Source organism: Bufo gargarizans, chromosome 4 (genome assembly GCF_014858855.1).
Source record: "Bufo gargarizans isolate SCDJY-AF-19 chromosome 4, ASM1485885v1, whole genome shotgun sequence".
Taxonomy (NCBI): domain Eukaryota; kingdom Metazoa; phylum Chordata; class Amphibia; order Anura; family Bufonidae; genus Bufo; species Bufo gargarizans.
Genome location: NC_058083.1, coordinates 59,353,791 through 59,425,879, shown reverse-complemented (window position 1 = coordinate 59,425,879; position 72,089 = coordinate 59,353,791). Strand labels below are relative to the sequence as shown.

Here is a 72,089-nt window from a genome sequence, read left to right as displayed (position 1 = left end):
AGTCAGAAAAATGCCTGATCAGTCAGAAAAATGCATTGCAATACCGGATCCGTTTTTCCGGTGTCATCAGGCAAAACTGATCCTTTTTTTTTTTTTTCATTTTTAAAGGTCTGCGCATGCGCAGACCGGAAGGACGGATCCGGCATTCCGGTATTCTGAATGCCGGATCCGGCACTAATACATTCCTATGGAAAAAAATGCCGGATCCGGCGTTCAGGCAAGTCTTCAGTTTTTTTCGCCGGAGATAAAACCGTAGCATGCTACGGTTTTCTCTTTTGCCTGATCAGTCAAAACAACTGAACTGAAGACATCCTGATGCATCCTGAACGGATTACTCTCCATTCAGAATGCATGGGGATATGCCTGATCAGTTATTTTCCGGTATAGAGCCCCTGTGACGGAACTCTATGCCGGAAAAGAAAAACGCAAGTGTGAAAGTAGCCTAAGGCTGGTTTCACACGGGCGTTGCGGAAAAATGTGCGGGTGCGTTGCGGAAACACCCGCGATTTTTCCGCGCGAGTGCAAAACATTGTAATGCGTTTTGCACTCGCGTGAGAAAAATCGCGCATGTTTGGTACCCAAACCCGAACTTCTTCACAGAAGTTCGGGCTTGGGATTGATGTTCTGAAGATTGTATTATTTTCCCTTATAACATGGTTATAAGGGAAAATAATAGCATTCTGAATACAGAATGCTTAGTATAATAGCGCTGGAAGGGTTAAAAAAATAAAAAAGTTAACTCACCTTATCCCCATGATCGTGTAGATCCCGGTCTGTTCTTTAGCTGTCTGCTGAATGACCTTTGGTGATGTCAGATCACATGCTCCAATCACATGGTCCATCACCATGGTGATGGAGCATGTGATCTGACATCACCACAGGTCCTTTAGCCACAGCTAAAGAACAGACCGACCGGGAACTAGGCGATCATGGGGATAAGGTGAGTTAACTTTTTTTATTTTTTTTAACCCTCCCAGCACTATTATACTAAGCATTCTGTAGTCAGAATGCTATTATTTTCCCTTATAACCATGTTATAAGGGAAAATAATACAGTGAATAGACTGTCACCTAGAACCCATGCGTGGAAATCGCACCGCATCCGCACTTGCTTGCGGATGCTTGCGATTTTCACGCAACCCCATTCATTTCTATGGGGCCTGCGTTACGTGAAAAACGCTGAATATAGAACATGCTGCGATTTTCACGCAACGCATAAGTGATGCGTGAAAATCACCGCTCATGTGAACAGCCCCATAGAAATGAATGGGTCAGGATTCAGTGCGGGTGCAATGCGTTCAACTCACGCATCGCACCCGCGCGGAAATCTCGCCCGTGTGAAAGGGGCCTAAGGCTTTCCCACTAGCGTTTTTCTTTTCCGGCACCGAGTTCCGTCACAGGGGCTCTATACCGGAAAAGAACTGATCAGGCATATCCTAATGCATTCTGAATGGAGAGAAATCAGTTCAGGATGCATCAGGATGTCTTCAGTTCAGTCATTTTGACTGATCAGGCAAAAGAGAAAACCGCAGCATGCTACGGTTTTATCTCCGGCGGAAAAAACTGAAGACTTCCCTGTAAACTGCATTAGTGCATTCAAAATACCGGAATGACGGATCCGTCCTTGCGCAGACCTCTAAAAATGAGAAAAAAATAAATACCTGATCCGTTTTGCCTGATGACACCGGAAAAACGGATCCGGTATTGCAATGCATTTTTCTGCCTCATCAGGCATTTTTCAGACTGATCAGGATCCTGATTAGTCAGAAAAATGCCTGATCAGTCTGACAAAAATGACATGCGTTTGCATACAGTTTGCCTGATCAGGCAGTCAGTTCAGGCAACGGAACTGCCTGCCGGAATCAAACAACGCAAGTGTGAAAGTACCCTTAGGCTACTTTCACACTAGCGTTGTTTAAATCCGGCGTTCAATTCCAACACCGGAACTGCCTGCCGGATCCGGAAAAACGTGTGAAAACAGATTACATTTGAATCCTGATCAGGATTTTGATCACAATGAAAAAATGCATTGGAAAAAACGGATCCGCCATTTATGGACTTTAACTTTTTTTTCACATTTTTCGGGTTTAACATGCAAAAGCCGGCGTTAATGCAAGTCAATGGGAAAAAGGCCGGATCCGGCGTTCAGTCAAAGTGTTCAGGATTTTTGTCCGGAGGTAAAAATACTGCATGCTACGGTTTTCTGAAAAGCCTGATCAGTCAAAAAGACGGAACTGAAGACATCCTGATGCATCCTGAGGGACGGACTCTCCATTCAGAATGCATGGGGATAAAACTGATCAGTTCTTTTCCGGATTTGAGCCCCTAGGACGGAACTCAGCACCGGAAAAGAATAATGCTAGTGTGAAAGTACCCTAAAAAGGCGATGGTATTAGTGGGAAGATCTGCCTTTTCTTCTGCTAATGGTATGTTGAAATAATCTGTAATATTTTTGAAATTTTTTAGTAGGTTGTAACAATCGGCAGTTCCATATTTGCCTACAAACAAAAAATCGCCCAGGTAGTGGATTACGAAACCGCCGCCTGAATGACTTTCTACCATTGCAAAAAGCTGGAGAATGCCTCAAAGTAAAAGCCGGACAGCGAGAAGCCGATTGCGAGTGCTTTGTCGCAGTAGTAATTACCCTCTGGGCCCACTGGCCGCTAACTATTCGTCTCCTTTTTTGGGACTAGCCCCCAAAGGGGATAATCTAACATTTTGGGACTGAGGAGCTTTGACCGGACCTGCTACCCTATGTTCAAGGATTTCTTTGTTCATTTTTTTCTAGAACTGCGTTTTTATTTATATTTACAGATTTCACGTTTTCAACAAAAAGATTAACCAGAACCTGTAAACGGAGATACGTGAAAACCGGAAGAGAAACTATCAATGAGAACTCGGGCCCTCGTTTTGTTCGGATAGAAGTTTAAACATTGAGGCCGGGTTCACACCTGAGCGTATTCGATAAGCGCTTTTTACGGGCGTATTTTGGGGCGTTTTTGTATTTTGGAAACGCGCGTTTGTGTGATTAAACACAGAGGCATCCGATGAATCTATGGGCGGGAACGCGCGACAATACGCCCCAAAGAAGCTCCTGTACTTATGGGCGTAGGGCGTTTTACTGCGCGTTCGTACTCGCTGTAAAACGCTCAGGTGAGAACCATGCCCGAATGCTTCTTGGGATGATCGGTGGAGTCAATATTTTTCGAATTATGCCAATTTTGGTTTTATAACATTTTGTTGCGGGGTGACTTCCTGAGCAAACGGTGCCCTCGTGGTTTTGCCCTCCGCACATGGACTTATTGTAAGCGAAGCTTTTTTGCGAACGGAAAAGATTCGACCTCTGTGGTAACATACGGATAATCCAGAGGCCGACGTCTTTTGCCCCCCAATTTAATTCCGGATAGACCGCAAGTTTTTGACGGAAAGGCTCGTCATCAGGGGCGTCGCTAGGTTAAAACATTCGGGGCCTGGGCCCCGGATGTTTTGTCCCATGCCCCGAATGTCCTGCCTGCCTGCTAGATACAACTGTATTGCCCTACACAGAACGGCAATACAATTGAATCTTACACTGGTGTAACGGGGTTTTGAGGGCGCCCCCTAGTGTCTTTGGGGTCCCAAAACCTAGTAAACTCACTATGCCTGACAGGCGGATCCTGAGCCTCCGCTATCTGGGAGCTGGGGTACATGTCTGCGGCAGTGCCTCCACCCAGTGGAGCATCCGGGGTAGGGATGTGGGGTCCCACTGGGAACATACTTAGTGCAATGAGACTGACACAGCCTAACTGGAATTCACTTTATATAGTAAGCAGCAAATTAACCAACATACATAAGAAAATACAATAGAGTAATACAGGTAACAATGCAATGTGGATTTTCCTCACCCACCCACAAGCACGCCTGTGTCCCACCCCCTTATCTTCGCCCTAGTGGCCGTTGGTGCACATAGGAGAGTTGGGGCCCTTATAAGTCCTGCTCGGCAGGGTCACTGAAGCAGCCTGAGCCGTGTAATGTCCGTCACTGGACCTCAGAGTCTTTACTGTGAGTGAGGAGACAGGTGCCCTGTGGTGATACAGGGAGAGGTTTGGCTTACCCTCACAACACGATTAGCCAGGTCAGTCAGCAGCAGTCTCCTCTCACTGGATTCACCAGACGTCTGGACTCAGTGCTTGTCTTTGCCAGCAGGTCCCTCTCTCAGCAGGTGTGATCTTGGGTGAAGCAGGTTCTCTCAGCAAGGTTCCATCTCTGTGCTGCAGTCTCTCACAACATGTCCTTTCTCTGGCTGAGCATGTAGTAACTTCCAGAAAACTCCAGGACCTACGATGATGTCACAATCATGTGACCAATGCTCAATGTTTTATTAACAGCATACTGAGTCCATCTGCCATCTACTGGGCATTTCAGCTAATGCAGCCTGTGTAACTTCACAGGGTTACATGCTCCCCCTTGAAAATACTTGCCTTCCACTGGCAAGTCCTAGCCAGGGAGCTTAACAAAAACTCAACAGAAAAAGGTTTAGCATACATACAGTACAGTTAACACAGTAACATCCTAGCTAGTTATCTAGGGTAAAGAGTCGCTAACATTTACCACTTCAGCTAGTGCATGTAGGAAAGTGGCCATTTTAGATGCTGCTTGTGTCAGCGGGGCATAACTGGGCTCTCCTATATTATCATAAACTAGGGCCCTAGGGGGTTGCCGCACTCTGGTGCTGTGTCTCAGTTCTCGCTGTGGGAGAGGATCTTGGGACATCAACTGTGGAACTTCAACTCCTGCCCTCGAAGTAGAGTCTCTAAGGGAAGTTCCAGGCACAAAACATGGACTTTCTGGATTCAACCTTGGAGAACTTTGTGACCCAGGAGAGGTTTCGGGACTTGGGGAAACCACAGGAGTTAAAGGAGGCAATTGCTGTGTTTCTTCTGCGGGTGATGACCACCACTGATCCTCTGCACTGGGAGTTCCCGGGGTCTCCTCTGTCCCATTTCCAGGACTCTCTGCTGGGTTTTCCTCCAGTTCTTCACTACTCTCTGCCTCTTCATCAGCATACACAACTGGAAGCAGATGGTTTCTATGCCAAGCCTTTATTCGGCCCTCCGGGCCCCTAATGTTGTACACTGGCAGTCCTTCCAGTTTGGACACAACCTCAAACAGGATATCTTTCCATCTGTCAGCCAGTTTGTGTTTTCCAGGCACACCTAGATTCCGGAGAAGAACTTTATCCCCTGCTTGAATCTCCCGATATCTCACCTTAGAATCATACCTTCTTTTGTTCCGTTCTTCCATTTTTGCTGCAGCTTGGGTAGCCAACTCATAGGCCCGATGAAGGTTTTGTTTGAGGTTCCTCACATATTGAAAGTGTGAAGTTGAATCTGTTCCATCAGGAGACACTCCCAAACGGACATCTATCGGAAATCGAGCTTCTCTTCCGAACATTAGGAAATAGGGTGAGAACCCTGTAGATTCATGCCTTGTACAATTGTATGCGTGGACCATGGCTTCCACATGTTTACTCCAAGACCGCTTCTCGACTTGCTTGAGAGTCCCTAGCATATCCAGGAGGGTCCTATTGAATCGTTCTGGCTGTGCATCCCCTTCCGGATGATAAGGTGTGGTTCTGGACTTCTGCACCTGCAACATGTCCAACAGCTCCTTGATCAACTTACTCTCAAAGTCTCTACCTTGATCAGAGTGTATCCGATTGGGTAGTCCATAGTGAATAAAATACTTCTGCCAAAGGACTTTGGCTACAGTCACAGCCTTTTGATCTTTAGTGGGGAAGGCTTGAGCATATCTGGTGAAATGGTCCGTTACCACCAGCACATTTCCAATTCCCGCTGTATCGCTCTCAATGCAGAGATAGTCCATGCACACAAGATCCATGGGTCCCGTACTTTTCAGATGACCCATAGGGGCAGCTCTCACAGGCAGGGTCTTCCTCTGGATACACCTCCTGCATGTCTTTACATGTTGCTCGACATGTTCCCTCATGCGAGGCCAATAGAACCGATCTTGTACTAGGCCATAGGTCTTGTCCACCCCGAGATGCCCATGTTGATCGTGGAGAGCTCTCAGGACCATGCCACGGTGTCTGTGCGGTAGTACCAATTGTTTTCTGTCAGGGTGATCATGATACTTCACAACCCTATAGAGTACTCCATCTTCGAGATGTAGTCGGCTCCATTCTCTTCGGTATAATTCTCTTTGACTCACAGGTAGAGAAGTCAGCAATTTAGGATTCTTAGTCTTTATGGCTCTGATAACTATCCCAATATACCAGTCCTGCGCTTGAGCCTTACTCTTGTCTTCTGTGGTTATACTGGACCACTGTTGAAGCATGACTGGAGCATGGAACACCTCAGGCACAGCTTCTGGAGAGTGGCTAATGGAGTCTATCCCTCTTAGCTCGGCAAATTCTTCTTGACTCTCGGCCACCACATACATCTGACAAAAGGCTCCTACCCCCGGCCCAGGGATCTCTTCCCACTCCTCTTCTTCTTGGTGAGGAGGGAGTCTAGGTCTGCGGGACAGGGCATCTGCGCTGACATTCTTGGGCCCAGGCTTGTACTTCAGGCTGAAACTGTAGCTTGACAAGGCAGCCAACCACCTATGTCCTGTGGCATCCAGCTTAGCCGTAGTCTGGATGTAGGTAAGTGGATTGTTGTCAGTCCTTACTTCGAATGTTGCTCCATACAAATAGTCATGCAGCTTATCCACGATGGCCCACTTGAGTGCCAGAAACTCCAATTTATGGACTGGATAGTTCTTCTCTGCTCCTGTAAGACTTCTACTTATATAAGCCACCGGCCTCAATCCTTCTGGATAACTTTGGTGCAATACACCCCCTAGGCCTTCCATACTGGCATCCACATGGAGGATATATGGTTTCTCAGGGTCTGCATAGGCTAAGACAGGAGCTTCTGTAAGTCTCTTCTTCAATGTCAGAAAGGCATCTTCACATCCTGAAGTCCATTTTTCTCCAAAGGGGTCTTTAGGATATAGTGCCTTAGCACCCTTTACGTCAGAGGTAATCTTCAGTAGGTCATGTAACTCCCGAGCAATCTTTGAGTAGTCTTTCACGAACCTTCGGTAGTAACCACAGAATCCGAGAAAGGACCGCAACTCACTGATGTTATTTGGTCTTGGCCAATTCAACACTGCTTCAATTTTAGCAGGATCTGTGGCTACTCCTTCAGCGGAGACTATGTGCCCCACATAAGTGACAGAGTTCTGGGCAAATCGGCATTTGTCCACTGATAGCTTCAGGCCTTCAGCTTGAAGTCGATCCAACACCTTTAGCAATCTTTGTTCATGCTCCTCTGGTGTCTTCCCGAAGACAATTAGGTCATCTAGATACACTAGACACTCTTTGGGATTCATATCCCCCACAGTTTTCTCCATCAGCCTCTGAAAAGTAGCAGGAGCTCCTGTGACTCCCTGTGGCATTCTGGTAAACTGGAAGAACCCCAAAGGGCAGATGAACGCTGTCTTTTCCTGATCCTCCTTCTTCATGGGTACCTGATAATATCCAGACCTCAAGTCAAGCACACTGAACCACTGGCTGCCAGATAGGGCGTTCAGAAGATCCTCTATCCGGGGCAAAGTGTACTGATCTGGCACAGTCCTCTTGTTCAGAGTACGGTAGTCCACACATAGCCGAACTGAACCATTCTTTTTCCTCACTACCACAATAGGTGAGGCATAGGGGCTCCGGGACTCTGTGATGATGCCTGGTCCTTCCATCTGCTGGAGTATGTCCCGGACATCTTCCACATCTCGAGGGGGTATTCTCCTTGACCTTTCTCTGAAAGGAGTAGGATCAGCAAGTCTTATAGCATGGGTGGCACTCTTAGAACACCCCACGTCCATCTCTGCTCTGGAGAACACTCCCTCTCGGGTGGCCAGTTTTGAACGAAGGCTGTCTTTCCACTGCTGTGGTAGAGGAGAATCTTCTAGATCAAAATCTAAAGGTGCTTTCACATGATCCTTCTGTTCTGCACTCACAGACATGATGGACGAAACTTGATCTAAAAGGTGTATCACACCAATGTTTTGATGACGATCAATCCAGATTTCTGTGGGGGTTAAATTCTGTACCATCACAGGAAAGCTCCGACACCACCTTTTTCGCCAATCTTTTACCTTAGGTATGAGAGTCCACCCCTTCTTCTGATCCTCTTCAGGCAGAGACTCAATAAGGTATTGTCCAGTTCCCCCCAACATTTCATGGTGCATTGAGGCTATGGCTCGTAAGGTTTTGGTCTCACCAGGCTTCACAAATGCGGATTCTGTTCCTGAATAGTGGCACGACCCTGGTTTTGTTTCAAGGGCTAGTCGTCTACACTCTTTTCCTAGGACAGGGCTGACCTCCATCAATCGGTCTAAGGAGACGTCTCCCACTTCGGTCAGATAGGCCTTGAATACATCCTGTACCATCTTTGCATTAGTACCCAATATTATTGGGGCACACACTTTCTTGGCTGCAGGGCATATCAAAACTTCCAGCTCCATAGGACAAATCATCCCGGTGTTTAACTGGGGAATAGTTATGGTCACTTTTATGCATCCCTCCACAGGTTGAGCTTGAGACCCAACGCCCCATAGCTGAAACTCTCCTGCAGGTTCCATAGGAATGTGTTTCAAATGACGTTCATAGAAGTCTCTGTAGATAATGGTGACTTGAGAACCTGTATCTAGTAATGCTGAAGCATGAATTCCTTCTACTTGCACGTGTATCAAAGATTTTGGCCCAATCTTGGCCCCTACAGATAAACTATATGTAGGCCGGGTCTTCCGTCGCTTGTAAGACCTGGTCATTTGAGTCTCCTCAAGCTCGGTTGCCAGCACCTCCACATCCACCTCCATGGAATTCGCAGGGCACTCCCGCTGAAAATGCCCTGACTTTCCACATTTAAAGCAGTCCCCTCGGCGGGGTGAATCCTCAGGAAACAGTTTTTTCTGAGTCTTCCTGTGTTGCCCCCCACTTCCAGGGGGAGGATCTGCTCTCTCTGGTGGTGATTTGCATAAGAGCTCCAATTCAGCCACCTTCTTCCTAAGAGCTGACAGTTCTGTATCCTCTTTCTCCTTCTGTAGGGGTGGACACGTCTGATCTTCCAATCTCCTGGCTGTATTTATTAATGTGGAATAAGGCAGAACTTTATCATCCAACTTGGCTCTCAGCAGAATCATAACTGGATTATTGGTCAAACCACCTCTCTGAATTTGCTTAGATAGCCGAGCATCCAACTCAGAGGCAGTGACTGCTCCTTTATGGAATAACTTTCCAAGCGATAGCTGTAACCGGTTGATCTAGTCAGTGGCTTTTTCATGCTCCTTCTGCTTAGTGGCTAGGAACTTAACCAACAGATCATCCAAATCTTCGGATCTCCCATAAGCATCCTGTAAAACTTGTAGATAGTCGTGCACAGTAGCTTGCCCATTTACTCCCTTGTACAGTCTTATCATGTCTGTAGCGGGAAAACGGAGACTCTCCACCAACCGCTGTTTCTTTATGGTATCCGTACAAGACCATTCCTCCAACAACTGCATAGCATTATCCTTCCAGACCTCAAAAGGCTCTTCTCCTGAAGGAACAGGCTGATTCCCAGAAAACACCTTTAGTTTGCGGTAACTATGAGTGTGGTTTGCCGTCACTATGGCTTCTGAGAGTTTCTGTAGTATGTCCGATACATCACTACCTCCTGTAGGCAGGGTGCGTACTTCAGGGTTGTCTGGTTTCAGTAATGCTGTAGATGGATGAGATTCTGCTTTAGGAGTAATCATCCCCTGTCCTCTAGGAGGATGGGCAGCTTGTTTAGGAATGGCTCCGGTCTTTCCGGGGATGGGAGTCAGGAGCTTAGAATAATTTTCTGTGACATAATCTCTCTGTTCTAATTTAAAGGGTTGTTGCAGTGAGACCCTTTCTTTCTTATCAAGGAGAGCGTACACTAAGGAGCATCCTTGATCCGGGGCTCCATATAAATGAACGTTGGTAGGCATCTCATGGTCTCCCAAGTCCGTATGACAATATATTAACATGTAAGTTTGGCCTCCGGAATCCTGCAGGATATCCCTGACGGTCGCCATTTCTATTCCCAGTCGAATTTCTACACACAAGATGACGTGATTCATCTCACAGCAGGATGGGACTTTGCATAACATCACAGCTTGCTGTAATGGTACATTTCTTTGCTGGGCCCACTCTTTTGCAAAGGAGGGAGTGGCCTGAGGACTTAACTTATTCTCACTGGTTGTACCCCAGTTCATCTCAGCAGTGCCTCCACATGTAACGGGGTTTTGAGGGCGCCCCCTAGTGTCTTTGGGGTCCCAAAACCTAGTTAACTCACTATGCCTGACAGGCGGATCCTGAGCCTCCGCTATCTGGGAGCTGGGGTACATGTCTGCGGCAGTGCCTCCACCCAGTGGAGCATCTGGGGTAGGGATGTGGGGTCCCACTGGGAACATACTTAGTGCAATGAGACTGACACAGCCTAACTGGAATTCACTTTATATAGTAAGCAGCAAATTAACCAACATACATAAGAAAATACAATAGAGTAATACAGGTAACAATGCAATGTGGATTTTCCTCACCCACCCACAAGCACGCCTGTGTCCCACCCCCTTATCTTCGCCCTAGTGGCCGTTGGTGCACATAGGAGAGTTGGGGCCCTTATAAGTCCTGCTCGGCAGGGTCACTGAAGCAGCCTGAGCTGTATAATGTCCGTCACTGGACCTCAGAGTCTTTACTGTGAGTGAGGAGACAGGTGCCCTGTGGTGATACAGGGAGAGGTTTGGCTTACCCTCACAACACGATTAGCCAGGTCAGTCAGCAGCAGTCTCCTCTCACTGGATTCACCAGACGTCTGGACTCAGCGCTTGTCTTTGCCAGCAGGCCCCTCTCTCAGCAGGTGTGATCTTGGGTGAAGCAGGTTCTCTCAGCAAGGTTCCATCTCTGTGCTGCAGTCTCTCACAACATGTCCTTTCTCTGGCTGAGCATGTAGTAACTTCCAGAAAACTTCCAGGACCTGCGATGATGTCACAATCATGTGACCAATGCTCAATGTTTTATTAACAGCATACTGAGTCCATCTGCCATCTACTGGGCATTTCAGCTAATGCAGCCTGTGTAACTTCACAGGGTTACACTGGGAAGAGGCGAAGGACCTGTGGTGACATCACAGGTCATGTGATCAGCAAAACAGGCTGTGATAGGATGATCTGGATGATGTCACCATCATGTGACCAGTAAATACAATCCCAAATACGCGCAGAGCGAGACAAACGCCCGGTGTTATCGCTGTCCTAGAACAATTGCGTTTACCAAAACTAGACTCAGGACAGCATAGTTTAAACAAGTACAAAAACTTTTATTGGACATACATTAATAAAAACATACATCTCCATATATATGAATAAGCAGCACGGAGCTACACAAGATAATACTAACGGATCTGTTGTAAGAAAAATGACTATGAATAGTCCCAGACTGTGCAGGAAGTATCCAAACACAGATCACAATCAATACAATACAAAGTGCATAGTGCTTATTGTAACCAATGATAGAGGGAAAATACATATATAAATACAGACCACGTCCTCCCGGATCCCTACACGTGTTTTGCGTTTTGCTTCCTCAGGGGATACTGATGGTGTGTGTTGCTTGTTCCTATATAGTCTGCCAATTGATTGGAATAGAAATCACCTGGGCTTCAGGTAGAAAACCAGAGACCGGAAGTGAGGTGCGTTCCACGCTGGAACGCACCATCACTTCCGGTTCGGTCGATGTCCGGACATCCAATTTCTACATTATTAATAATTGCATTTGTAATGTGGCCCATCCTAACGTCTAAACAGAGGAGTCAAAACACCAAACAGTCGGGATGTAGGAGGAGGCGGCAGGCAGAGGCGCGGGGGAAGCTGCCCCACATACAGGAACCGGATGTTCAACATGCGGTCCACAGTGGAACGCATCGCCCGCGTCCCGCCCACACAGCCGCCTCCCACAACTCCGCCCGAAGTGACGTCACATACCATGGATTACTCAAGCCTACAATGCGTTTCACCCTGGAACGCAGATGACATTTCCCCTTCCTAGACTATACGGGGATCGATTAAGTAATCAGTTAATTCGCTCTGCGGTCCAGATAGAATATATGGGGATAAATCTATATGGATATTCAGCTCATAATATATATATATGATAAACCTATCAGAGTGTACCAATAAAGCAGTATAAAATACATTTCATTATATCTTTAAAACTCAATGTATACGTGCTATATATTATATAACAATTCATGAATATATATCACACCGGTCGGGGAAGAAATCCAATATTCACTAAAAAAACCCTATAATAGGTGACCAAAAAAGTGAAAATCATTAAAGGGAAGTAAAGGAAAATAGATAAAGTGATGTATAAGTATATAATAAAAATAATAAGAAGTGCTACAGTGATCAGTGAAAAAGGGTGAATAGAGTGAGTGAGGATAAAGAAGAAGAAATTTTTTTATCTTGTACGTACATATATAATTAAAAAACTTCTAATTCATAATATATATCACAAAAGTGAACACCCCTGTTAAAAGGAGAGCAGATTAATGGCTCCATTTTAGACGCTAGAAAAATCATTGACCATTTTCTGTGATTATCGAAGCCCCTCCTGTATTCCGTGTATATAATGTCCATATTAGTATTTCTTGTTAAGACGTTCTCCAATGGGCCAAATTCTCCACACCTCCACAGATGCTGATATCTACCGTACATGCATGTATTGTGACAAAACAGCCTCACGGACAAACGACCATCTAAGGTTAACCTATCAATGCAGAAAAGAACAAATTTAAAAACATAAAAATATGTATTAAAAAGATCAAAGGGATACACACCACTTAGACCTACAGAGAAATTCACACGAGAGGTTCATAATATATATTACAGAATTAGCCCAAAAATGGCGAAAAACTTAGGGCCTCATTTAGACCGAACGGTATGACGGTGTTCAACTCAAAGATCCATTTGACCTCCTTTTGGGCAAGAACTTTCTTCCAATTGCCCCCCCTCCCACCTATCAAAACCCTATCAATGCCTCTTACCTTTAAAAGGGAGGCGTCACAATTATGGTGGGTCTTGAAGTGTCGGGGGACCGTTTTCAGATTCAGAACATCATCTTCTTCCTTTGCTCCCAGAATTCCAAGCACATGTTCTCGTGTTCTTCGTCTCAATTGTCTCGACGTCATTCCTACGTAGGATAGATTACAAGGACAGGTGGCAACGTAGATCACCCCCAATGTTATACATGAGATCGTATGTGTGATCTCATATTTTTTGCGTCCAGTGGAATCTGTGAAAGAATTCGTACACAAAATGTTTGGACATGCCACACATTTTCCACATGGACGACAACCCCATTTGGGGCCCTTAGAGCCAAAAAGATTCCCTGTGCTCTTACCCTCGTAATGACTGTGGACTAGAATGTCCTTTAAATTCTTTTCCCGTCTGAAGGTTAAAGAGGGATGATGTGGTACATAACTCCGTAAGGTATGGTCCAATCGTAGTATATTCCAATGTTTTCGCAAAACAAAAGTGAGTTCTTCATGTCCAGAATTGTATGATGTGATAAACCTCACCACTTTACTTCCATTTTCTTGTTTTACCCGATCCTCCAATAATTTCGATCTTTTACTATACTTCGCTCGCAGGTACGCCTTCCTCACCGAGTGATCACTGTATCCACGATCTTTGAAACGTTTAGCTAGGTCCGTTGATCGTTTTTCAAAATCCTCATCTCTAGAGCAGATTCTTTTCAGCCTTAGGAACTGTCCCACTGGTATACCGTCAAGTAATTTATTTGGGTGATAGGAGTCGGCACGGAGGAGACTGTTCACAGAGGTCGGCTTCCGGAACAAATCTGTGTGGATAAAGCCATCATTGTCAACACTTAGGGCCACATCCAAGAAGTCCATTTGTGTTCTCCCCATCTTATAAGTAAGATGGATGTTTACATCATTTGTGTTCAGGAGTGTCATGAACTCTTGTAGATCATCCATGTTGCCCTGCCAAATCATAAGGACGTCATCAATATATCGGCTCCACATTTGAACTTTCTCAATATGTTTCACCGGATCAGTCAAGAAGATGTTTCTCTCCCACAGCCCCAGGAAAAGATTCGCGTAAGAGGGCGCACAAGACGCCCCCATCGCGGTTCCCTGGAGCTGTAGGTAGAAACATCCCTTGAACATGAAAAAATTGTGGCGCAGTGTGAAATCCAGTAATTCAAGGATAAAATCTGCATACTCACTTCGCGTATCGGAGGTCATCAGGTAGTGTGTTGCTGCTCGAATTCCATCGTCGTGGCGGATAGATGTATATAATGACTCGACGTCACATGTCACTAAAATCATGTCCTCATCCAATTGTAGACCGTCAACTTTTCGTAATAGATCGCCAGTGTCCTTGAGGTACGAAGGCAGGCTGTCAACGAACGGTCGCAGAACATGATCAATCAATTTACTGACAGCCTCACACATGCTATTATTACCTGAGACTATCGGCCGTCCCTGTGGGACTTTCGCATTTTTGTGGATCTTTGGCAACATGTAAAAAGTTGCAATGGTCGGGTCCATGGTGAGTAGACAATTTTGTTCTTTGCAAGTAATTATTCCTGTATCTGCTGCTTTCTGTAAAATCTTTCCCAAATCACCCTGAAAAGCAGATAATGGGTTAAATGTCAATTTTCGATAACAGCTAGGATTCCTTAATTGCCTGAAGGCCTCGCGTTCGTACATATCCGTGGGCCATAAAACCACATTGCCTCCTTTGTCTGAACTTTTGATGACAAGGTTCTCAATTTTATTAAGTTGTTTCAAGGCGAGGCGCTGTCGTCTATTAAGATTATCTCCTGGTGTAAATTTCTTTATAGATCTCAAATCATCCGTAACCACCTTAACAAAGATGTCTATGTTAGGGAATAGTGACATAGGGGGAAATTTTTTAGACTTTGGTATCAAAGCAGCAGGTAGTCTACTCACCGGTGCCACATCAACTTGTTCATTCTGAAGTTCCTCCAAAACGCGAATTGCTTCTAATTCCACCGCTGTGAACATAGTGTCCTCCGTGCCGCTCCTATGATACAACTTCTTGAATGTGAGATTCCGTGCAAATTTGTTCCGGAAGCCGACCTCTGTGAACAGTCTCCTCCGTGCCGACTCCTATCACCCAAATAAATTACTTGACGGTATACCAGTGGGACAGTTCCTAAGGCTGAAAAGAATCTGCTCTAGAGATGAGGATTTTGAAAAACGATCAACGGACCTAGCTAAACGTTTCAAAGATCGTGGATACAGTGATCACTCGGTGAGGAAGGCGTACCTGCGAGCGAAGTATAGTAAAAGATCGAAATTATTGGAGGATCGGGTAAAACAAGAAAATGGAAGTAAAGTGGTGAGGTTTATCACATCATACAATTCTGGACATGAAGAACTCACTTTTGTTTTGCGAAAACATTGGAATATACTACGATTGGACCATACCTTACGGAGTTATGTACCACATCATCCCTCTTTAACCTTCAGACGGGAAAAGAATTTAAAGGACATTCTAGTCCACAGTCATTACGAGGGTAAGAGCACAGGGAATCTTTTTGGCTCTAAGGGCCCCAAATGGGGTTGTCGTCCATGTGGAAAATGTGTGGCATGTCCAAACATTTTGTGTACGAATTCTTTCACAGATTCCACTGGACGCAAAAAATATGAGATCACACATACGATCTCATGTATAACATTGGGGGTGATCTACGTTGCCACCTGTCCTTGTAATCTATCCTACGTAGGAATGACGTCGAGACAATTGAGACGAAGAACACGAGAACATGTGCTTGGAATTCTGGGAGCAAAGGAAGAAGATGATGTTCTGAATCTGAAAACGGTCCCCCGACACTTCAAGACCCACCATAATTGTGACGCCTCCCTTTTAAAGGTAAGAGGCATTGATAGGGTTTTGATAGGTGGGAGGGGGGGCAATTGGAAGAAAGTTCTTGCCCAAAAGGAGGTCAAATGGATCTTTGAGTTGAACACCGTCATACCGTTCGGTCTAAATGAGGCCCTAAGTTTTTCGCCATTTTTGGGCTAATTCTGTAATATATATTATGAACCTCTCGTGTGAATTTCTCTGTAGGTCTAAGTGGTGTGTATCCCTTTGATCTTTTTAATACATATTTTTATGTTTTTAAATTTGTTCTTTTCTGCATTGATAGGTTAACCTTAGATGGTCGTTTGTCCGTGAGGCTGTTTTGTCACAATACATGCATGTACGGTAGATATCAGCATCTGTGGAGGTGTGGAGAATTTGGCCCATTGGAGAACGTCTTAACAAGAAATACTAATATGGACATTATATACACGGAATACAGGAGGGGCTTCGATAATCACAGAAAATGGTCAATGATTTTTCTAGCGTCTAAAATGGAGCCATTAATCTGCTCTCCTTTTAACAGGGGTGTTCACTTTTGTGATATATATTATGAATTAGAAGTTTTTTAATTATATATGTACGTACAAGATAAAAAAATTTCTTCTTCTTTATCCTCACTCACTCTATTCACCCTTTTTCACTGATCACTGTAGCACTTCTTATTATTTTTATTATATACTTATACATCACTTTATCTATTTTCCTTTACTTCCCTTTAATGATTTTCACTTTTTTGGTCACCTATTATAGGGTTTTTTTAGTGAATATTGGATTTCTTCCCCGACCGGTGTGATATATATTCATGAATTGTTATATAATATATAGCACGTATACATTGAGTTTTAAAGATATAATGAAATGTATTTTATACTGCTTTATTGGTACACTCTGATAGGTTTATCATATATATATATTATGAGCTGAATATCCATATAGATTTATCCCCATATATTCTATCTGGACCGCAGAGCGAATTAACTGATTACTTAATCGATCCCCGTATAGTCTAGGAAGGGGAAATGTCATCTGCGTTCCAGGGTGAAACGCATTGTAGGCTTGAGTAATCCATGGTATGTGACGTCACTTCGGGCGGAGTTGTGGGAGGCGGCTGTGTGGGCGGGACGCGGGCGATGCGTTCCACTGTGGACCGCATGTTGAACATCCGGTTCCTGTATGTGGGGCAGCTTCCCCCGCGCCTCTGCCTGCCGCCTCCTCCTACATCCCGACTGTTTGGTGTTTTGACTCCTCTGTTTAGACGTTAGGATGGGCCACATTACAAATGCAATTATTAATAATGTAGAAATTGGATGTCCGGACATCGACCGAACCGGAAGTGATGGTGCGTTCCAGCGTGGAACGCACCTCACTTCCGGTCTCTGGTTTTCTACCTGAAGCCCAGGTGATTTCTATTCCAATCAATTGGCAGACTATATAGGAACAAGCAACACACACCATCAGTATCCCCTGAGGAAGCAAAACGCAAAACACGTGTAGGGATCCGGGAGGACGTGGTCTGTATTTATATATGTATTTTCCCTCTATCATTGGTTACAATAAGCACTATGCACTTTGTATTGTATTGATTGTGATCTGTGTTTGGATACTTCCTGCACAGTCTGGGACTATTCATAGTCATTTTTCTTACAACAGATCCGTTAGTATTATCTTGTGTAGCTCCGTGCTGCTTATTCATATATATGGAGATGTATGTTTTTATTAATGTATGTCCAATAAAAGTTTTTGTACTTGTTTAAACTATGCTGTCCTGAGTCTAGTTTTGGTAAAATCATGTGACCAGTGCAGGATTGGACGGAGTGAAGAGGAGAAGGAGCCTAATGCTGATGTCTGTACAGGAGAGGTAAGTGAAGGGAGAGGCAGAGCAATGCTGGGAGTTGTAGTTATTTAACTGGGATGTATTTTAGGGCTGAAGGGAGGGATGTTATTGACATGGAACTGTATGCTTGAGGTGGCTGGGGGAGGGAGTGATGTTATTTACATGGGACTGTATGTGGAAAGTGGATGGTGGGGGGAATGATGTTTATGTACATGGGACTTAATGTTTAGGCTACATTCACACTTGCGTTTGGGGATCCGCTTGTGAGATCCGTTTCAGGTCTCTCACAAGCAGCCCCAAATGCATCAGTTTAACCCCAATGCATTCTGAATGGATGCGGATCCATTCAGAATGCATTCGTTCGGCTCCGTGCGGTCCCACGTTCCGTTTTGGAGGCGGACCCCAAAATGCTGCAAGCAGCGTTTTTGTGTCCGCATGGCCTTGCGGAGCCAAACGGATCCGTCCTGACTTACAATGTAAGTAAATGGGGACGGATCGCTTTGCATTGACACAAAATGGTGCAATTGTAAACGGATCCGTCCCCCATTGACTTTCAATGTAAGTCAGGACGGATCCGTATTGGGACTTAGAAATTCAAATCTAATACAAACGATTCGGTCCTGAACGGATGCATTCGTTTGTATTATCGGTGCGGATCCGTCCTGTACAAGTACATGAACGCAAGTGTGAAAGTAGCCTTAGGGGGTGATGTTTACATGGGATTGTGCGTTGGAGGCGGCTGGGGAGGAGGCGATGTTATTTACATGGGACTGTATGGTGGAGGGAGGATTATAACTGCAGGGGGCACTGCAGATCCAGGGGACATTATAGGCGGTCTTATTACTACTGGGGGCTCTATAGGAGGGTCTTATAGATCCGTTTTATTTCTACTAACCGCACTATGGTGGCCTTATTACTACTGAGGGGTCTGTAGGGAGCTTTATTACCACTGGGGGAACAATAGGGGGGGCTTATTACTACTGGGGACTCTGTGAGGGTATTATTAATATGGGAGGGCATTGTTGAGGAGCATTATCACGGTTGGGGCAGTGTTACTAATAAGGGCATTCTAGAAGGGAATTACTATTGGTGGGACTATGAGGAGCACTATTACTATGGGGGGCAGTAATGTTTCCTCGGGATAGTATTTGGGGGTATTGGGGGGGGGGGGGGGGTTGAGGTTTTGGCACAGCAAGCAGCAGGATAACACTGTGGGGACTCCAGTTGGGGGATAATGATAGAATGTGAGGAAGCTAAGATGTCTGTGTGTCACACTCTGCAGAGACGAGGCGGCTGAGAGAAGTGTCCGGACCGAGAAGATGATGACAGAGAGGATACGTCACATGGAGGCCCTGGATGTGACAGGTAAGTGCCGCTGTATTACAAGTACAGCATAGTGCGGGGGGGGGGGGCATATTTATTGGGGCTTGTGCCCCGGATCTTTTGAGACCCTAGCAACGCCCCTGCTCGTCATATTTATACCATGTGGTAGCTTCCATTCTGCTATCTAAGTGATGACACAGGTCTGGATGCTTCTCGCCCAGAACTGCTGAGCAGATGCAGAAGGCTTGTATTCAGCAGAGGAGGTCTCTGTGGTACCAGAAGTGTCAGCGCGCCGCAGACTGCAGTCGCCATGATCTGTGGGTGACGTGTATATACGCTCGCCCTCCTGTGCAGTCATTGTGCTCCTGTCACGGGTTTCCTGGCAGACGAAGCTGTGGACCGTGGAGACAAGAGAAGATGAATTCCTGTGTCTTTTCGCAGGCAGGGGAGAGAGCGGAGCGTGGCTGTGCTGAGGACGAGCGATGATGTCATCCTCTGTGTCCGGCTCTGCGCTCCTGCTTAAGGCTGGTGCGCAGACCTGGTTAGCTGATTGAAGAGCAGGCTCATCGCTGGATCGTTCCTCCAGAAGACATCTGCGGAGCCACCGGTCCCCACCGGAAGTTTCTGCCTTTCTTACTAACTGTTTTAGTAAGTCTGCCATATTTATTTATAACTGCAGGTTTTGTTTCTTTCATTAGACAGCAGTGACAGTCACTAATTATCACAGTCATTAGAGAGCAGTGACAGTCACTAATTATCACAGTCTTTAGACAGCAGAGACAGTCACTAATTATCACAGTCATTAGACAGCAGAGACAGTCACTAATTATCACAGTCATTAGAAAGCAGTGACAGTCACTAATTATCGCACTCATTAGAGAGCAGTGACAGTCACTAATTATCACACTCATTAGAGAGCAGTGACAGTCACTAATTATCACAGTCTTTAGACAGCAGAGACAGTCACTAATTATCACAGTCATTAGACAGCAGAGACAGTCACTAATTATCACAGTCATTAGAGAGCAGTGACAGTCACTAATTATCGCACTCATTAGAGAGCAGTGACAGTCACTAATTATCACACTCATTAGACAGCAGAGACAGTCACTAATTATCACAGTCATTAGAGAGCAGTGACAGTCACTAATTATCACAGTCATTAGAGAGCAGAGACAGTCACTAATTATCACACTCATTAGAGAGCAGTGACAGTCACTAATTATCACAGTCATTAGAGAGCAGTGACAGTCACTAATTATCACACTCATTAGACAGCAGTGACAGTCACTAATTATCGCACTCATTAGAGAGCAGAGACAGTCACTAATTATCACAGTCATTAGAGAGCAGTGACAGTCACTAATTATCACAGTCTTTAGAGAGCAGTGACAGTCACTAATTATCACAGTCATTAGACAGCAGAGACAGTCACTGATTATCACAGTCATTAGAGAGCAGTGACAGTCACTGATTATCACACTCATTAGACAGCAGAGACAGTCACTAATTATCACAGTCATTAGAGAGCAGTGACAGTCACTAATTATCACAGTCATTAGAGAGCAGTGACAGTCACTAATTATCACAGTCATTAGACAGCAGAGACAGTCACTAATTATCACAGTCATTAGAGAGCAGTGACAGTCACTGATTATCACAGTCATTAGACAGCAGAGACAGTCACTAATTATCACACTCATTAGAGAGCAGTGACAGTCACTAATTATCACAGTCATTAGAGAGCAGTGACAGTCACTAATTATCACAGTCATTAGACAGCAGAGACAGTCACTAATTATCACAGTCATTAGAGAGCAGTGACAGTCACTAATTATCACAGTCATTAGAGAGCAGTGACAGTCACTAATTATCACAGTCATTAGACAGCAGAGAGTCACTAATTCTCACACTCATTAGAGAGCAGTGACAGTCACTAATTATCACAGTCATTAGAGAGCAGTGACAGTCACTAATTATCACAGTCATTAGACAGCAGTGACAGTCACTAATTATCACAGTCATTAGAGAGCAGTGACAGTCACTAATTATCACAGTCATTAGAGAGCAGTGACAGTCACTAATTATCACAGTCATTAGAGAGCAGAGACAGTCACTAATTATCACAGTCATTAGAGAGCAGTGACAGTCACTAATTATCACAGTCATTAGAGAGCAGAGACAGTCACTAATTATCACACTCATTAGACAGCAGTGACAGTCACTAATTATCACAGTCATTAGAGAGCAGTGACAGTCACTAATTATCACAGTCTTTAGAGAGCAGAGACAGTCACTAATTATCACAGTCATTAGAGAGCAGTGACAGTCACTAATTATCACAGTCATTAGAGAGCAGAGACAGTCACTAATTATCACAGTCATTAGAGAGCAGTGACAGTCACTAATTATCACAGTCATTAGAGAGCAGTGACAGTCACTGATTATCACAGTCATTAGACAGCAGTGACAGTCACTAATTATCACAGTCATTAGAGAGCAGTGACAGTCACTAATTATCACAGTCATTAGAGAGCAGTGACAGTCACTAATTATCACAGTCATTAGAGAGCAGTGACAGTCACTAATTATCACACTCATTAGACAGCAGTGACAGTCACTGATTATCACAGTCATTAGACAGCAGTGACAGTCACTAATTATCACAGTCATTAGAGAGCAGTGACAGTCACTAATTATCACACTCATTAGACAGCAGTGACAGTCACTAATTATCACAGTTATTAGAGAGCAGTGACAGTCACTAATTATCACAGTCATTAGACAGCAGTGACAGTCACTAATTATCACAGTCATTAGAGAGCAGTGACAGTCACTAATTATCACAGTCTTTAGAGAGCAGAGACAGTCACTAATTATCACAGTCATTAGAGAGCAGTGACAGTCACTGATTATCACAGTCATTAGAGAGCAGTGACAGTCACTAATTATCACAGTCATTAGAGAGCAGAGACAGTCACTAATTATCACAGTCATTAGAGAGCAGTGACAGTCACTAATTATCACACTCATTAGAGAGCAGTGACAGTCACTAATTATCACAGTCATTAGAGAGCAGTGACAGTCACTAATTATCACAGTCATTAGAGAGCAGTGACAGTCACTAATTATCGCACTCATTAGACAGCAGTGACAGTCACTAATTATCACAGTCATTAGAGAGCAGTGACAGTCACTAATTATCGCACTCATTAGACAGCAGTGACAGTCACTAATTATCACAGTCATTAGAGAGCAGTGACAGTCACTAATTATCACAGTCTTTAGAGAGCAGAGACAGTCACTAATTATCACAGTCATTAGAGAGCAATGACAGTCACTGATTATCACAGTCATTAGAGAGCAGTGACAGTCACTAATTATCACAGTCATTAGAGAGCAGAGACAGTCACTAATTATCACAGTCATTAGAGAGCAGTGACAGTCACTAATTATCACACTCATTAGAGAGCAGTGACAGTCACTAATTATCACAGTCATTAGAGAGCAGAGACAGTCACTAATTATCACAGTCATTAGAGAGCAGTGACAGTCACTAATTATCACAGTCATTAGACAGCAGTGACAGTCACTAATTATCACAGTCATTAGACAGCAGTGACAGTCACTAATTATCGCACTCATTAGACAGCAGTGACAGTCACTAATTATCACAGTCATTAGAGAGCAGTGACAGTCACTAATTATCGCACTCATTAGACAGCAGTGACAGTCACTAATTATCACAGTCATTAGAGAGCAGTGACAGTCACTAATTATCACAGTCTTTAGAGAGCAGAGACAGTCACTAATTATCACAGTCATTAGAGAGCAGTGACAGTCACTAATTATCACACTCATTAGAGAGCAGTGACAGTCACTAATTATCACACTCATTAGAGAGCAGTGACAGTCACTGATTATCACAGTCATTAGAGAGCAGTGACAGTCACTAATTATCACAGTCATTAGAGAGCAGAGACAGTCACTAATTATCACAGTCATTAGAGAGCAGTGACAGTCACTAATTATCACACTCATTAGAGAGCAGTGACAGTCACTAATTATCACAGTCATTAGAGAGCAGTGACAGTCACTAATTATCACAGACATTAGAGAGCAGTGACAGTCACTAATTATCACAGTCATTAGAGAGCAGTGACAGTCACTAATTGATTTTATTATTTTTTATACAATTTGTGATTTCTCCTGAAGACGGGGGAATGAGGTAACCCCCCCCCCCCCGAATCGAGTTGAGCCCACCGGTGATAATAAGAAAGGAAGTTACCAGAAGTCCCGTCCGCGGAGCTGCCGTTCCTCCTGAGACTCTCCAGGCGATCCAGGCGAGGGAGGTCGGGTTCGTGGGTGTCCTGAGCTCATCCCACAAGCCACCTCCCTGGTGACGTGAGTTCTCCGTTCACTAGTTTTATTTTATATGTTAATGCATGTATTTATTGTATTGCAGCGGATGTAGTCACTAATTATCACAGTCATTAGAGAGCGGTGACAGTCACTAATTATCACAGTCATTAGAGAGCGGTGACAGTCACTAATTATCACAGTCATTAGAGAGCGGTGACAGTCACTAATTATCACAGTCATTAGAGAGCGGTGACAGTCACTAATTATCACAGTCATTAGAGAGCGGTGACAGTCACTAATTATCACAGTCATTAGAGAGCGGTGACAGTCACTAATTATCACAGTCATTAGAGAGCGGTGACAGTCACTAATTATCACAGTCATTAGAGAGCGGTGACAGTCACTAATTATCACACTCATTAGAGAGCAGAGACAGTCACTAATTATCACAGTCATTAGACAGCAGTGACAGTCACTAATTATCACAGTCATTAGAGAGCGGTGACAGTCACTAATTATCACAGTCATTAGAGAGCGGTGACAGTCACTAATTATCACAGTCATTAGAGAGCAGTGACAGTCACTAATTATCACAATCATTAGAGAGCGGTGACAGTCACTAATTATCACAGTCATTAGAGAGCAGTGACAGTCACTAATTATCGCACTCATTAGAGAGCAGAGACAGTCACTAATTATCACAGTCATTAGAGAGCAGTGACAGTCACTAATTATCGCACTCATTAGAGAGCAGTGACAGTCACTAATTATCGCACTCATTAGACAGCAGTGACAGTCACTAATTATCACAGTCATTAGAGAGCGGTGACAGTCACTAATTATCGCACTCATTAGAGAGCGGTGACAGTCACTAATTATCACAGTCATTAGAGAGCAGTGACAGTCACTAATTATCGCACTCATTAGACAGCAGTGACAGTCACTAATTATCACAGTCATTAGAGAGCGGTGACAGTCACTAATTATCGCACTCATTAGAGAGCGGTGACAGTCACTAATTATCACAGTCATTAGAGAGCAGAGACAGTCACTGATTATCACAGTCATTAGAGAGCGGTGACAGTCACTAATTATCGCACTCATTAGAGAGCGGTGACAGTCACTAATTATCGCACTCATTAGAGAGCGGTGACAGTCACTAATTATCGCACTCATTAGAGCAGGGGTGACAGTCACTAATTATCGCACTCACAAAAAAGCCACGTGCATTCCGCATTTTATGGAACGTCCGGCACATAAACAGTCCGAATCTCGCGGTTTTTATTTTATTTTTTTCTGATACAGTGTTCACCGCTTAGGAGATATTTTTTTATATTTTAATAGTTCGCACTTTTTTGGGCGTGGCGATATGTAATATGTTTATTTATTGTTTATATATTTTATATGTAAAATTGGGAAAGGGGGTGATTTAAACTTAATATTTTGGTGTTTGTTTTTTTTTACTTTTTTTTTAAACTTTTTATTTAATAACTATTTCCCCCCCTTAGGGGCTAGAACCTGGGATCTTTTCATCTCTTGTCCTATTCACCCTGATAGAGCTCTATCAGGGTGAATATGACTTCACACTCTCCCTGCTGCCCTGTGCATAGTACACATAGCAGCAGGGAGATTACCATGGCAGCCAGGGCTTCTGTAGCGTCCTGACTGCCATGGTAACCGATTGGAGCCCCAGGATTACACTCCGATCAGAAGCTGCCACTGCACCACCAATGAGTGGTCATTGCCACCAATGATTATAATACTGGGGGGACGCACTGCGCCACCAATGTTTTTAGTACTGGGAGGGGTGCACACTGCGCCACCAATGAAGATAAGTAACCTTTTAATACAAATGTAGGAGGCGGGTGCCAGTGGCAGAATCACATAGCCGGCACCCGACCTCTATGACAAGGAGCTGCGATCAGTGCCGCACCTGAGGGGTTAACTGCCGCAGACCTGTCATAGAGGTCGGGTGCAGGCTATGTGATTCTGCCACCCGCTGCCTATATTTGTATTATATACAAGGTGAGCTATCATCATTGGTGGCACAGTGGCCACAGCCCCTCCCCTCCTCCGACCCTCACTTTTCTTATTGGCAGGAGCAGCACAGGGGGGAGGGAGGGAGGGAGAGACTCCTCCCCTTTGCTGCTGAGGAGAACATGGCGCTCGCTGAGAGTAGCGTGCGCCATGTTCTCTGATACTAGGCTGTGCAGTAGCGCAGCCTAGTATCGGTAAATGTTGTCAAATCCCAGTAGATAGATGCAGTGTGTACAGATATATAGTATATACAGCAGTGTACTGATATGTGAGGTACGAGGTATAATAGATGTAGTGTGTACAGATATATAGTATATACAGCAGTGTACTGATATGTGAGGTACGAGGTATAATAGGTGCAGTGTGTACAGATATATAGTATATACAGCAGTGTACTGATATGTGAGGTATGAGGTATAATAGCTGCAGTGTGTACAGATATATAGTATATACAGCAGTGTACTGATATGTGAGGTAGGAGGTATAATAGATGCAGTGTGTACAGATATATAGTATATACAGCAGTGTACTGATATGTGAGGTACGAGGTATAATAGGTGCAGTGTGTACAGATATATAGTATATCCAGCAGTGTACTGACATGTGAGGTACGAGGTATAATAGATGCAGTGTGTACAGATATATAGTATATCCAGCAGTGTACTGATATGTGAGGTACGAGGTATAATAGATGCAGTGTGTACAGATATATAGTATATCCAGTAGTGTAGTGATATGTGAGGTACGAGGTATAATAGATGCAGTGTGTACAGATATATAGTATATACAGCAGTGTACTGATATGTGAGGTACGAGGTGTAATAGATGCAGTGTGTACAGATATATAGTATATCCAGTAGTGTAGTGATATGTGAGGTACGAGGTATAATAGATGTAGTGTGTACAGATATATAGTATATACAGCAGTGTACTGATATGTGAGGTACAAGGTGTAATAGATGCAGTGTGTACAGATATATAGTATATACAGCAGTGTACTGATATGTGAGGTATGAGGTATAATAGATGCAGTGGGTACAGATATATAGTATATAGAGCAGTGTACTGATATGTGAGGTAGGAGGTATAATAGATGCAGTGTGTACAGATATATAGTATATACAGCAGTGTACTGATATGTGAGGTACGAGGTGTAATAGATGCAGTGTGTACAGATATATAGTATATACATCAGTGGACTGATATGTGAGGTACGAGGTATAATAGATGCTGTGTACAGATATATAGTATATACAGCAGAGTACTGACATGTGAGGTACGAGGTATAATAGATGCAGTGTGTACAGATATATAGTATATACAGCAGAGTACTGATATGTGAGGTACGAGGTATAATAGATGCAGTGTGTACAGATATATAGTATATACAGCAGAGTACTGATATGTGAGGTATGAGGTATAATAGATGCAGTGTACAGATATATAGTATATACAGCAGTGTACTGATATGTGAGGTACGAGGTATAATAGATGCAGTGTACAGATATATAGTATATACAGCAGAGTACTGATATGTGAGGTACGAGGTATAATAGATGCAGTGTACAGATATATAGTATATACAGCAGAGTACTGATATGTGAGGTATGAGGTATAATAGATGCAGTGTACAGATATATAGTATATACAGCAGTGTACTGATATGTGAGGTACGAGGTGTAATAGATGCAGTGTGTACAGATATATAGTATATACATCAGTGGACTGATATGTGAGGTACGAGGTATAATAGATGCTGTGTACAGATATATAGTATATACAGCAGAGTACTGACATGTGAGGTACGAGGTATAATAGATGCAGTGTACAGATATATAGTATATACAGCAGTGTACTGATATGTGAGGTACGAGGTATAATAGATGCAGTGTGTACAGGTATATAGTATATACAGCAGTGTACTGATATGTGAGGTATGAGGTATAATAGATGCAGTGTGTACAGATATATAGTATATACAGCAGTGTACTGATATGTGAGGTAGGAGGTATAATAGATGCAGTGTGTACAGATATATAGTATATACAGCAGAGTACTGACATGTGAGGTACGAGGTATAATAGATGCAGTGTACAGATATATAGTATATACAGCAGTGTACTGATATGTGAGGTAGGAGGTATAATAGATGCAGTGTGTACAGATATATAGTATATACAGCAGTGTACTGATATGTGAGGTACGAGGTATAATAGATGCAGTGTGTACAGATATATATTATATACAGCAGTGTACTGATATGTGAGGTATGAGGTATAATAGATGCAGTGTACAGATATATAGTATATACAGCAGTGTACTGATATGTGAGGTACGAGGTGTAATAGATGCTGTGTGTACAGATATATAGTATATACATCAGTGGACTGATATGTGAGGTACGAGGTATAATAGATGCTGTGTACAGATATATAGTATATACAGCAGAGTACTGACATGTGAGGTACGAGGTATAATAGATGCAGTGTACAGATATATAGTATATACAGCAGTGTACTGATATGTGAGGTACGAGGTATAATAGATGCAGTGTGTACAGATATATAGTATATACAGCAGTGTACTGATATGTGAGGTATGAGGTATAATAGATGCAGTGTGTACAGATATATAGTATATACAGCAGTGTACTGATATGTGCGGTAGGAGGTATAATAGATGCAGTGTGTACAGATATATAGTATATACAGCAGTGTACTGATATGTGAGGTAGGAGGTATAATAGATGCAGTGTGTACAGATATATAGTATATACAGCAGTGTACTGATATGTGAGGTACGAGGTATAATAGATGCAGTGTGTACAGATATATAGTATATACAGCAGTGTACTGATATGTGAGGTACGAGGTATAATAGATGCAGTGTGTACAGATATATAGTATATACAGCAGTGTACTGATATGTGAGGTACGAGGTATAATAGATGCAGTGTGTACAGATATATAGTATATAGAGCAGTGTACTGATATGTGAGGTACGAGGTATAATAGATGCAGTGTGTACAGATATATAGTATATACAGCAGTGTACTGATATGTGAGGTACGAGGTATAATAGATACAGTGTGTACAGATATATAGTATATACAGCAGTGTACTGATATGTGAGGTACGAGGTATAATAGATGCAGTGTGTACAGATATATAGTATATAGAGCAGTGTACTGATATGTGAGGTAGGAGGTATAATAGGTGCAGTGTGTACAGATATATAGTATATAGAGCAGTGTACTGATATGTGAGGTAGGAGGTATAATAGATGCAGTGTGTACAGATATATAGTATATCCAGCAGTGTACTGATATGTGAGGTACGAGGTATAATAGATGCAGTGTGTACAGATATATAGTATATACAGCAGTGGACTGATATGTGAGGTAGGAGGTATAATAGATGCAGTGTGTACAGATATATAGTATATACAGCAGTGTACTGATATGTGAGGTAGGAGGTATAATAGATGCAGTGTGTACAGATATATAGTATATACAGCAGAGTACTGATATGTGAGGTACGAGGTATAATAGATGCAGTGTGTACAGATATATAGTATATACAGCAGTGTACTGATATGTGAGGTATGAGGTATAATAGATGCAGTGTACAGATATATAGTATATACAGCAGTGTACTGACATGTGAGGTACGAGGTATAATAGATGCAGTGTGTACAGATATATAGTATATACAGCAGTGTACTGATATGTGAGGTATGAGGTATAATAGCTGCAGTGTGTACAGATATATAGTATATACAGCAGAGTACTGATATGTGAGGTAGGAGGTATAATAGATGCAGTGTGTACAGATATATAGTATATACAGCAGTGGACTGATATGTGAGGTAGGAGGTATAATAGATGCAGTGTGTACAGATATATAGTATATACAGCAGTGTACTGATATGTGAGGTAGGAGGTATAATAGATGCTGTGTACAGATATATAGTATATACAGCAGTGTACTGATATGTGAGGTACGAGGTATAATAGATGCAGTGTACAGATATATAGTATATACAGCAGTGTACTGATATGTGAGGTAGGCGGTATAATAGATGCTGTGTACAGGTATATAGTATATACAGCAGTGTACTGATATGTGAGGTACGAGGTATAATAGATGCAGTGGGTACAGATATATAGTATATACAGCAGTGTACTGATATGTGAGGTATGAGGTATAATAGATGCAGTGTGTACAGATATATAGTATATACAGCAGTGTACTGATATGTGCGGTAGGAGGTATAATAGATGCAGTGTGTACAGATATATAGTATATACAGCAGTGTACTGATATGTGAGGTAGGAGGTATAATAGATGCAGTGTGTACAGATATATAGTATATACAGCAGTGTACTGATATGTGAGGTACGAGGTATAATAGATGCAGTGTGTACAGATATATAGTATATACAGCAGTGTACTGATATGTGAGGTACGAGGTATAATAGATGCAGTGTGTACAGATATATAGTATATACAGCAGTGTACTGATATGTGAGGTACGAGGTATAATAGATGCAGTGTGTACAGATATATAGTATATAGAGCAGTGTACTGATATGTGAGGTACGAGGTATAATAGATGCAGTGTGTACAGATATATAGTATATACAGCAGTGTACTGATATGTGAGGTACGAGGTATAATAGATACAGTGTGTACAGATATAGTATATACAGCAGTGTACTGATATGTGAGGTACGAGGTATAATAGATGCAGTGTGTACAGATATATAGTATATAGAGCAGTGTACTGATATGTGAGGTAGGAGGTATAATAGGTGCAGTGTGTACAGATATATAGTATATAGAGCAGTGTACTGATATGTGAGGTAGGAGGTATAATAGATGCAGTGTGTACAGATATATAGTATATCCAGCAGTGTACTGATATGTGAGGTACGAGGTATAATAGATGCAGTGTGTACAGATATATAGTATATACAGCAGTGGACTGATATGTGAGGTAGGAGGTATAATAGATGCAGTGTGTACAGATATATAGTATATACAGCAGTGTACTGATATGTGAGGTAGGAGGTATAATAGATGCAGTGTGTACAGATATATAGTATATACAGCAGAGTACTGATATGTGAGGTACGAGGTATAATAGATGCAGTGTGTACAGATATATAGTATATACAGCAGTGTACTGATATGTGAGGTATGAGGTATAATAGATGCAGTGTACAGATATATAGTATATACAGCAGTGTACTGACATGTGAGGTACGAGGTATAATAGATGCAGTGTGTACAGATATATAGTATATACAGCAGTGTACTGATATGTGAGGTATGAGGTATAATAGATGCAGTGTGTACAGATATATAGTATATACAGCAGAGTACTGATATGTGAGGTAGGAGGTATAATAGATGCAGTGTGTACAGATATATAGTATATACAGCAGTGGACTGATATGTGAGGTACGAGGTATAATAGATGCAGTGTGTACAGATATATAGTATATACAGCAGTGTACTGATATGTGAGGTACGAGGTATAATAGATGCAGTGTGTACAGATATATAGTATATACAGCAGTGTACTGATATGTGAGGTACGAGGTATAATAGATGCAGTGTGTACAGATATATAGTATATACAGCAGTGTACTGATATGTGAGGTATGAGGTATAATAGATGCAGTGTGTACAGATATATAGTATATACAGCAGTGTACTGATATGTGAGGTACGAGGTATAATAGATGCAGTGTGTACAGATATATAGTATATACAGCAGTGTACTGATATGTGAGGTATGAGGTATAATAGATGCAGTGTGTACAGATATATAGTATATACAGCAGTGTACTGATATGTGAGGTACGAGGTATAATAGATGCAGTGTGTACAGATATATAGTATATACAGCAGTGTACTGATATGTGAGGTACGAGGTATAATAGATGCAGTGTGTACAGATATATAGTATATACAGCAGTGTACTGATATGTGAGGTACGAGGTATAATAGATGCTGTGTACAGGTATATAGTATATACAGCAGTGTACTGATATGTGAGGTAGGAGGTATAATAGATGCTGTGTACAGGTATATAGTATGTACAGCAGTGTACTGATATGTGAGGTACGAGGTATAATAGATGCAGTGGGTACAGATATATAGTATATACAGCAGTGTACTGATATGTGAGGTACGAGGTATAATAGATGCAGTGTGTACAGATATATAGTATATAGAGCAGTGTACTGATATGTGAGGTGCGAGGTATAATAGATGCAGTGTGTACAGATATATAGTATATACAGCAGTGTACTGATATGTGAGGTGCGAGGTATAATAGATGCAGTGTGTACAGATATATAGTATATACAGCAGTGGACTGATATGTGAGGTAGGAGGTATAATAGATGCAGTGTGTACAGATATATAGTATATACAGCAGTGTACTGATATGTGAGGTAGGAGGTATAATAGATGCAGTGTGTACAGATATATAGTATATACAGCAGTGTACTGATATGTGAGGTAGGAGGTATAATAGATGCTGTGTACAGATATATAGTATATACAGCAGTGTACTGATATGTGAGGTACGAGGTATAATAGATGCAGTGTACAGATATATAGTATATACAGCAGTGTACTGATATGTGAGGTAGGAGGTATAATAGATGCTGTGTACAGGTATATAGTATATACAGCAGTGTACTGATATGTGAGGTACGAGGTATAATAGATGCAGTGTGTACAGATATATAGTATATACAGCAGTGTACTGATATGTGAGGTACGAGGTGTAATAGATGCAGTGTGTACAGATATATAGTATATACAGCAGTGTACTGATATATAGTATATACAGCAGTGTACAGATATATAGTCCCTGACAAAAGTCTTGTCGCTTCTCTATTTTGTAGAAACTCCTGCTATTAACCTGACTTTTAATTAATCAATAGGTGTTAGAAATGGCTCATATGAAAAGCTAAAGCCCTCCAGTCTCAAAAGATGTTTAATGCACTGAAATAAACTAGTTTCACTGAAAAAAGATTTATAATTTATTCAAGACAGAAAGGTCAAATTTTGGCAAGACAAAAGTTTTGTCGCCTATACAGAAATTGAACAACTTTACTACAAATTAAGTAGTGGTGCTGTGAGATCCAAATGTAATATCTTGTATGACTTCCATGAGCTTGAAGGACAGCATCCATGCTGTTTGGCAAGGATTCATACAATTTATTGATGAAGTCATCAGGAATAGCAAAGAAAACTTGCATGCCTCCTCAATATTCTTTGGTTTCGTCTTCCATGCTTCCTCTTTCATCCTACACCACATATGCTCAATGATGTTCATGTCTGGTGACTGGGCTGGCCAATTCTGGAGCATCTTGATCTTCTTCGCCTTAAGGAACTTTGATGTGGAGATGGAAGTATGCGATGGAGCACCATCCTGCTGCAGAATCTGGCCTTTTTTATGGTTGGGAATATAAGAGGTAGCTAAGATTTCTTGGTATTTTAGACTATTGATGTTGCCTTCCACCCTGCAGATCCCTCGCACACCCCCATACTGGATGTAACCCCAGACCATGATTTTGCCTCCACTGTTTTCTGGGTAAATCTCGGCTCCATGCGGGTTCCAGTAGGTCTCCTGCAATATTTGCGGCGACTGTGGTGTTATTTAAACAGAAGATTCATCTGAAAAATCCACCTTCTGCCACTTTTCCAGCGTCCATCCTTTTAGCAGGCTGTGGGCCTTGGCAAATGCCACACGGTTTTCCATCTTCGGTTAGTCACGTGTCCTCCTGTACCCGGAGCAGGAGCTCTGTATTTGTTCGGTTCCTGGTCCTTGCGATTAGACGATTCCTGATATGTGGACTGCTGGGTTTCTGTTCTCCGACCTTTCCACCTTGCCTTCAGTTTACGGTGCCTTGTCACTGCCCTGTTGTTATTGACCAGGCTTATCATCTTATTACTGTTTTGTCTCGTCGCTTCTTGATTGCTCTCCTGGCGTTCCTTACGACACAGCCGTTTTTTCAGGATTCCTGCTGCCAGTCAGTGACTACTCTGGGGCCTTGGTATCCGACAGGGATAATGCATACCCCCTTACGTTAAGTGTGAAGAATGAGGAGACTCTACAGATCCCACACCTCAGTGTATTCAATGCCAGTGTAGTCTTCACATTTTAGTACGAAGTGTAACTGCAGGCCAACGTTGCCGCTCGTCTACTCTCTTATCTCTGGACATCTATAAACTTACCACCAAAGATTACCTGTGCGCTTCAGTGGATATGGACACAGCTCTCGTGGCCCAGCAGGAAGTCGCTGTACAGCTATTCTGCATCTTCTTGCACCACCATAAATAGAGGATCTCAAGGGTTCAGCGGCTAGTGTACAGTATATTTTGTAATTCCACAGTAATTTCAAGTCGTTTGAAAATTCTTATTTTTTTATTTTCATTTTTCTTCCTTGTTTTCTGAAAGCCATAACTTTTTTATTTTTCCGCATGGCACTTTTTTTTTATGGCACCTTTTAATATTTTCTAAATTGTATTGGAGATCTGGGAAAAATTCAAAATAAGAAGTTGGGGAAAAAAAACAATTGTTCCACTGTTTCACTTTGCGATGAAAATGATGTTGCCTTTATCTGTGGTCTGTATGATTACAGTGATAAAGATATATTGTTTTTCTTATGTTTTAATAGCTCTAACAAAATGTAAAAACGCTGACAGATATTTCTTTGCATCTCCATATTCTGACCCCCAGGACTTTTTTCCATTTCCATTTGTGGAGCTGTTTATCGGCTCTTTTTTGTGTGTCGATCTGTAGTTTTTAATGTTACCATTTTGAGGGATGTATGACTTTTTGATTGCATTTTTTATATTTTTTATTTTTATGAAGCGATGCAACCCAAAAACAGGGATTCATCCATTTTTCTTTTACAGTGGTCACTGAATTATACAAATATTTTAATATTTTTTCAATGTGTTCATACAAATATTTTTATATGTAAAATTGGGAAAGGGGTTATATGAATTTGTAATTCTTTTTGCTTTTTTAATATTTTATATTTTTAAACTTATTTTTACTTTTTTAACTTTATTTTTAGCCCCCCTTAGGGACTTAAACATGCGATGATTAGATGGCTTCTATTGGTTTACCTTTGCAGTCTATGAGAAATTGTAGTCTTTCCTTTGAGCCCTGCTAGAGACAGAACCCAGTAGGGACTTTGCTGTGGCAGGCCTGGGAACCTTCACAAGGCTTCCAGATCTTATAGCAACCAAACTGCTCCCATGATCTCATTATAGGTTGGCCGTTTGGTTATGAGGAGCTCCTGGTAAAAGACTTCAGATGTCGTGGTCAATTGTGTAATAAACATTTTAAAATGGCCTCCCCAATTTGCATGATCACAGGAGAGGCTCTGGCATCTCGTTTATGGTAATGTCTGACTCCATCTCCTTCATAAATTGCTCATGTGGAATAATTAGTTAAAGCAAATTTACTATAGTATGATCATGATAACATCAAGCTTATTGATGTTTTCATTACCACCATGTAATGTTTTTGTGCAGAAATCAGAGTTGGAGTAGATACATTTCTACCTAAACTTCACTTCAACTCCAACTCTACAACCCTCTGTAAAGCGGTGGTCCAATTGTTTCCTCTCTTTCCACCTTTTTGGTTCAGAGAGTCTTCAAGGAACCACATCGTATTTCTTAAGCTTCTTCGGCTGTTCCTTGCCTCAAACAAGGAGTCTCCATAGTTAGTGACAAGGAGTCTCCATAGTTAGTGTCTAAAACATGGAACAGCAAGGCCTTGGTCGTAACAAGACGTTAGAAAGAATTGGTGGGTCATATCAAAGTTGAGTTGGCAGGGCGTGACCGACCTCCAGTAGGGAATGATTAAAACTTTTCTAACTACTACAGCGGGAATCTGTTTCCAGGAGAGAGGTAAGCAGAAGGAATGCACCCATCGCTTCCTTCACGTGACTTCAGCCTTCAATAATCTACCAGCCATAGCTCAAGGTGATTGGGTCATACACCTTTGTCAACCGAGGAGCAAAGATGCCAACTAACACAGAGCTTTTGTATTTAGTATAAAGAGGAAACATCTGAATGAATTGTGTGATCCATCAAACATTAGAAACTCCTAAAGGCCTGGGTAAACCGGGAGATCACCCTGAGACTCACTCATCCAATATCACAACTTCTACTATACAGTGCCTATCAAGCTGTCAAAAGAAATTCACTTCCAAGTCCATTGGTTGCAATAAATCTTTGTCGCACTCTGTAGGATTTGCTGTAAGTAGGGTTCCAACCCCCTTTTATAGTAATAAATACAACTACAGCATCAGAATTTGAATCTTGATAGTAGAGATTTTTATTTTACATGCAGCAATATTCCAGTGTGTGACGTTTCGGCAACAAAGAATAAAGAAAGTAAAGTACTGACCAGAATACACAGCAATATATGTGGTCATAGTAAATAGGGAAAACATAATTTTCATATAATATAGTGTTATTCCTCAATTCCAGTGTAACAGTAACATCTGTATTGGTAGTATACTATGCTAGAGCTAGCATTCCTGGTAAATGGCTCTGTTTATCAATCTGTGTTACAAAGATGTTTTACAAAATTGTATTCCAAAAAATCATGGAAAATATTCATGTTGTCTTGTATACAATGAATACCATGTGGTTCCATTTCCCTCACAGATGTTCCATCGCAATATAGGTCTGTAGATAATATAAGGAAGCAGTACCCAGTATGGAAGGAATTGTGCAAAGCAATTTATAGTAATCTCAGCATTATTGGATTTGGAGCACTTGCCTATGCCGCAGTGATGAAGTAGAACAAGAAGGACGCAGTGCAAACGTAAATATGTGAAATCACATGTACACAGGAGAAGCATCTAACTGTGGTAGACCGCTCGCCTGTTCAAGTAGGAAAGAGGGAGGAAGTACTTCCCACGTTTGCAGTGCGCTTGTGTGTGCGTTCCACCAGGCCCGGAAGTTGGGGGCATGTGGAACGCATACAAGAGTAAAGCTGAAGTAAAAGAGGAGAAATATAGGAATTTTAGGGAGGGAGTATGTTGTTGGAGAGCTTTGTTCACTTAATGTAGAGGCCGCGCTGAGTGGGCGGCTTGGAGTGATGCGCAGCCTATACGGAGGTCATCCTCCGGTGCATATGCGCAGTAGGGGTGCGTTCCACCGGCCGGCGCTGTGGGACGCACAGAGAAGGTTGTGCATTCCACTGATAATACAGCGTACTGGGGAAGATAAAAAGTGAAAAGTGACAGAGAAATAATGAGAGGAAATGGGGGAATGATGTAATGGTGAAAAAGTATAAGAAAAAAGAGGATAGAAAAAAAGATGAAAAAATAAACAAGTGACAGAGAAGAATATAGGAGAGTATGGCAGAGATGGAATAAGTATTGGAATGGAGACAAAGGGCTAGAAATAAAAAGAGAAAAGGGAAAAAGAGGAAATAAAATAGAATGAATAAAAAATAAAGAAACAATGACAGCAAGAAAAAAAAAGAATGCAAATTGTAGAAAAAAAGATGATTAAAATAAAATTGAAAATTAAGGGAGATAAAAAAAGGGAGGGGAACGTGAAAGGTGAGAAAATGATGAAAGAAAAAAAACAAAAGAAATAAAGGAAAATAATGAGAAACAAAATAGTAATAAATAGTAAAAATAAAAACAAAATAGAAAAAATTAAGAGAGAAAAAAGAGAAAGCACAAGAGAAGTAAGAGGGAAAAAAAAGGGAGGGAAATAGGAGAAAAATGTGGTAAACTAAGAAAGAGACTACAAGGTCAGGAAGACTGAGTGATAAAAAGGATATCATGCTGCGGCAATAGGAGCGTCCAAATGGTTAATGGGTCTGAAAAATAGAAGAAAATGGGATTAAATTCTTCATACAGCTATAATGTCAGATGTACAGGAACCTAGTCATAAAACCAGTGGATTAGAGAGGGGCCCTGGTGGTAATGGATAAGAATAAATACCATGCAGAGATTAAGCGACTCTCAAATTTACCCAAAAGTATCCCAGAATCCCACACGACAGATCACCATTAAAATTCAACAGATTTTACAACACTATAAATCCAAAGGGACAATCGATGATGCCACTGTCAGTTTTGTAACCAACTCAAATCCGATTACACCGTTTTTTTATGTACTACCAAAAATACGGCACATAAAAATGTGGAAAATCCCCCTGGACGTCCCATAGTGGCCTCCACAAATTCAATTCTTTCACCATAATCTATTTATTTATTTTTTAATCCACCGCTTATTAAAGAAACCAAATCTTCCTGCTAGATACATCAGCCTTTTTGACGATCATTAATAATCTACAACCTTTACCACCAGAAGCCATTCTGGTGTCTTGGGACGTCACATGTCTCTACACCTCAATTCAACATCATAAGGGCAATCAAGCAGTAAATAGGTTACTACACTCACCCGGCATGCATTCGGAGGTAATCAACCTCTGCCTGGAACTACTTGAACTTGTATTATCCAATAACTTCTTCCTATTTCAGGATGATTTCTACATACAAAGACAGGGAACCGCTATGGGGTCCAACGTTACCCTCCTTATGCAAATTGTTATATGGACTACTTTGACAATACATACCTATACACGAATCAATCTGCAACCATGTCATCTCATGGAAACGCTACATTGATGATATTTTCCGCATCTGGCAAGGAACACTCGAATCACTCATGAGCTTCCATAATTTCCTTAATTCAATTTACCGAGAATTACAATTCACCATGACCATACATCCATCAACTTTTTAGATACTATTGTTATGAGGAACGAAACCGGCAACCCTAGTACAGATCTTTACAGAAAACCCACAGACCGTAATAACTTACTACATTACACCAGTTTCCATCCACCCGGTACCAAGAAAGCCCTACCGGGCTCACAACTACGCAGGATCCGAAGAATCGTACAACATGCCCCTACACAGTCACAAAACTAGAGAAAGTTAAGGCCAGATTTCTTGATCGTGGCTACCCATCGCATATACTGAATCAACCAGGTAAACCAAAACCCACACAACAAATAAAACGCATACCATTTGTACACACGTATCACCCATGTGCCCGTAAAATTCTGAACATCATCCGAGGCCATTGGCACATCTTGTAAAGAGCATACCCACAGATACCAGAATTTAGTGAACCCATCTTATCTTGTGATCGACGACCTAAGTATTTACATGACTTACTCGTATGAGCAGATGACGGATCCTCAGTTATAACACCCAGGCAAACTTTCCTACATACACAAAGACGATGTACATGTCCATGCCTTCACTGCATACAATATTCACACGTTCTTAAGGGCTCAGAGGTCCTCCATCCATACACGGGCAAAGCAAGCCAAATACGAGAGATTTTTACGTGCGATTCTGATTATGTAGTATATATTCTAAAATGCCTATGTGGATTAATATATGTTGGAGAAACTACCCAGAAGATCCGTGAACGGATCTGCCAACATAAATCCACAATTAGAAGAAAGAACCTCCTTCTGCCTGTCCCGGACCACTTCGATCATGATAGACACAATGTTGCTCAGCTTAAATTCCAAGTGGTGGAACACGTTCCCCCCTCAGACGAGGAGGTGACAGAGCTAAACAGCTAAAAATACGTGAAGCGTATTGGATTCACAGGCTACAAAGCTTAACACCTAAGGGTCTGAACAGAGAATACGAGATGCAGAGTTTTCTCTAATTACTGTACATCTGACATTATAGCTGTATTAAGAATTTAATCCCCTTTTCTTCTATTTTTCAGACCCATTAACCATTTGGACGCTCCTATTGCCGCAGCATGATATCCTTTTTATCACTCAGTCTTCCTGACCTTGTAGTCTCTTTCTTAGTTTACCACATTTTCTCTTATTTCCCCCCCTTTTTCTCTCTCTTACTTCTCTTGTGCTTTCTCTTTTTTCTCTCTTCATTTTTTTAATTTAATTTTAATTTTATTTATTACTATTTTGTTTCTCATTATTTTCTTTTATTTCTTTTGTTATTTTTCTTTCATAATTTTCTCACCTTTCACGCTCCCCTCCGTTTTTTAATCTCCCTTAATTTTCACTTTTATTTTAATCATTTTATTTCTACAATTTGCATCTTTTTTTTCTTTCTCTTTTCATTGTTTCTTTATTTTTTATTCATTCTATTTATTTCCTCTTTCTCCCTTTTCTACTTTTATTTCTACCCCTTTGTCTCCATTCCAATACTTATTCCATCTCTACCATACTCTCCCATATTCTCTCTCATTCCTCTGTCACTTGTTTCTTTTTTATCTTTTTTTTCTTTTTTCTATCCTCTTTTTTCTATAATTATTCACTATTACATCATTCCCCCATATCCTCTCATTATTCCTCTGTCACTTTTCACTTGTCATCTTCCCCAGTACGCTGTATTATCAGTAAAATTTACAACCTTCTCTCTGCGTCCCACAGCGCCCTCCGGTGGAACACACCCCTACTGCGCATGCGCACCGGAGGATTAACTCCATATAGGCTGCGCATCACTCCAAACCGCCTGCTCAGCGCGGCCTCTACATTAAGTGAACAAAGCTCTCCAACAACATACTCCCTCCCTAAAATTCCTATATTTCTCTTCTTTCACTTCAGCTTTACTCTCGTATGCATTTCACACGCCCCCAACTTCCGGGCCTGGTGGAACGCACACACAAGCGCACTGCAAACGGGGGAGGTACTTCCTCCCTCTTCCCTACTTGAACAGGCGAGCGGTCTACCACAGTTAGACGCTTCTCCTGTGTACATGTGATTTCACATATTTACGTTTGCACTGCGTCCTTCTTGTTCTACTTCATCACTGCGGCATAGGCAAGTGCTCCAAATCCAATAAGGCAGAGATTACTATAAATTGCTTTGCACAATTCCTTCCATACTGGGTACTGCTTCCTTATATTATCTACAGACCTATATTGCGATCGAACATCTGTGAGGGAAATGGAACCACATGGTATTCATTGTATACAAGACAACATGTATATTTTCCTTGATTTTTGTGTAATACAATTTTGTAAAACATCTTTGGAACACAGATTGATAAAAAGAGCCATTTACCAGGAATGCTAGCTCTAGCATAGTATACTACCAATACAGATGTTACTGTTACACTGGAATTGAGGAATAACACTATATTATATGAAAATTATGTGTTCCCTATCTACTATGACCACATATATTGCTGTGTATTCTGGTCAGTACTTTACTTTCTTTATTCTTTGTTACGGGCAGTGTCTGAGGAAGGCCTGCGTGCCGAAAACGTCACATACTGGAATATTGCCGTATGTGAAATAAAAATCTCTACTATCAAGATTCAAATCCTGATGCTGTAGTTGTATTTATTACTTCCAAAACCATTGCCATTCCAGCACTCGAGTACTACTTGGACTGCCTCGGCTTAAACAAGATACTCCAGTTATTGACTGGTCCAGTCATGTCACTTTCTTCAATGTCTGGAATTCCACAACAGAAAGCGTCCTTTCAGAGCGATGTCTTTATGATTGTGTTCCTGGCCATGAACCTCCCAGGGGTCAAATTTACCAGTTATTCACCAGCCGTGAGAAACCATTTACCCAAGACTGAGGCAATGTCAGCATGTATTCAGGAGAATTTAGACAAATCTTTTATAAGAAAGCTGTCTTCCTTGCTGGCGCTTGGTTCTTTTTTGTTAAAAATATGCATGGTTTCCTGAGACCCTGCATTGATTACCATGGGTTGAACAAGTTTACTGAGAAGATCACATGCCCACTTCCTTTGATCTTGGACCTGTTTAACCACATTTGGGGAGCTTGTTACTTTTCTAAATTAGATCTCCGTGGGTCATACAATTTAATCCTCATCAAGAAGGGTTGGGAAGGGGGAAGGGGTTCTGATTCTGTTCCTATGGGTCTTGCACTCATTATTGACCCAAGCTGATTAAGGTTTCCAAGTACAATGCTCCTGGAGGATAAACTTTAGTGTCCTTGATTTTATACCGTAAAATATAATGGACTTATTCTTTGGCCACCTTGGAATGAAAAGCGTTTGTGAGATGCTTTCTTACTTCTCTTGGTGGTTTGACCGGAAAAAAGACCACCATAGTTATCACTTCTTGCATTACCCGTGCTTGGTTTAAACCCTTCAGACAGTCACCCTCAATTCTTCTTCAGACACAGCCTATACCTGCCAAGCCTTGGATCAAGGTCATGGATTTACGTCTGGCTCAAGGTTTCACAACTATCTGGGTCATAGTGGATTGGTTCTCTATAATGTTCAATGCATGACCCTATCTATTCTGGATTGCCCTAAGCTCAATGATTGAATCAGATATTTTTCAAGGAAATCTTCTGTACTCACTGCCTACTTCTTCGAATTATGTCCGATTCGGGAGTGTAATTTGTTTTTGAGTTCTCGAGAGCATTGTGTTGAACCATGAAGATCCCTTGATGTTTCTCTTCCAGTTACCTTCCACAGAGTAATTGGCAGAATCAACATCTAGAGAAATTTCTTTGTATTTGTGGTAATGGTCATGCATCAGGATGACTGGCCAGATTTTCTGACCTGGGCAAAATTTTCCTACTATAAACGTGTTTCTAACTAATATGCCAAATCACCTTTCTGCAGAAATTTCAGGACATTTGGACTGAGGTCCATAGAACCTTACATCTCTCTGCTAACAAAGTGAAAAGGTTAATTTAAAAACATTGACAGGCTAGACTCATAATGCGCCCAGATATTAGTTTTGAACCCCTATATGTATATCAGGCTTATCGTTCACACCATTGAACTTGCTCCTCATGTCAGTGGACCATTCCAAGTGCTCAACCAGATCAATCAGGTTACCTACTGTGAAAAGTTGCCTATTTCTTTTCAAATCTACAACACTTCCCACATTTCCCTTTGTTTCTTTGTCATCAGCATATTTTCTGTTAAGGTCAAGACTTTTTGTCCCTCCGTTCTAGAATCTTCTGGTGGATGGTTTGAAGAGGACTCTGGACTTTCCACTCTGTCCGCAATTTAAAGTATTTTCTTTGTTTAGTTATTATGCTATTGTTATTGATCGTCGTCTCTCATTTTGATCTTGGCTTGATGCTTGGAGTCCTCTTTTTTCTTAGCCCTCATAATTGTTGTCTTGTTGTACTTGTTGTCTTACTCCTGGTGTTGACCTTCAACTCGTTCTCTGGCTTGCCGCTTTCTGATCACTTTTGTGGTGTTGACTCTGGCTACATTCCTGACAGTGCTACTGTTTCTTCAGCTCTACTGCCACCAGTTAGTGACTATCCTGAGAACCAGGAAAGTCCAAACCTCCGTGTGAGGATTAAAGGTGAAGAACGGGCAGATTTCTTAGACTCGGCACCCCAGTGTGGCCAAACCAATTGTGGTGTGGAACCACGTACAACAACCAGTCACTGGTATCCAGTATTGTGTACAGTATTCAGTATTCACTGCCCTGTGGTATATACTGGTGTACAATACTAAAAACAATAGATGTTGTGTTCAACTCAAAGAAGATTGTCTATATTAATATGTTTTAGCAAACCCATAAGCTATGTAAGCAGGACCATGAAGCACAATGTCTATTATAATGTTGTAGCGCATTATACAGTAATTCATCTGTATATGTAGACATGTGCCACTCTGTTCATCCGTTCTATTTGTTTTAAAGCCTTAGAACCACGGTTCACATGTCGGACTCGGCTGATCCCGGTTTCTGTGCCATGGAAGCTGCCATCCTTCCTCATGAGGTCTCAGTGCGGGTAAGAAAATAACACATTCCCAAAATCTCCTTTCAAGAAGTTTCATTCTCTGTGGGTTAATTAATAGGAGACTTATGAAGGATGAGAGTGAAATGGTGGCAGACTAGTGTGGGGGCAGTCTCACATGGTGGCAGTTTCATGTGGTAGTTTTATGTAGTATCAATCTCATGTGGTATCAGTTTCATGTGGTGTCAGCTTCAAGTGGTATCAGTCCAATGTGGTGTCAGTCTGACGTGATGTCAGCCTCATGTTGTGTGAGTCTCACGTGGTGTCATCCTTAAGTGGTGTCAGTCTCTTATGGAGTCAGCCTCAGGTGTTGTCAGTCTCGTGTGGTGTCAGCCTCACAGTATATCAATCTCACGCGGTATCAACCTCAAGTGGTGTCAGTCTCACACGATGTCAGCCTCACATGAGGTCACTCTCACCTAATGTGTCAGCCTTATGTGGTATCGGTCTCATGCAATCTCATGTGGTATCAGTCTCTTGGATTGTGTCTCTTTTCCCTTCCTCATCTTGTAGGCCCTGTTGACCTTCCATGATGTGTCGGCTTGTTTTTCCGCTGAGGAGTGGGGGGTGTTGGAGGACTGGCAGAAGGAGCTGTACAAGAATGTGATGCGGGAGATCCACACTACTCTGCTGTCGATGGGTGAGAAGACTCCTTTACAAGTCCAGCCGCGTCCTCCCGTAGACTACTAAATTCTTCTCCATCACAAGTTACCACATGCTTTATACTGCTGTCACACTCCTAGCGATATTCACTATTCTGCTGCTTTTCTCCTAACTCTCAGGATGCACAACCTCAGGTCTTATTTCTCTAGATCTAATGCTGGTCATACACATGAGATAAAAGTAGGCCGGAATGGCCAATCGTTCGCAGTGGCCAATGGCAGGCTCTTGTCTGCCAAAAATGTAATAGGCCATGCTGGAAAATGTAGTTTGTTGTTGGCAGAAACTACATGTTTATGGCATGATGAGCCGATCATTTGCCATTGTCAAGAACCAGGGAGTCGTTTAAAAAAAAATTTTTTAAATGGACTCCCTGGTTGGCCAGTTTTCTCTGGCATATTGCAGGCGGGATCGCTAGTAGGGACGATCCCACAAACGACTGATCGGCTGCAGTGTGGCCGATCGCGGTCTCGAATGTGTGGCCTGCTTTAGAAGAACATGCAATGTGAAGGATGCATATTCAGCTGTATGTTGAAGAAAACACTACATCTCCCAGAATGCAGTTCATCGTCTAAGCCGAAGTGCGTGCACTTGAGCGTAAATTTGCTGCCTGTATTCCCGTATACTGTACTGTCTGTAGTACACAGTCGAGTCCCATTATTCTGACCACTTCCTACATCAGCAGCAGTAGTTCATGAAGGAAGTCCTTTGTGCTGAGTCGGCTCGGTGGGTATATAAGGTGTGCTGAGCAGGCTCGGTGGGTATATAAGGTGTGCTGAGCCGGCTCGGTGGGTATATAAGGTGTGCGGAGCTAGCTCGGTGGGTATATAAGGTGTGCTGAGCCGGCTCGGTGGGTATATAAGGTGTGCTGAGCAGGCTCGGTGGGTATATAAGGTGTGCTGAGCCGGCTCGGTGGGTATATAAGGTGTGCTGAGCCGGCTCGGTGGGTATATAAGGTGTGCTGAGCAGGCTCGGTGGGTATATAAGGTGTATGATAGGCTGTCTGCACAGATATCCCTCATTGCTGTCATGGGTAAATGATGGGGCGATTTTGGGCTCCAGGTGCAGTATTTCTGATATTGCGCAGCGTGAACTGTTCTCTGCTGCTGTGGTAAATGTGTATGGTGCGCGGATAAATGGCAGCATTGTGAATAAGCAACATGGAAACTGTGGAGCACCACGTGTCATTGATGTCAGAGGTGAACGCTGGCTACGAAGGTGCAGGAGGACGGACGGACAGACACCATACAGTGGACCAGCTCACCACTAAAGTGAACCAGGGGGCACCAGATGTGTGTCTAACAAAACAGTCCAGAGAACCTACTGTGTGTGGGGCTCCGGAGCAGATGGACGGTCACTGAACTTCTGCTAACGAAGCTACATCGGCAGTATCAGAATCGGACCTCTGCTCATCGGTTAAAGGGTAACTGTCATATATTTTTTTATTTGCCAGTTTATTAGAGCTAGGCATGTATACCTGAGTTAGTCTGTCAATGATTGTAAAAAGATCAGTAATTACCATATAATAACAGCTTTCATTAATGTCCTCTGTCCCTTTCCACTGCTCTCTTAAAAGACAGTTGCTATGGCTTGTCTGTCTCCAGCTAGGAAGACAGACGGAGGGGCGGTCCTTCACATTGCATGCCTGAATTAGGATTCAGAGTGAGGAGGCGTGTCTCTCAGTAATCCAATCTGATTGGCTGGCAGAGAGCTGATGGAAAGCAGTTTTGGCCTCAGAGAACTGGCAGAGGAGCCATCTTGAGAAGGTCCTCATATTGTAAATGTTTAAATAGCCGTAACTAAGGGAAAAACTCAAGAAAAATAGTGGTATGTAAAGAAACTAAAGATTGCTTTATGAATAATGGTTCTGCAGCAGAAACATCTGCTAAAATTGATATTATTTTTTTTATGAAAACATGACAGTTACCCTTTAAGGGTTGTCTCCTCCGATGAGTCCCGTTTTCTACTTCATCAAACGGATGGACCTTGATGTGTCAGGAGAGAAATATCAGAGAGGGAATACCCTGCAGCCAATGCTGGAAGAGCACAAGCTGGTGGTGGTAGTGGCAGTGTTATGGTCTGGGGGAGGTTTTCCTGACATTCTCAGGGCCACTCATCCATGTGGAAGACTCTCTCAACTGATTTGGTTATGAATACATCCTTGCAGATCACGTAGATCCTTACAAAATGATTGTCTCCCCTGGGGTGGATGGGATCTTCCAGCAAGACAGTGTGACATGTCACACAGCTAGAAATGTATGACATTGGTAGGAAGAACATGACCAAGACTTCCAAGTACTACCTTGGCTCCCTAATTGAACGCAGATGAGCATAAGTGGGACCACCTTGATGGTCGTCTTCTCTCTGTGGATCCCCCGCCCCATGCCCCCTCCAGCAGCTGTGGGGTGCACTTAGCATGGCTCCAGATACCAGTGACAACCTACCAGGATCTTATTAAGTCATTCCCAGCCGGTCTATCGGCTGTCCGTGCTGAACATGGTGGTTACTCTGTTTATTAGCTGGTGGTCAAAATAATGTGATTCAACTGTGTATAAGGTACGCACGTATATGTGACTATATTTTCCGATAGGCTACACCATCCTGAACCCTGAACAACTGCTGCGAGTAGATGAAATAAAGGGAGTATCGCCAACTGGTGAGAAGTCAAAGGAGCAAAAAAATATACTGACAGCAGGTAAGTATATGGAAGGGTTCAGTAGACTGAGGAGCAAGCTTGGTAGTCACCAGCTTGGTAATGATGATGCTTTTCTCGCAGGTGCCCCTGTTTTTAACTCAGACATCTCGCTATGGATCCGGGAGGTGGTGGAGGATGACATTTCTGCTCCTCAGAAGCTGGAGCACCCTGTAGTGTGGGAGAGTCCTGCCGCCTCAGGTAAGGGTATTATAATGAAGGGACACGACTGGTGGCTGAAGTACAGGTGAAACTCGAAAACTTAGAATATCGTGCAAAGTTCATTTATTTCAGTAATGCAACTTAAAAGGTAAAACTAATATATGAGATAGACTCATTACATGCAAAGCGAGATATTTCAAGTCTTTATTTGTAATAATTTGGATGATTATGGCTTACAGCTTATGAAAACCCCAAAGTCACAATCTCAGGTACCCTTTGCTCAGGGGGTATGGATTAATTAGCTGACTAGACTGTGACACTTTGAGCCTAGAATATTGAACCTTTTCACAATATCTTTTGCATGATATTCTAATTTTTCGAGTTTCACTTGTAGCTTTAGCCTTCATTCTTCTCCCATAACCCTGAAATCGAAGGCTTAATATCCCAAGAGAGGACATTATAACAGACAACGTAGAGAGCGATATTTATCAGGAAGTTGATGAAGTAACTTTCAGGGTGGGACACATCTTATAGTAGGCAGTCATCCAGGCTCACCAGAGACAAGACAACCACTGACACAGCTGAGTACTGGAGACTCTGAGGACATGCCGGTGTAGGAGACATCGTACTATGGAAACTCTTGTGTTCAGAATATACAACCTCTCAAGATATTTGAATGAGGGAGAATCTCTAAACCCATGGAGGCCCTTGAGTGTAGGAGTCTTTACGGCCATGGAGACACGCGTACAGGAGAACTTATACTACCGCCGAGGCATGTTAGTGTTGGACGGCGGAGATGCTTGAGTGCAGAAAGCACTAGTCATTGAGGAACAATATTTGAGTTCAGGACTCTTGGGTGTAGGAGACATTATACAGCTGTGGAAACAATTTGGTGGAGGCACATGAATTCCAAGTTACACTGTACACCATGAGGGTAGGAAACTGTACAACCATGGGCACATCTGGGGGTAGAAATCAGTGTAATACTATGGACTGACATGAGAGCAGGAATCAATGTACATGGACGCACATGACGGTAGGAAATAGTGTACGACCATGGACACGGAAGGAGACAATACCCAATGTCAAAAGGGTTTATCCATTATTTTAATATCAATGACCTATTTTCGACATAACGGACCCCCACCAATCAGCTGTTTGTTGGTAGCTCCAGTGGCTGAAGTCAAAGTGCAGTGGATGGAGCTTGTTACTGCAGCACTGATCCCATTCACTTCAGTGGGAATAGCATTACGGTCACCACCTCCGTCCACTACACAATAGGGTGGAACTGTGTAGTTCCAGCGCTGACTACACTGAAAAAGCAGATTGGTCGGGGTACAGGATGTTGAACACATGGCAATCAGATATTGATGGCCTATCCTGAGGATAGGCTTTCAGTAAAAACATCTTGGATAACCCCTTTAAGACTCCTGAATGCAGAAAACCCTGTTAAACCAGGAAACACATACATCCATTAAGCTTTTTCAGTGCAGAAGTCCAGTTGGGCAGATGCATAATTGTCGCTGAAGCTTTACACCTAAATTTGGGTAGCGCTATACATATACCACCATGAAGACATAGGAGGACAGAAGATGCTACATACAGTGGTGGTGAGACTTGAGCCGTCAGGGTCACTGTCTATTAGTAACCGTTACATTTTTGGACAGTCTTTACTGTTCTGTGTTCATTCAGAGGTTCCCATTGTAAAGCCGGACATTTTCCTGCGGATTAAACCCGATGAGCTGGTGTTTGAAGCCTGTCCTGACCCTGAATCTCTGTCTGGAGACAAAATGTCAGGTAAGCTACTGGAAGTGGGTCCTTGAGCTGAGACCTAGATCAAAGGTACAACACATATGTCTGAGCACCCTGACCCTATAGTCTGGTTTGGTCATGCTCCCTATCTGTGTTACCCTCTGACCTACCTCTGTCATATACGTGTAGATGGGTACTTGTGGGAACCTTAACCCTATTATTTATTCCATACTATGTAATCTCAACCCTAACTTCGATCAGATTGAGTCATTGAAAGGGTTGAAGAACTTCATCTAGAGCCATCTCATGGATCCACAGTGGCTGTTACTTCATTTTACCGGTGTGAGGGTAGTATGGAGGATGTCATAGACGGGTACGCCCTGTCACGTGACCTGGGTGCAAATGCCAAGGCTTAGTTTATTTCACGTACTCAATCTTGCATACCCCCTACTCTCAAGCTACAAAATTAGCCTAAATCACACCCCAACACAGCCTTCCATGCACCCCAAACACACTGCCACAATCTATCACATTGTAAGGGCTGATAAAAATCCCAACAGCGCCCTACTTGCAAGCAGGCACGCTTATAGCAGACACACGGTAACACAAACCGCACTTATACACTGGCTACAAAGCAAACCATGACATAAAAATCACACACAATTTGCATAAAATCATCCAACAGACAGTAGAGGCCTCCATTTATCACAGAGGACTTTCAGCATGATCAGGGAATTTGCGGTTGGCTGCAAAGCCTCAAGGTAATGGACAATGAGTCCTTTCTTTTGTCTCCACCTCCCAGGGGATGAAGTCATAGGAACAGGAATATCCGTCACTATAGACGGGAGCACCGAGCCCTTCTGGCTGAATGTGCACGAGACAGATCACAATGAGATCCTGAGCGGCGGGCAGCATGAAGGTCAGTCCACGCAGGAACCAACCTGTGCAATCTCTCATCTCTTCTCCTGGGAGGACCTAGACAATGTGTTGATGATGATAATAGTGACAATAATAAAATGTATTATTAAAGCCGTCATTACAGATTATTAGGAGTAAAATTTTACATGAAGAGCTTGGTTTCAACTGGTATGGCCTTCACAACAGATTGTCATAGAGGGATCAACTGACTTTGGATAGGTGTCAGTAAAGGCCCTTTTCAAAAGGCCGAGGATCAGGCCAATTATCTGGAAGAAACATTTGCACAAGACTCATCCCCAATAAATTAGCCTTGTAAATGTGCTGGTGAGTCCTGTGTAAACAGGGATGTGCTGCCGACCAACAATGAAACTATGGGGATGAATAATCGTAGTAACGATCATCTTCCTGCAGCAGCTATCGTTACTGCATGTAAATGGAGCTAACTAGTAGGCGTTGATTGGGGATGAATCTTTCTCTTGTCGTACCATGTAAAATGGCCCTAATCCAGCCATGTGATCGTCCTTTGCCTTTATCAAGAAGGACGTAATGTTTGTGTTGCACTCTTCCTTGTATAATAAGAACATTGAGTAACTGACACTAAAACATGCTTATTATCATAGTGACTTACCTGGAAATAGGTCTTCAGTCTTGACAACTCCGGAAAAAAGCAATATCAGTCTTGGTTTTGTCTCCACAGATGATGGTTTCATCAGAAGTCCAGCTGAGGAACGTCTGACGGACTTTCGACCTAATGAGTTTACACTGGAAAATGGGTCTCCTGAAGAATGGGACAGCCCATCACCAATCCGACTCCCTCGTCCCAGGAAGTGCCAGTCCATATTTCGGATAGGTCAGCCCATATCGGAATGTGCTTATGACTTCATAGACCAATCGAGCCCAACACAAGCTCGTCCATTCCAGTGCTCCGAGTGTCAACAGAGCTTCACCGAAAGCGAGACTCTTCTCTTACACCAGACGGTTCATAGGACATGGGGGCCACCAGAGAATGAAGCAGAAGAATACATCATCCCACCACATCCAAAACCTGTTATCAGAAGCTTGCCAGCACCATATATTTGCGGAGACTGTGGGAAGGGCTTTTCTAACTCTTACAAACTGAAAATCCACCAGAGAATCCACACAGGGGAGAGGCCATACAAGTGCCTTGTTTGCGAGAAACGTTTTCACAAGAGCGCACACCTGAAGGTCCATCAGAGGACGCACACAGGAGAGCGTCCCTACGGATGTCAGGTGTGTGGCAAGAGGTTTACTAAATCCTACCATCTAAAGGTCCATCTGAGGACACACACTGGAGAAAGACCCTATCAGTGTCCTGTGTGCCACAAAACCTTCAGTGTTAACTCTCATCTTACTGTCCACCAAAGAACTCATACTGGGGAGAAGCCCTTCGTTTGCTTTGAATGTGGAAAGAGCTTTCGCCAGAAGACCAGTCTACTCGGCCACCAGAAGTCCCATCAGAGGCTGGTAGAGCGTAGAAAGCTCACGTGGAAGACTTTATGGCCAGAAAAGTGAGGTGGTGTTTTCCCTTACACTTTATAAACTCAGTTACTAATAGTTTCATTGAAGAAGTCAATTTCTGAGTCAGTTCTGCAAATTTCGAATCGAAAGTTGCAGTTCTGTGGAGAGGTCATAATGGATCTAAGATGTTGACGCTCAGATGGGGTTTACTTGCGTCTTCCTCTCATTGTATTTTTTATACACTCTGGCCCATAATGGTTTGATACTGAATTCTGAAAAGCACTTTGCATGCTGGGGTTAAGTAACAAAAAAACTGAATGAAGTTCCAAATTTTGGGTAACATATAACAGCGGTAATCTAATTGGAAGGTAAAAACTCCAGCCACCACATATTTTTACATTGCTGACCTCCTGTAGAAGACCAAAGATGATTAGACTTGAAAATTGTAGGATGGAAACCCTTCGTAAATCCCTTATTCTTATGTGTTTAGTGGTGTCCCGTAATGCATCATTTCTGACCGCCATTGTGTGAGTGGCCACGTGCGTGCAGGTTGGTTATCACATGACTTTGAGCACGTGGAAACTAAAGCCTGAAATGAAGTATCGCTAGGGGGTTGAAGTCTGAAAATATGCATTATGGGGATAACGGGCGCGTGCTATTACAACGTAGGAACCATACTGTTACAGTGAATATAAAACAAAGACATTTGGAATACTCGTTGAGTCGGCCTTGTTAGTAAGTATATAATAAGCTGAATATGGGCAGGTATATGCATTAGGAGACTTTGGCAGAGGTCACACCCTTGGGGCCTAGGGGGCTGACTGTGACTAAAAAACGGGCAGTTTCCAGCTAACCAGAAGGTACAGTGACCCTGAGACTTCGTCATAGACTGATCTGTACGTACCGTCGCTGTCGTATACTGTCTGTAGACTAATCTGTACTGGTGCTCACCGTCCTGTAGACTGATTTATACTTACCCTTTATTTACTTGTGCAAACGTAGCCCTAGAGCTCATAAACATAGCCTTATAGACAGATCTTTACTCATACGTTCTCTATAGAACCACTGATGGCCAATATGTTCTGACCTCACATGTGATTGGTTGTATGTCCATCCCGGGCGTGGACGGATCGATATCCTTATAAACATATTTGCAGTATGTGTCTATGAATTGTGCCCTAGAATAGTCTACAAAAGAGATATTATACAAACTCTATGGTTTGAATGGAAAAGCACATAGATTGGAGGCAGCAACCTCTAGGGGTCATAAGTAGTACTGCAGCTTCTTTCCGTAGGACTTGGGGAGTACTGTCTGTGGATCTGTACATGCAGGACTGATCATTAACATGTTTACTCCATGTGACCCAAAATCTAATTATTAAATTGGTAGCAATTTGCCACATCGGTTGATGCCCAGGATGGGGCAGTGAGGTCTATATGAATTGTCAGAAAATATCTAAAGGTGGAATACCCTGTTTCAGAATCTGGTTTCCCACTACTCCCCCTACAGCCTAAGTCGGGCACTACAATGGCAGCCTGGGAAAGCAATTTTTTATTTGGCTACCCTAGAATAGATCTAGAGATGTTGATAAGCTATTGACTCTGCTCTGCCTCCTCTACTTCTGACATTGCATGTTTTTCATTAAAGGTGGCCATTCACATTCGATAGCTGTTGGCCGACATCTGTTCTTCCCAAATTCCCCGTACACATTCCTGTTCAGTTCGATGTGCATGTGTTATCAGTGGGGGAGAGGGGAACATCCTGCTGCCCAGTATCTCTTGCAGTAGCTCCGCTCTTGTGTTTAAATCCAACATGCTCCATCCTTCTTTCCCCCCACATCTGCTGTCAAGGAACCTGTGTGCGCATGAGTTGGACAGATGATGCCACCAAATTATTGAGCTGGGACAACATGTGGGACCAGCTGGCCATACGTATGAAATAATATTGTTGGCCACTCCCACAAAAACCTGTGATTTCAGTCAACTTCTATGTGTATGGAGACCTCTTGACCGTTCCCCGACAAGTTTCTGGTGGAGTCAGGAGACATGGCTGTTCAGTGTCTTAGAATCCGAGACCCTCCAATTTGCTTGTTGTGGATCCGACCACAGATTTAGGGCTAATCCCCATGCAGACACCTGCTGCCATACCTCCCAGTAACTGCATCAAAAATGAACGTGCTCCTTCTTTCCGCGTGTGGAAAAACCTTTTGCCGTAGTTTATACAGAATCCCATTTAAATCCTTAGACAGATATGTTAGGAGATTTTTTTTGCTATGGATTTTAGCAAATGAAGAGAAAGGCTGTGTGAACATATCCCAAAAACTGACCACAGGGTCAAAAGCTACAGGGAGGAGTTTGTTTTCCCTTTTGTCCACAATTCACACATGTACATACTCCATGTAAACAAGCACAACAGAATCTGTATCTCCAGGGTGAGAACCTCCGGACCAAACAGTCCTCATTTAGTTTTTAATTGGACTCTACCATAAATGAAAACCCTTCGTCATATGCCCTATTAGGATATTGATGTTCCCCACTAATATCCAGGCTCTCCTTAAAAAACGATTTTTTTTTATTTATTGTTGCCCCATTTGAAAACTGTAGAATTGGAAGCTCCATTTGCCCATGTGACCTTCGCCCTTACTAGACGATTCACAACAAGTATCTGCTCTGCAGCTTATGTCTCTGTGACATTGACATCGAAGCTCCTATAGGCTTGCATGGAAACAGACTTCCAGTGCAGTGCACACAACAGAGCTCCCTCTAGTGTCGGCTGCAGGCAGCTAGAATTTTGTCTTGTAGGAACTATGCAGAGGATTTGCACCTTTGTATAAGGGGAACTAAGCTTATATCTGACAAACACATGGTGCAACAGCACTCTACAAACCAAAAGTAGAGTACAAAAGTATATTACATTGCAAATGCTATGCTAATAACTTAGAGATGCTTAGCAAATACATTTTGTACAAAATCATTTGAGCCCGTCTGTCGAACGCCAAGGCGATCTCTATAAGACGGGTCCTAACACTAAAGCTCACCTGTTGGGTGCCATAACAGCGACCATGAAATCCAGGAAGTGCAGGTCCCACATGCCTCACAGGCTGATTTTAATTAGATTGAGTACATAGTCTGCTCAGCATGCATGCTGGTACTTGTAGCCCCTGGATTCAATGAAGGCCATTTTGGCTCCACATAGACATAAATCAAGGGGGCCCAGCAGGCATGTGGGACCTGCACTTCCTGGATTCATGGTCGCTGTTATGGCACCCAACAGGTGAGCTTTAGTGTTAGGACCCGTCTTATAGAGGTCGCCTTGGCGTGCGGCAGACGGGCTCAAATGATTTTTTACAAAATGTATTTGCTAAGCATCTCTAAGTTATTAGCATAGCATTTGCAATGTAATATACTTTTGTACTCTACTTTTGGTTTGTAGAGTGCTGTTGCACCATGTGTTTGTCAGATGTATATTTGCAGCCACAAGCAGCGTGCACCTGCGTATTGGGATGTGCTGACCCCCCCCCCCTTTTGTGTTTCGGGAACTAAGCTTATGTCACTGTAAAGACATAGTAACTCCTAATGGCATGGTCCTTAAGCCTGAAGCCCGCTAATTCACATTCTGCCCGCTTGTGCGTGGAGTGGAAAATGTTTAATAAAGACCAAATGAAAAAAAATCTTTTTAGCCCCAAAATTAGTAAAATGTGATAAAAAAAAGGTGCTCATAGCCTTTAAGCTTCATATTCCTTAAATGGGTAATCCCATGAATGATTTAAAAACAGGAATGAAAATCAGACATCACATAGTCCATGACAATCTCTTTCTAACAAAGCCAGAACCAGCCCTGTACCTCACATGGATCCAGAGATCTCCTCATTCATTGTAAATAAATAACAAACGTCACTAGTTTTTCATGCTGAATTATAGTAAAAAAAACATTTAATGGTGGCCTTCAATACAGAACTGCTAGGGAACCCGAGACATCAATAATGATGTCACAGAGACTCCATGTCCCAGTGAAAAACAATTTTCCCCCGTTTAGTGACCACTTTTAAATAAAACTACAAAATGAAAGAGGTTTTCCACCACGTACTATTCCTGGCTTCCCGCCGATCAGCTGTTTAAACGAGCTGCTGCAGTCTGGAACGGGCACCCTAACAGCACAGCGTCATACATTGTGTGGTGGCCATAAATACTGCAATACTGCCCCCATTTAAGTGAATCACATTGCTAAGAGATCCACTTTAAAATGGACCTGAGTTTTCAAACAAAAAGTTTGCATAATGGCTGTGCTTTTTTGGGCTTCCCTAATGTCTTTTTAGCCGACTTCTTCCCCTTTTTAGGTGCACAGCTAGATGCATTTCTCTCAGAAGCAGGGTCATTTCCCTTCTGTGAAATCTGTCATGTTCCTTGCCACTATATTTGTTTCCAGCTCCAGAGCTGACAGAACAGATCAGGAGGGGGAGGTCACACTGTGATTATCAGAAGCAGTGGTTTTATCAGTACAACAAAGACTATATAATGAGGATCATCCTTGCAACACGCGGGCAAACATTGTCTGTTATATAGGCTTAATATTGTCATGAGCACCTAATAAGGTTGTCCAAGGTTAGCCATGTTTTTCTAAACCTGGAAAACTACTGGTTGTATGGAAGGGATTTTTTTCAAGGGCACAATGACAAAAAAACGAACAAAAAAAACCCACTGCTCCTACCCTTTCTGGACCTCCTATCAAGAAGAACCAGGACGTAGAGATCGACAGGTGAACAGGAAAGTGTCAGAATGGGAATGGCGGGGATCAGTAAGGTATTATTGCTCTTTTTTACACTTTTTTAAGCTATTATAGAACTTCAAAAATATATCTAGAAATGTCCAGATATATGGAGATCTTCCCCTGCTCACACTCCCCTCCTCTGCTGACAAATATCCATATAAAATATCCATCCTAATAGCACAACATAATGTGAAGATGCAGCCGTGGGAACTTGTGACGTTGCTTGTATCTTCTAACCTTTTTAGAAATGACCCTCTCGTTATTCTCTCATTTATTTTACTGTTGATAAAGCTTCCATGTAAGCATCGGGCTCCCCGACTGGACGTTACACAGAACATTGAGAAAGTGACAGATACATGTTGGCCTAACAATCTGTATATTCACTTACCGTCTGACTTCTTGTAAATTGTGTGTAGAGTTTAAAACCCAGCGGCCTGTACAGAACTAATGTATAGATAGAGATATAAATAAACATTTCTGTATGAAATTATGTACCTTGTGTCGTCATTATTATAAATCAAATTTAAAAATATGATGCCTTCTATATACAAGAAGCCTCCTATGTACAAGAATATAACTACTATAATACTGCTCCTATGTACAAGAATATAACTACTATAATACTGCTCCTATGTACAAGAATATAACTACTATAATACTGCCTCCTATGTACAAGAATATAACTACTATAATACTGCCTCCTATGTACAAGAATATAACTACTATAATACTGCTCCTATGTACAAGAATATAACTACTATAATACTGCCTCCTATGTACAAGAATATATCTACTATAATATTGCCTCCTATGTACAATAATATAACTACTATAATACTGCCTCCTATGTACAAGAATGTAACTACTATAATACTGCCTCCTATGTACAAGAATATAACTACTATAATACTGCTTCTATGTACAAGAATATAACTACTATAATACTGCCTCCTATGTACAAGAATATAACTACTATAATACTGCTTCTATGTACAAGAATATAACTACTATAATACTGCCTCCTATGTACAAGAATATAACTACTATAATACTGCTCATATGTACAAGAATATAACTACTATAATACTGCTCCTATGTACAAGAATATAACTGCTATAATACCGCCTCCTATGTACAAGAATATAACTACTATAATACTGCTTCTATGTACAAGAATATAACTACTATAATACTGCCTCCTATGTACAAGAATATAACTACTATAATACTGCTCATATGTACAAGAATATAACTACTATAATACTGCTCCTATGTACAAGAATATAACTACTATAATACTGCTCCTATGTACAAGAATATAACTGCTATAATACCGCCTCCTATGTACAAGAATATAACTACTATAATACTGCTCCTATGTACAAGAATATAACTACTATAATACTGCTCCTATGTACAAGAATATAACTACTATAATACTGCTCCTATGTACAAGAATATAACTACTATAATACTGCCTCCTATGTACAAGAATATAACTACTATAATACTGCTTCTATGTACAAGAATATAACTACTATAATACTGCCTCCTATATACAAGAATATAACTACTATAATACTGCTCCTATGTACAAGAATATAACTACTATAATACTGCTCCTATGTACAAGAATATAACTACTATATACTTCCAGCACTGGTATTTTAGTGCTTTTGAAAAGGCAAAGAGAGGGGTGGGTATTGCTATTTCTAAGAGAGTACCATTTACATTGATATCTAAGCTGACGGACCCTGAGGGCCGCTTCATATTCGTGAAGGGCCTCATTGGTACACAAAAGGTTACGCTTGCCAGTTTATACAGCCCTAACCGTGGTCAGAAACGCTGGATCAAGATCACTCTGAGTAAACTGGAGCTATTCGCTGAGGGGATTAGGTTGATTGGGGGAGACCTCAATGTTACGTTGAATCCCATCATTGATGCCTCTGATGGTTCCTCCCAGTTAACCCAGTCAGCTTTAGGATGTATAAACAGATACATTTCAGATATGAACCTGCTAGATGTCTGGCGACTGGCCCACCCAGATACTAGGGATTTTACTTTTTTCTCTGCACCGCATAAATCGCATAAGCGGTTAGATTACATATTATTGTCCAGCAACGCTGTAGATATGGTGGACTCGGCAGACATAGGTGTTGTGACCGTCTCTGACCACGCCCCAGTCTCCGCTGCCCTTAGATTCTCCAGCTTACCAGCCTCAGTCAGACAGTGGCGTCTAAACGAGACGTTATTGGATAGACAAGCAGATACCTTGATCCTAGGACAAAAATTAAGGGACTTCTTTGTAGTAAATGCAACACCCGGCATGCCCCAGACGACACTTTGGGAGACACATAAGGTGGTTATCCGGGGAGAATTAATAGCCTTAGGCAGCAGAGTCAAGAAAGAGAAGCAAAAGATCATTCATGATCTCTTGGTTCAGATAGCAGACAAAGAAGCGGTCCATAAACGGTCTAAAGCAATAAAAGTTCAGACAGAACTGAACAAGCTGCGATCGCAGCTAAAAGACCATTTAAACATCCAAAACGCTAAAGCCTACCAATACGCCCAATATAAACATTATTCCCATGGGGACAAGGGATCTAAGTTAACATCTTCCCTCACGAAACAAAAGAGAGATTCCATGTTTATTCCCAACATCAAATCCAGAAATGGTAGTATGCTGCATAAAACAGCTGATATTGCGGAGGAATTCCAGGAATTCTACAAACAACTTTATGGCCTATCGGACCCAGACCACCCAGACCCTTCATTACAAGAAGCAACAGACTTGTTTCTGAGAGGCCTTAGTTTACCCCAGATATCTCCACAAGAAGGTGATACCTTATTAGAGCCGGTCACTGAACTCGAAGTAAAAACCCTGCTAACCTCTATGCCATGAGCAAATGCCCCGGCCCGGATGGATTCCCGGTGGGCTATTATAAAAAATTCCCAGATATATTGATCCCACATCTAGTAACGTGGTGCAATGCACTCCTGAACAGGGAAACCCTACATAAGCAATCTCTGGAGGCCACAGTCACCATACTCCCAAAGCCTGGGAAAGATCCCCTTCTCTGCGGTAGCTATAGGCCAATCTCACTACTTAACGTAGATATAAAAATTTGGGCCAAACTACTAGCAACACGGCTGAGTCGCCTGCTCCCCAAACTCATTCACCCCGACCAATCTGGCTTTGTTCCTGGGAGGGAAGGGAACCACAATTCCTGTAGACTGATCACTGCAATACAGTGGGCCAAGAAGAAAAATCTCCCTTTAGCGCTTCTTAGTGTTGATGCGGAGAAGGCCTTCGACCGGGTGAGCTGGGATTTCATGAGAAGGACAATGTCGAGGTTTGGAATCCCGACAAGATTTCAGGAAGCTGTCATGTCCCTATATAAAGGCCCGAGCGCAAAAATCAGGGTCAACGGTACATTGTCTCCGTCCTTCCCCATCTGTAATGGGACGCGTCAGGGCTGCCCCCTATCTCCCGCCTTGTATATACTGGTCATGGAGACTCTCCTTCAGGCTATTAGGGAGCATGTGGATATTCGGGGGGTGAAAACAGGAGATAACGGTGCAGAATATATTAATGTGGCTTATGCCGACGATTTACTGATCATGGTCTCCAACCCGGTCGAGGCCTTCCCGCATCTTCTGAAGCTATTTGAGGAGTATGGTAGGCTATCGAACTACAAAATGAATTATTCCAAGTCAGAAGCTTTAAATATTACTGCCCCGGCGAGCTCTATAGCCATTTTAAAAACCACTACGCCCTTCAAATGGCAACCCACATGTGTTTCCTATCTGGGGGTTAAGATCTCCGCGTCCACGGACGATCTATTTCGGCTCAATTATGCTCCCCTATTAACAGAGGTCCAAAAACTGCTTCAATCACTACGCCTCCCCTATTCCTCTTGGATGGGAAGGAAAAATATCTTAAAAGCGTTTGTCCTTCCAAAAATTATGTATATACTACAGATGTTGCCAATATTCCTACCTAACTCGTACTTTACAAAGCTCCGTAGGCTATTTGCGACTTACTTGTGGGGTGGGAAGAAGGCTAGGGCTCCTCACCAGAGGCTTGTACTGGGGCGTGGTCATGGAGGTATAGCACTGCCAGATGTCCAAACATACTACAGGGCCATACACCTGAAGAGGTGGTTGCAGCTCCACTCCCCTGCCTATCACACATTGGGCACGGAATTGGAACTAGTGCAGCTTACCCAACAGCAAAAAGCAGCTTTATGGGGTCAATCCAATGCATCACTGCACTCCTACGTGCTCCTAAAGGGCACCAGTTTGGTCATTAAACAGCTCAATAAGGCTCACGGGCTCCTACAGAACCCTCCCGGTGCGATGCCAGCAGACCTTATACCACACACTATCCAATCTTCAGGTACTCAGGTCTCACAGATCTGGCACAGATTCAGAAGTTTTTCCGCAGCCGATTTTATAGGGAAAGTACGCGGCACCCTACCGGAACAACACCCACTCAGTCTGATTTGGAAGGCAGCTAACTTCCTAGACCTCATATCTATAACAGCTGCTGGGAAACAGCTACTCACCCAGAAACCATGTGTACTGACCTCGACATGGTTCGAGAAGTTAGCGAGCTCCCCCTCCCCTCAACGCAAATTGATATCTAACATATATACGGCCTTGAATACGCCTCAGCGCCGCATAACCCCACAATATGTTCACACCTGGGCCAACGACCTTCAGACCACTTTCTCAGAGACGGATATTCTCCGCATGCACGCTCACTCGCATGGCTTCTCCCGCTGTGTGAAGATCCAGGAACATTCATATAAGGTTCTCACGCAGTGGTACCTTACCCCCAAACAACTATTTCTTAGTGGCTTGAGTGACCACGACAGGTGCTGGAGATGTGGAGAGGAGGGTGGCACTCTTCTTCACATTTTCTGGTCCTGTCCTAAAATAAGAGGATACTGGGATAACGTCTCCCGGATCATTAACGAAATTCTAAACATTAAACTGACATTATCCCCTCAACTGGTCCTTTTATGGCTCCCAACAAAGGACCTTTTGCCATCAAAGAACAAGCTTCCTACACACCTGATTCAAGCTGCACGCTTACTCATCCCCCAAAAGTGGCTGAGTGAAGACCCCCCTACAGTCTCTCAATGGTTAAACAAACTAGATCATATACACCGTATGGAAGAACTGGCAGGGTGGGAACTTAGGACACACGAGAAACATAAGAAGTTATGGGCCCCATGGGTTGAGTATAGGCGAGTGAATGGTACTTCAGCATCTTAGGGTTTTTTAGCAGATAACAACCTTATGATAGCCTCATAGTCGTGACAGACACATTAGCAGGAAAGGAAGAAGCCAACCATCTTCCTCTCTTTGGATCCATCACATGCACCTCAACTGCCTGGACCGTATCTGTCCAGTTCTAGGGACATTTTGTATCCCCCCCCCCCCTTATTAGTTTATGTTGACCTTACCTACCTCAGGTTATACTTTGATTGTCAATTGCCAATATTTCCTGACCTTGACATGGAAAATGCACCTTTTATATGTCTTTGCATATGTCAATTGCGGATACGATTGTTCGCAACAATCTTGACATATACATCACTGTATGCTGTGCTTTTCTTGATGCTTTTCATATGTCTTAAGCATAATGTCTATGCATTTGTCATTTGCGGATATGATAGTTTGCAAGAATCTGGATGTATACATCATTGTATGTTATGCTTTTCTTGATGCTTTTCAATAAAAAGACAATTGACAAAGAATATAACTACTATAATACTGCTCCTATGTACACGAATATAACTACTATAATACTGCCTGCTATGTACAAGAATATAACTACTATAATACTGCTCCTATGTACAAGAATATAACTACTATAATACTGCTCCTATGTACAAGAATATAACTACTATAATACTGCTCCTATGTACAAGAATATAACTACTATAATACTGCTCCTATGTACAAGAATATAACTGCTATAATACTGCCTGCTATGTACAAGAATATAACTACTATAATACTGCCTGCTATGTACAAGAATATAACTACTATAATACTGCCTGCTATGTACAAGAATATAACTACTATAATACTTCTCTTATGTACAAGAATATAACTACTATAGAGGGGGCGGAGCCGAGCCACGCTGCTGAATGGCCGCACGAGCTTGAGCTCCTCCAGCATTCCGGCTCATTTGCCCTATATAAGCTTGTGATTTGCCTCATTATGGGGAGATCTGGCAAGGATAAGACCAGAGGAAGTTCAGAGTTGACCCCACGGCACCCTAAACAACCAGAGATGGAGAAATTCCTACGAAAGACGCCAAGAGCTGCCGCACTGAAAGGCGCCAATATGGCGGCGTCTACTGCTCCAGACTCCGACGCAGGAGAACTATCGGATGCGGGCAGCGGCTCTGATATTTCAGACAGGAGGCCTAGAGATCCGCCTCTGTCGGAACGGACCCTTCGCCGGGTTCTTGAATCTGCCCTTACGCCTCTCAAGCAAGACTCGGACATTAAGGATGATATCAAACATCTCGGCCAGAGAGTGGTCACGCTGGAAAGCATGCAAGAAGCCATACTGACCTATGAAGGTAAAGCGGCAGAGGTGCTTGCGTCTCACAAGGCCCTATTGAACGACGCCTTCCTGAAATTGGAAGATCAGGAGAACCGAAGTCGCCGGCGCAACATACACATTCGCGGCCTACCTGAATCGATGGCGGCGGAGGCCTTGCCGAAAGTGGCGCGAGAACTGTTTACCACGATGCTTGGGCCTGATAGAGCGGAGGGGATAGTGGTGGAGCGCATACACAGGGCGCTGCGCCCTAGGCCTAAACCACAAGATCCGCCACGCGACGTAATTTGCGGCCTATTGAGCTACGTAGATACCGCAGCTCTCCTAAAAAGGCAAAGAGAGATGGAAGTGCTGGAGTATGACAACGTGCCGATACAGATGTTCCAGGATCTTGCGCCTTCTACCTTGGCTAAGCGGCGCTTGTTCAAGCCTCTCCTTGATGTTCTTCGCAAGACGTCGACCCCGTTCCGGTGGCTGTATCCTTTCGGGTTATCGGTGTCCAGGAATGGGAAACTGCTCACGGTGTGCTCGCCTGCGGATCTGGAGTCGGTCTGGAGGTCCCTAGATGTCCCTCCAGTGGAGATTCCCTCGTGGTTGCCAGCTGACCAAGATGGCCCCCTGCCTTTTCCACCGCAGGTGTCTGCTTGGCAGACGGCATCCGCAGGCAGGTCGGATCGATCGGGACGCAGCAAGTCAGACAGGGCCCTCATCTGAGCCTGTGCCAAGGTGTCATTGGTTGTATTTGTGAGCATGAACTGCTAACACCATGCTTTATTTCATTCCTTGAATGTGAGATGTTGGTATCTCTTGCCCTTTGGGCAGAGTGTTTTGTTTAACTGATTCTGGCCTTTTCCTAATGGCCCTGTGTTTGGCTAATGCCAGGTTTATGGCCTACTGTTCCTATAGGACGTTATGCCTTACACGGGACGCTATCCTGCTGAGGTAGGACTCTGCCTCCAAAGAGATGATCCCTCTCCCCTCATGTGCAGGGTAATGACCGGATGGATCCCGGTGCTGGATGTATTTTTTTACTTTTTTCGTTCTTTTTGGTCTCTATGTTATAGACCATGAGCGCTTCACTTGCCCCCTCGCCAGTCCATTTCTATTTGGGCCGGTGATAAGTGGAGCGCTCATCACTTCTCGGATGGGTACTGAGTCCGAGCAGGTCACTTGTCTGTTCATTTTGTTTAATGTTGTCCCCCTTCCTTTGTGTCCCCTGACCTTCTTACCTCCCCTCCTTTCCTCTGCTCTTTTTATCTTGGTGCTTCTTTCCATGGTCTGGTGTATCATATGCTTATGTACAGTTATATGTATGCAAAAATGTCTTCCATAATAGTAGCCTCACTCAATGCACATGGTCTGAACGAGCCATGCAAACGGTCTCAGACACTTTCTCTCCTCCTGAAAGATAGGGTGTCAGTGGTCTTTCTGCAGGAGACTCATTTTAGGACAGGCAAAATTCCCAAGTTTCCTCCTAGGAAATTTGTGCAGTGGTTCCATAGCACACATGATTCTGCCAGTAGGGGTGTAAGTATAGCTGTCCATAAGTGCCTCCCTTTTAAGCTCCGAAATACGTCCGCTGACCCTGAGGGCAGATTCCTTTTTGTAAAAGGTGTCTTGGGAGACTCACCGGTAACGTTTGCCAACTTATATGCACCTAATAAAGGCCAAGTACCATGGCTTGTTCAGACTCTAACTGCACTCTCCTCCTTCTCTGAGGGGTTATTGATTCTGGGGGGCGACTTTAATGTTGCCATGGAACCAGCGGTGGACACCTCGGCGGGCAGACCCTCTGTGTCTTATAGGTTGTTAAAAAGGCTAAAAACTTCGCTGAGGAAACTAAAGGTTTTGGATGTTTGGCGGATCATGAATCCCAATGGTCGGGACTATACATTTTACTCGCACGCTAAGACGTCCTTCCATAGACTGGATTATTTGTTCATGTCTGATTCACATATACGTAATGTCTCTGGTGCCCGGATAGGCAATATAACATTATCTGATCATGCCCCTGTTTTTATCGACTTCTCCCTGTCAGGTCCACAAAGGAAGGAACGTGTGTGGCGCCTTAATGACACCTTGGTCTTAGACCCCACACACGCCAGCAAACTTAGGGCCTCGATCTCAGAATTCTTTAGGCTTAATGATACCCCAGATTCCCCCCCCTCGCCAGCTATACTTTGGGAAGCCCATAAAGTGGTCCTTAGGGGAGAACTTATTGCCTTGGGGGCTTATGTAAAAAAGCAAAGGACAAAGGCCTTGGACGCTTTGCTGGCTTCCATTGCTCGTTTGGAATCCTCCCACAAGGAGTCACAGGCTATACGCACCTTAACGGAATTGACTGAGGCTAGAACGCGTCTTAAAAACTTATTAAATGTCACCTCTGCAAAATTAGTGTTGAGGTCCAGATTTAGGGCTTATGCCCATGGGAATAGGGGAAACAAATTGATGTCGGCTATTGCCAAAAAGCAGTTTTCTGACTCCTTTGTTTCCTCTATCAAAGATTCCAAGGGATTGATACATAAGTCCACCCCAGATGTAGCCAAGGCATTTTGTTCCTTTTACGAGGCTCTGTACAACTTACCCCCTCCGTCAGGGGCTACGCCTGGTGACCTAGCGGATGCCACAGATAAATTCTTGCAGACCCTTAATCTCCCTTCTATTTCCTCGTCTAAGGCCTCCCAATTAACTAGACCCATTTCAGAGTCAGAAATCCGTAAGATTCTCATGTCCATCCCATCAGGCAAAAGTCCAGGGCCCGATGGATTCTCCATTGTGTATTACAAATCATTCCAAGATGTTTTAATCCCCCGTTTCCAGAACTTGTGTAACCACCTCCTGACTGGTGGTTCGCTTGCTCCCCACTCCTTGTTGGCGCACATTACTGTCCTCCACAAGGAGAATAAGGATCCGACTTGCTGCAGTAATTATAGGCCGATATCTCTGCTTAACAATGATGTGAAGTGGTGGGCGAAGATTCTGGCCTCTAGGCTTCAGGATGTTCTTCCTGACGTGGTCCATGAGGAGCAGGTGGGCTTTGTCCATGGCAGACAGGGGTCAGAAAACACGGTACGGCTCCTCCATCTTGTAAATTGGGCCAAGAGATCTTCACAGCCTTTGGTTTTGGTGAGTACAGATGCGGAGAAGGCCTTCGACAGAGTCAGCTGGCATTTTATGTCGTGGACTCTGGCGAGGTTCGGCTTCCCAGACCAGTTTGTTACTGCTATCAACACCTTATATTCGGCCCCCTCTGCCATGGTCAAAGTTAATGGAGCACTGTCCCCACCATTTCACATCACTAACGGGACAAGGCAAGGATGCCCCCTCTCTCCTGCACTATTCGTTTTAGTGATGGAGACCCTCCTATGTAAAATTAGAGATGATCCAGATATTAAAGGCCTTCGGGTTGGCTCTGGCTACCATGTTACTGCAGCATTTGCGGACGACCTTTTGGTTATGACCTCCAACCCTTCGGAGTCTTTGCCCAAGCTGTTAAATATATTTGAGGAATTTGGATTCGTATCCAATTTTAAAATAAACTATGGAAAATCCATGGCTCTCAACATTTCCTGCCCCCCAACTTCGATTAATAATCTTAAGCGGAGTACCCCGTTCACCTGGGCCTCCAGAGACATTACGTTCTTGGGGACGCGAGTTTCAGCGAATGTCCAGAACTTAGCCTCTCTCAACTTTGCTCCACTTCTGCAAACTGTGCGTAACCATTTACAAAACCTGAAGCTTCCATTTGTTTCTTGGGTTGGAAGAAAAAATTACCTTAAGACGTTTATCCTCCCCAAATTTTTATATATGCTTCAAGCCCTCCCTATCTGGCTGCCGAACTCATATTTCACAGAGGTCCGCCGAGTGTTCACGCGCTTTCTATGGAATAGCAAATCTCAGCGCATTGCCTACCATATCCTGACAAGGGATAGAAGGTTTGGGGGCTTTGGGATGCCAGATGTAAAATTATATTATACTGCTGTCCAATTGTGTAGATGTATAACAGTCCTATCTCGGTCATCTAGCTCGCTATGTTCACGCCTTGAGTCTGTACTGATCTCCAACCAGGAGTGGCTTACCTTGTGGGGTGTCAGGCCCTTCTCGGCCAATCACGGCGCTTCTTCCCCGTTTTTGAAGGGGATGCTGGTAGAATGGTCCAAGATGGTCCAATCCCACCTGTTCAGCTTTCCAAACTCCTGTATGCCACTCAAATTTTTGCAATCCCATATCCACCCCTCAGTGTCAAGCCCCTCTGGGATTTGGTCCAGGCTCGCTGATCTGTCTTTGCGGGATGTCCTTCTCCCAGATGGTAGTTTGCACTGGAATTTGATAATGGACCGCCCCGAAGTCAAAGCGGCTCCCTTCTTTCACCTGGCAGACTTTAAGAGAGATACCGCTAAGTGTACTGGATCCTTTGCGGGGAGTGGTTCTCCTTCCTGGCTGGAGAGGAAAGTCTTAGCTATTAAGCCCCCCCTTAGACCACTTTCCCTGATGTATAAAGAAATGCTTTCCACCTTTCCACCGGAGCTCAGTTACATGACCTCCTGGGAAAAGGAGCTCTCTCTGACCTTAAAGGAACCAGAGATAGCCTTTGTGTTGGCTCATTCGCACGGGTTCAACCGTTGTGTTAGGATTCAGGAGAATTCTTTTAAGCTACTCAGCAGGTGGTATAAGACGCCTGAATTCCTGCATAAGCTGAACCCAGAGATCCCTGAATCCTGTTGGAGATGTGGCATAGAAACTGGATCCCTGTCTCACATTTGGTGGCTGTGTCACAAGATTCAGCCGTTCTGGAAGCAGGTGGAGTCCCTGATCAATACTATATGTAGGACCAAGATAGTCCTAGATGCTAAACTTGTTCTGCTATGGTGCCCGAATGATACCCTCACTCCTGCTAAGAATAATCTCCCGACAATGTTACTTACAGCAGCGAAGCTGCTTATCCCCTTTTTGTGGAAAAGTGATTCCCCACCGTCTCTCCATATGTGGTCGGACAAGGTCGACCAGATCTACCGTTTTGAGGAGCTGGCGCACTGGGAAAGTAACTCGCGCTCCCGCTTCTTAACACTGTGGTCTCCATGGAAAGTCTATAGACAATTTGCTTGATTGAGCGGAAATGTATCACTTCCTGTTTCCCCCCCCCCTCCTTCCCCTCCTGACTTCCCCCCTTTCCCCCTTTCCCCTTTTCTATTGTCTTGTTTTCATGATATGTTCAATGTCAATGACAGCTTGTACTGCTTACACTTGGCATGTATGCTGGATAACTATTATGTTTCCTTTGGCTATTGTACTGTCATGTGTGGGCCTTGGCCTTGATTTTTCTTTCAATAAAAAGAAATTTGGTTAAGAATATAACTACTATAATACTGCTCCTATGTACAAGAATATAACTATTATAATACTGCTCTTATGTACAAGAATATAACTACTATAATACTGCCTCCTATGTACAAGAATGTAACTACTATAATACTGCTCCTATGTACAAGAATATACCTACTATAATACTGCTCCTATGTACAAGAATATAACTATTATAATACTGCTCCTATGTACAAGAATATAACTACTATAATACTGCTCCGATGTACAAGAATATAACTACTATAATACTGCTCCTATGTACAAGAATATAACTACTATAATACTGCCTGCTATGTACAAGAATATAACTACTATAATACTGCCTGCTATGTACAAGAATATAACTACTATAATACTTCTCCTATGTACAAGAATATAACTACTATAATACTGCTCCTATGTACAAGAATATAACTATTATAATACTGCTCCTATGTACAAGAATATAACTATTATAATACTGCTCCGATGTACAAGAATATAACTACTATAATACTGCTCCTATGTACAAGAATATAACTACTATAATACTGCTCCTATGTACACGAATATAACTACTATAATACTGCTCCGATGTACAAGAATATAACTACTATAATACTGCCTGCTATGTACAAGAATATAACTACTATAATACTGCTCCTATGTACAAGAATATAACTACTATAATACTTCTCCTATGTACAAGAATATAACTACTATAATACTGCTCCTATGTACAAGAATATAACTACTATAATACTGCTCCTATGTACAAGAATATAACTACTATAATACTGCTCCTATGTACACGAATATAACTACTATAATACTGCTCCTATGTACAAGAATATAACTACTATAATACTGCTCCTATGTACAAGAATATAACTACTATAATACTGCTCCTATGTACACGAATATAACTACTATAATACTGCTCCGATGTACAAGAATATAACTACTATAATACTGCCTGCTATGTACAAGAATATAACTACTATAATACTGCCTGCTATGTACAAGAATATAACTACTATAATACTTCTCTTATGTACAAGAATATAACTACTATAATACTGCTCCTATGTACAAGAATATAACTATTATAATACTGCTCCTATGTACAAGAATATAACTACTATAATACTGCTCGTATGTACAAGAATATAACTACTATAATACTGCTCCTATGTACAAGAATATAACTACTATAATACTGCTCCTATGTACAAGAATATAACTACTATAATACTGCTCCTATGTACACGAATATAACTACTATAATACTGCTCCGATGTACAAGAATATAACTACTATAATACTGCCTGCTATGTACAAGAATATAACTACTATAATACTGCCTGCTATGTACAAGAATATAACTACTATAATACTTCTCTTATGTACAAGAATATAACTACTATAATACTGCTCCTATGTACAAGAATATAACTATTATAATACTGCTCCTATGTACAAGAATATAACTACTATAATACTGCTCCGATGTACAAGAATATAACTACTATAATACTGCTCCTATGTACAAGAATATAACTACTATAATACTGCCTGCTATGTACAAGAATATAACTACTATAATACTGCCTGCTATGTACAAGAATATAACTACTATAATACTGCTCCTATGTACAAGAATATAACTACTATAGTAATGCCTCCTATGTACAAGAATATAACTACTATAATACTTCTCCTATGTACAAGAATATAACTACTATAATACTGCTCCTATGTACAAGAATATAACTACTATAATACTGCTCCGATGTACAAGAATATAACTACTATAATACTGCCTGCTATGTACAAGAATATAACTACTATAATACTGCTCCTATGTACAAGAATATAACTACTATAATACTTCTCCTATGTACAAGAATATAACTACTATAATACTGCTCCTATGTACAAGAATATAACTACTATAATACTGCTCCTATGTACAAGAATATAACTACTATAATACTGCTCCTATGTACACGAATATAACTACTATAATACTGCTCCGATGTACAAGAATATAACTACTATAATACTGCCTGCTATGTACAAGAATATAACTACTATAATACTGCCTCCTATGTACAAGAATATAACTACTATAATACTTCTCCTATGTACAAGAATATAACTACTATAATACTTCTCCTATGTACAAGAATATAACTACTATAATACTGCTCCTATGTACAAGAATATAACTATTATAATACTGCTCCTATGTACCAGAATATAACTACTATAATACTGCCTGCTATGTACAAGAATATAACTACTATAATACTGCTCCTATGTACAAGAATATAACTATTATAATACTGCTCCTATGTACCAGAATATAACTACTATACTACTGCCTTCTATGTACAAGAATATAACTGCTATAATACTGCCTCCTATGTACAAGAATTTAACTACGATAATACTGCCTCCTATGTACAAGAATATAACTACAATAATACTGCCTCCTTGCTGAGACGTTGTGTGTCAGGAGCTCTCCTGAGGCTTTGGATGTCTGGAGAAAGTCCAGGGAGTGGCCACCCCCGGGGGGGAAGCTCCCCAAGCAAGGCCCAGGCTTCTAGGCCAAATCTGGGAAGCACCCAGACAACTCCGTCAGGGGATGTAAATCCCAAAGTTTCTATGGACAGAAAGTATGTCAGCAGTACCAGTTCCAGCGTAAGAGAAGAAGAAGGAAAAAGTAAGTGTCCGGTGAAACCACCTGCCAGTGTGAATGAAGGGTCACCTGTGTGCAAGACCAAAGTGTTGGAAAGTCCAGAAGTAAGAACCGTGCAGAGTGTGCAGGAGCTGAGACAATCTCCATTGCCGGCCTCAGGTGGACAATCCACCTCCACCCTGGGGAGGCAGAGGAGGACATCTCTGGAAAAGCAAACCATCCAGGAGAATCTGCAGCAGCGTGTGGTGATAGGTTCTGAGCGCAGAAAGTCTGGGGGCATGCAAGCTGTGAAGGAGATCAAAGGCAGTAATGGAGGAAGACCTCAAGGTGCTACCAATACCGTCTCTGCTACACAGCCGGGATCCAGTCGCCCACCAGGAGATTGTGACCCAAGAGCAGTGACAGCAGCCGCAAAACTCCAGGGACTGCGAGGCTCTGCACCAAAAATGCAGATTCTTGTTCCAGGACAGACAGAAACCTGTACTGCAAACAAACAGCCTGCAAAACTCCCCAGCAGCAATCAGAGGCCTCCAGAGCAGCCACCTGAGCTCCACCTGGCTGAGCAGATCCCAGCACTGGTGAGGAGAATGGAGACGCTGAAGAAACATAAGCTGTACCTGCAGAAACAGATAAACTGCACATACAAACTAAAGGCTGCAAACCCAGGGAAGCAGGCCTTACTGGACAAGAAGCTGGACTCACTGGCCAAGGAACTCGCTGACAATGCGCAGGAGATCGACTCGGTCTTGGAGAAAATGGGACCAGTGGGAGAGACATACTGGAACCAGCAGAAGTTTGAGAAGGACAAAAACTCAGGGACCAAATCAACATCTAGGTCTGAAAGCCTGCAGTCCCACGTAAGACCCATATTACAGCCGGCAACTCTTCCCTTTGAGGAGAGAGAGTTGTACAAGAAAAGTACATCTAAGAAACAAGAGCCAAGTCCTGCATCAGCCCCCGGTGAGGTACTACAAGTCCCAGCAGTAAGTACTGCACAAAATGAAAACTGTGGACTCTTACCTGATGACAGCAATGAAGTGGCAGTGCAGACACCACAAGTCCCAGGAGGCAGTGCACTGCAGGAGGACTGTGGACTGACACCTGCAGGTAACACTGTAGCAGCACCTCAGGGTGTGTCTGAGCAGGACGCTCAGGTCTGTGGGGTGCAAGGGGTTAATACTGAGGACTGTAATGCTGCTGAGATGTTTGATGTCTCTGTGGATGATAATGTCCCAGCTGAGGAGTCCTCTATGGCTGCTGAGATGTCTGATGTCGCTGATATTTCTGTGTGTGATAATGTTCCAGCGGAGGAGTCATCTATGGCTGCTGGGAACATAGAGAACCCTGGTATTGATGGTGGGGAGGGGGCAGTGCAGTCTCAGGCTGAGGAGTCCCCCCCTTTAGTTACACCACAGGCAGCAGAGTCCCACAGTACGGGCGGTCAGCAGCCTACACGTCACCCCCCGCAGGATACTGGTACTGGTCAGACATCTGGGAATGCTTGGAGTCGGGGTTCTCCATCATTTCCCTCTAACGCCAGATACACAGGCCAGGCCTTCAAGAGAAGGAACGTTGTCAGGTTTAGACATAAAGGGGCAAAAGAAGATCTCCCTGACAGAAGGTGTGTGGTCAGAGACATGTTGTGCACTCAGATGGGCTTCCTGCCAGCCAACATCCTGGCAGTAAT

At 42.7% G+C, this 72,089-nt stretch overlaps 1 protein-coding gene across 6 annotated transcripts; it reads left to right on the top strand.

The window, feature by feature from the left end:
• The first annotated feature begins 19,263 nt into the window (after nt 1-19,263).
• Nucleotides 19,264-53,880, top strand: LOC122933848 (zinc finger protein 664-like). Of its 6 annotated transcripts, XM_044288922.1 has the most exons (9): nt 19,269-19,773; nt 23,341-23,529; nt 43,243-43,333; nt 43,853-43,979; nt 46,590-46,694; nt 46,776-46,892; nt 48,546-48,650; nt 49,408-49,524; nt 50,221-53,880. In XM_044288922.1, the coding sequence occupies exons 3-9, from the start codon at nt 43,262-43,264 to the stop codon at nt 51,054-51,056; spliced, it is 1,479 nt and encodes a 492-aa protein (XP_044144857.1). In that variant the 5' UTR covers nt 19,269-19,773; nt 23,341-23,529; nt 43,243-43,261; the 3' UTR covers nt 51,057-53,880. The 6 variants fall into 6 exon arrangements, with proteins under 6 accessions (XP_044144862.1, XP_044144863.1, XP_044144861.1 ...); XM_044288927.1 differs by lacking the exon at nt 49,408-49,524 and having other exon boundaries at nt 19,264-19,773; XM_044288926.1 differs by lacking the exon at nt 48,546-48,650 and having other exon boundaries at nt 19,265-19,773.
• The last annotated feature ends 18,209 nt before the right edge of the window (nt 53,881-72,089 follow it).

Excerpts from the sequence above, each read along its gene's own strand:
- LOC122933848 (XM_044288922.1), top strand. The coding sequence starts at position 43,262 with ATGTCGGACTCGGCTGATCCCGGTTTCTGTGCCATGGAAGCTGCCATC. Across the intron at positions 43,980-46,589 it reads CACTACTCTGCTGTCGATGG|GCTACACCATCCTGAACCCT; the intron begins GTGAGAAGACTC and ends ATTTTCCGATAG. Across the intron at positions 46,695-46,775 it reads AAAAAATATACTGACAGCAG|GTGCCCCTGTTTTTAACTCA; the intron begins GTAAGTATATGG and ends CTTTTCTCGCAG.